The sequence below is a fragment of the Triturus cristatus genome, chromosome 8 (genome assembly GCF_964204655.1).
Source record: "Triturus cristatus chromosome 8, aTriCri1.1, whole genome shotgun sequence".
Lineage (NCBI taxonomy): Eukaryota > Metazoa > Chordata > Amphibia > Caudata > Salamandridae > Triturus > Triturus cristatus.
Window position 1 is genome coordinate 569,484,562 of NC_140591.1, and position 72,089 is coordinate 569,556,650.

Genomic DNA, 72,089 nt, shown 5'->3' on the forward strand with positions numbered 1-72,089 from the left:
CAGTGAAAACACCTACATACACTAGGGAACACTTTGCTTTGGGGTCCCCCTGTGATTAGCATGACCTCCTCTGTAAGCCCCTAGTATATAATAGGGCAGGGGATTAAAACTACCTCTTAAAACGCGCCACAGGGCGTGTTTGCAAACGTCACCTCAGGCCCCGTCCCCTCCCTTCCCCACTGTGTAAACACGCCCTGTGGCCGTTTAAATTTGGGAGATTAAGTCCCCTTGAATCCCGAGGGTCCCTAGGGTCCAACTAGCCCACTAGGTACCTCCAGTAAGCGCCACAGAGCTGCGTTGCAGAGAGGTGTAAAAAGTGGCACGGCCTGGACCACCTCTCTGCAAGGCAGCTCAGTGGCACTTACCGGAAGCACCTGGTGAGCTAGTTAGCCCCCAGGGGCCCACAGGATTGAAGGGGAATTATTTCCCCAACTTAAAACGCGCCATAGGGCGTGTTTGCACACGTTAACTCAGGCCCCGTCCCCTCCCTTCACCACTGTGTAAACACGCTCTGTGTCCATTTTTAGTTGGGAGATTAAGTTTATTTGAATCCTGAGGGTCCCTAGGGTCCAAATAGCCCACTTGGTATCTCCAGTAAGCGCCACAGAGCTGCATTGTAGAGAGGTGTAAAAAGTGGCACGGCCTGGACCACCTCTCTGCAACGCAGCTCAGTGGCTCTTACTGGAAGCACCTGGTAGGCTAGTTAGCCCCCAGGGGCCCTCAGGATTGAAGGGGAATTATTTCCCCAACTTAAAACGCGCCATACGGCGTGTTTGCACACTTCACCTCAGGCCCCGTCCCCACCCTTCCCCACTGTGTAAACACGCCCTGTGGCCGTTTTTTAAGTTGGGAGATTAAGTCCCCTTGAATCCTGCGGATCCCTAGGGGCAAAATAGCCCACTAGGTACGTCCAGTAAGCGCCATTGCAGAGAGATGTAAAAAGGGTCACGGCCTGCACCACTTCTCTGCAACGCAGAGCAGTGGCGCTTACTGGAACCACCTGGTGGGCTAATTGGCTCCCAGGGTACCTCAGGATTGAAAGGGAATTATTTCCCCAACTTAAAACGCGCCACAGGGCGTGTTTGCACACGTCACCTCAGGCCCCGTCCCCTCCCTTCACCACTATGTAAACGCACCCTGTGGCCGTTCTAAGTTGAGAGGTGTAAAAAGGGGCGTGGCCTCAGAACACCTGTCTTCAACGCAGCTCCCTGATGCATACTGGAGATACCTGTTGGGCTAGTTGGCCTTCAGGGATCCTCAGTATTGAAGGGGAATTAATTCCCCAACTTACAACTGGCCAGGGGGCGCGTTTGCAGAGTGCTGCAAGGAGGGGGCGTGGCCTCCGGCGCGATGTCGGTCTTTTATTTATTTAATTTTTTTAATAAGGTGGGCTGTGTGGCCCCCCTTCTTTTTCTAATTTACTGGCTCTGGTGACTCCATCCCCCAGGGCCTGTACCCTAATTGTTTTTTGTTGAAAAAAATAAATTTGGCCCTCCCAAGGCCTTAATCGGCCCCGGGGACCCCAACCCCCGGGTCATGGCCTTTTTTTAAAATTATTTAAAAAAAAAAAATATTTATAGAAACACCTAGGACATGCAAATCCGATAACGCCATCAATAACTTCTGCTGGCCATCATGCCTTGGCCCCATTCCTACTCCCAAGGATTCAATTAAGAGCTTAGGATTCTGGCTAGATAAGACCCTTACCTTCTCTCACCAGGCGGCCATGGTTTCAGCCACTTGTATCGGTATGCTCAGACTCATCAAAAAAATTCTCTCCAGACTCCCCTTCGAAGCCAGACAGATCATGACTCAAGGACTGATACTTTCTCGCCTGGATTATGGCAATGCCCTCTATCTAGGGGCACCCCAGTCCACTATCAATAAACTACAGGTCATTCAAAACGGTGCAGCACGAATGCTCCTGCAAGCCCCCCGTTTTGTCTCTATTAAACCTGGCCTAAGGAAATTGCACTGGCTCCCAATTAGGGACAGAATCGCTTTTAAAAGCCTATGTATCGCCCATCGCGCCTTCTGGAAGGTTGGTGCTACCATTAACCATTCTCTAATCTCCCCTTACCTTCCTAACAGACATCTTAGGTCGGCTTCCCTGTTTCTGACCTCAGTGCCAAAAATCAAGAGATCCAGAGCTGGCGGACGATCGTTTTCCTATAACTCCTCAAGACTCTGGAACTCCCTCCCTCTCCATCTGCGTTCAGAGCCTAACCATCTCTTATTCCGCAAGGGGTTAAAAACGCTACTGTTTACTACTGCTAACTAGGTCCCCCCTTTTACTTATGTATGCTTAAGTTCGCTAGCGCTGGGACGCCTCAGGGTAGCCATCGCGCTTTATAAAAACTCTATTCATTCATTCATTCATTCATGCTGGACAAACCATATGTACCTATCACCATGACGATTTGTGTGATATTCATTGAAAGGCGACTATGCATAGAATGAATCCACATGGAATGTATTTACACCGCTAGTGAAGCTCTGACGTGTCTGACGCCCTACCGTGCCTAATCCTGGCGCCCCCGCCGGTGGGTACTCTCCAAGTAGACACCCTTGTCGTTTATACAAACATGGGTAGCTATTGATGGGCACATTTAATATACACGCACACCAAGCCATTCAAAGGGGATTCGACAAAAATTCGACCAAACTATGCAAGAAACCCCCCTCACGGTTAATAAAACACTCATCCACCGCCGGATGTGTAATACTTTTTATTTTACTCTCTGGAAAGGAGACGAACCTCACTTGAGAGTCACAGCGTGCTCCTGGCTGAGCCCAATGCTGTGTTACACCCACTAGTGCCCGCCGAGTGCCTCACACCTCTGTGTTGTATTTCACCAGCTAGTGCATATGCTATGACACTCTCTAGCCCATGTGTACTGTAACACCACCCCGTGAATATGTCATGCCAAACTTGCCTTCGCACGGGTTATATTGCCCCATCTAACGTGCCTTCCTCGATGCCTATGTTATAACGCACAGAGCTATGCCATACATATTACAATCTGGGACCCATATCTTTGTCACAGTGCATATGCAACATTACACTCCCCAGCACATATTTTATGTTACAACTTTAGAGACTAGTTAGGTTACACAACACTGCCCTGTGCATATCACACTCCAAGGCACATATCGGATAGCACGCGCTAGTGCCTGTGCTATCTCGCACTCTCCGATGACTCTGTCATTGCGCACAATGTATTGCATATTATATTTCACGCCCCGGTTCATCTTATATCACACTTTTTGGTGCATAGTTTATACCATATACTATATCTAGTTTTCATTTTCAATCGTGCTCTCAGGACTATGTTCTATATAACACTGCGTCCACCTACCCTTTTCACGGGCATTACATTTTGCGATGGGGGTGGAGGGTCAGGGGGTGTTTCTAGAAAAAGCTTTGAAAGGTACAGTAGACAGGATAAGTTAGTATTTGCTGGACTCAATCACACCTGCTATTTGCATTTGTAAGCTAGTGTGCTGAATTTGAAAATATAGTGAACATTTAACCTGTCAGTACAGTTAAATGTTGCAGGAACTGTTACTATGGAAACTAGGATTAAGCAGAATGGGGAAAGGGTTGCAAGTTGACTGCGGTTTTGAAAGATAAAATGGTAAATTATATATAAATGATATGCTTTTAAAGTAAGTTTTCCCAAATCAGTACTATGTTCAGAAGTTGTATGTTTTTAAAAGTAATACAGGTATTGTTGGAAATAGGTTTTTTTCAACTCCGATCGGGATTCACAACTCCTATCTTAAGCTACACTACAGCACTGTGGTGGAGTTGCGACTCCTGTTATTTAGAGAAGCCGATTCAACACATTTATAAGGGAGTAATAAAGGATTGATATGTTTAAACAATAGAAGTGGGTTTTAGCATTTGAAGAAATGAAGGGAGTGTAGGAGAGTAGGATCTGCTTCACATGTTTACCCACACTTGTTGCTGGTGGTTCACTGTTTTTCGACTTTAGTCTGGCTGTCACCCTGCTATTCAGGGCCCCAGCCTAGCTGCTTCCTCTCTAAAAGGATTCCATGTACGTTAACTACAGTACAGATTGGATCTGAGGTGCCCTTATAAGTCCCTAGTAAATTGTATACTATGTACCCAGGGCATAGGTACCCCAGAGGCCTACCAGGGGCTGAAGCTTGTATTATGCCACCCCTGGAAAGCCACCCAAAATGACACCACAGGTCTGCTACTGCAGCCTGGGTAAGGTGGTGCATGCACCCCTTATTGAGAAATAGGTTCACTACATCTCACCATATACTGCACATACAAACCTATTAGTCACCCCTATGGCAGGCCTTATCAATCCTGGAGGCAGGGTGCTTGGTTATATGTGAGGGGGTACCCAGGCCTGATCTGAGCCCCTCTGCAGCCTTCAGAATCTCTCCTCCGGGGTTGTCAGTAGTGCAGCCTGACCACATACTCTTAAGTGCATTATAACCGAACGGTAAATGCTAACTTGGGACTGGCTGCACGGAAACATATTGTGTTTGGTGTCAAACACCTAGAATCATACCCCCACCCCAGTAACTGGTGTGGGAGTATGATTCTACCCTTCTAGAGGGAGAGACATGACAGCACTGGTATACCCAGTAGAAACTTAATAGAGCCCTGGCATCACAAATTGGATGCTGCAGCCACAGACACGGGTCTGGCCTCCTGCTGCTACCCGAAACTCTGGCAGGGGAGACCTGGACAATAGGTTTCCTGTCACAGGGAGGTGTAACCACCTCCCAGACAGGAATATGTGTATTGGGGCTGGGTTGGAGCACTCTCTGAGTGCTTTGAAGTCCTGCACTGGGGGCACATTTGGTGTCCCTGTGCATAGTCCAGCTCAGACCGGTCCAGGGGCTTCCTGCCCCTGCTCTGGTGCAAAACTGGACAAAGAAAATGGGTGTAGCCACCCCTCTTTCCAAACCCTCCCATAGGTGGGTCCCCAGAGTAAGTCCAAACCCCTACCTTAGTATAAGTATGGGACCCCAGTCCTTAGGACTTTAGATTACCCTGGACGAAACTCTGAAGCTGAATCCTGGAACTTCGATGCTCTGCTCAAGACCAGAGGACTGAAGAAATATCCCTTGGGGTCAAGGATTGACTCCCCTGCTTGGCAGGCACCAATGAAGCAATTTGCCGGTCTGCATTATCGAAGCTCCCGCCGGACTCTGAAGTATATGCAGCCCAGGAAGAGGATTTCCAGACATCCCAGAGGCCGTCCCGAGTCCCCAGCAAAGCTGAGACCCACAGCCCTTGTGAGTAGTGTGGAACCGGAACTCCTGGTCACCGTGCATTTCTGCAAGTGCATTGACTTCTCGACGTCTCTTGAAGTTGTGCTTGGGCTGACTTTTAGCCCCTATCTTGAGCACTGAATCCTCTGAAGATTGTTGGCCTGGTCATTCCGAGTGACCCGTTGGCCACCATTTTGTGTTTCATCTTGAGGTCCCTTTGCGGTCCCTGGTCCGATGACTGGTGGGTCCCTGAGGGGGTATCTTTGAATTTACTTGGGCTTCCCTCGTTGCTCTTGATGTGCCCCAACTCCTTACCAAGTGGTGAGTCCCACAGACCTTGCTGGTTTGCACTGAAGCAGCTTTCTCGTTTCTGCGTGGGTTGCTGTTGCCGTAGCTTGGTGTGTCCAATCCAGGCACCGACACTGCAGCACTCGACAACCTTTGTGGGACAGTTTGATTCCAACTCCTGGTTGTCCTCGACACCTCCTGGTCCTCGTGGCTGAAGAGTCAAGGTTCACCTCTTTCACCTGAAATCACCCAACATCGGTGGGCATCTGCTCATCGCCTTCCTGGTCACTGGCTAGTGACCCAGACTCTGTCCCCTCTGCTTTCAGGTTCTTCTCATCTTCGATCCAGGCTTGGATCTCTTCGGACACTTCGCATCTTCAAGGCAGCAGCACTTCTTCGCCAGCTCCCATTGAAATCGACGACGCGACCCGACACCAAAAGACACCTATGCACCCGGCTTCCCTGGGTGAGGTAACACAAGTACTCTGGTGCTCACATGGGTGCTAGCCCTCGAACTTTCTAAGTCCAAAAGGGTTTGGTCCTGACTCATTTGTAAGTGTCCCTAATCTTTAAAAATCTAACCGCGACTTTCCCCATAGAAGCTAACGGAAGCTCGCGGCTGTGTTCACACACTGCACACGGCCCCCGTGGGTCCCCTGAGTCACTACCTTGGGTGGTTCCTTGGGGTCCCAGCGATTCTACAGGCTCTAGGCCTTGTGTCTAGTTAAGTCTTGGTTCTTATACCACTATTTTAGTATATGGTTTGGCTCGCCCCTAGAGCCTGACATGTATTTGTGCTATTTTACTGTGATTATTGAAGTGTAACTTATGTGTCTTTGACCACTAGTCTCCTAAAGAGACTAGGAGGGTGTGCTTAGTAATTAATACATATATTTTATATATATACCTGGTGTGGATATCTTTCATTTAGTGACTCAAGAGATTATAGACTGGTAAAACAAGCTGCTTTACGTTCCTTCAAGACTTAGCCTGAAGGCTGCTCTCCATAGCAACCACTAGGATAGCTTTCAAAAGGTTGTCTTTAACCTATAACCAATAAGGGGTTGTTTGGACTGATATAACGTGCCCACTATAACTAGTGGACAGCATATATCAGGCCAACTTCTCACAGGGAGCATTTTGATATGTTACTTACATTCATTCCTGGGGAAAAAGATAGGCAAACTTTGTCATTACTGGTTTTACCTCCTTGAGAGTGGTGCACCACATTTATTGTGTTGGAAAGAAAACCTTTTTGGAATTTCTTCAATTATCATATTCTGAAATAGTATTTCAGAGGTGAGTTACAAATGTGTAAGGTGTGATACATATTGGGTAGGAGTGCTTAATTGTTTGTAATGATATTTTTAAGTTTGTAATGCACTATTTCTAAAGCTAGCAAAACATTAGAAAATGCGACCCTTTACCTTGTTAGGTAGGTCGTGCCCCCTCCGCACAGCACCGCCTGTGCGTCCTGTCCCTGCCCCAGCTGCCGCTGCTGAGGTGAGTTCTGTGCCCCCTGAGCTGTGCCCCATTTTTTCTGTGTGCCCCCTTGATCTTTGCCCCGCTCTCTCTATGTGCCCCCTCAAACTGTGCTCCGTTCTCTCTGTTTGCCCCCCGATCTGTGCCCCGTTTTCTCTCTGTGCCCCCTCGATCTGTGCCCCATTTTTTTTCTGTGTCCCCTCGATCTGTGCCCCATTTTTTTCTGTGCACCCTCGATCTGTGTCCCGTTTTTTTCTGTGCCCCCTCAATCTGGCCCCGTTTTGTTTCTGTGCCCCGTGATTGTGTGCCCTTACCCCCATGTCGTCCACCGCTCCCGTTCCTGCCGCTGCATCCCCTGCGGCCCCACCCCCCTGACTGCCCATTCGCTTCCCCTTCCTCCCGACTCCCGCCTCCCAGGTGCTCCTCCCTCCCTCCTCCCCATATATGGCGGCCGCTGTGTGGTGAGGTGAGCGACCTTTGACCTTGTTAGCTAGGTCGCTCTCCCTCCGCACAGCACCACCTGTGTGTCCTGTCCCTGTCCCGGTTGCCGCTGCTGAGGTAAGTTCTGTGCCCCCTGAGCTGTACCCTGTTTTTTCTGTGTGCCCCCTCGATCTGTGCCCTGTTCTCCCTGTGTGCCCCCTCGATCTGTGCCCCATTCTCTCTGTGCCCCCTTGATCTGTGCCCCGTTCTCTCTGTGTGCCCCCTGATCTGTGCCCCGTTTTCTCTCTGTGCCCCCTCGATCTGTGCCCCGTTTTTTTCTTTGCCCCCTCGATCTGTGCCCCCTCGATCTGTGCCCCGGTTTTTTCTGTGCCCCCATGATCTGTGCCCCGTTTTTTCTGTGCCCCCTCTATCTGTGCCCCGTTTTTTCTCTGTGCCCTCTCGATCTGTGCCCCGATTTTTTTCTGTGCCCCCTCGATCTGTGCCCCATTTTTTTCTGTGCCCCCTCGATCTGTGCCCTGTTTTTTTCTGTGCCCCCTCGATCTGTGTTCTGTTTTTTTCTGTGCCCCCTCGATCTGGCCCCGTTTTGTTTCTGTGCCCCGTGATTGTGTGCCCTTACCCCCATGCCGTCCACCGCTCCCCTTCCTGCCGCTGCATCCCCTGCGGCCCCACCCCCCTGACTGCCCATTCGCTTCCCCTTCCTCCCGCCTCCCGCCTCCCAGCTGCTCCTCCCCAAATATGGCGGCCGCTGTGTGGTGAGGTGAGCGACCTTTGACCTTGTTAGCTAGGTCGCTCTCCTTCCGCACAGCACCACCTGTGTGTCCTGTCCTTGCCCCAGCTGCCGCTGCTGAGGTAAGTTCTGTGCCCCCTGAGCTGTGCCCTGTTTTTTCTGTGTGCCCCCTCGATCTGTGCCCCATTCTCCCTGTGTGCCCCCTCGATCTGTGCCCCATTCTCTCTGTGCCCCCTTGATCTGTGCCCCGTTTTCTCAGTCTGCCCCCTGATCTGTGCCCCATATTCTCTCTGTGCCCCCTCGATCTGTGCCCCGTTTTTTTCTGTGCCCCCTCTATCTGTGCCCTGTTTTCTATCTGTGCCCCCTCGATCTGTGGCCCGTTTTTTTTCTGTGACCCCTCGATCTGTGCCCCATTGTTTTTTGTGCCCCCTCGATCTGTTCCCCGTTTTTTTCTGTGCCCCCTCGATCTGTGCCCTGTTTTTTTCTGTGCCCCCTCGATCTGTGTCCCATTTTTTTCTGTGCCCCCTCGATCTGGCCACGTTTTGTTTCTGTGCCCTTACCCCCATGCCATCCACCGCTCCCGTTCCTGCCGCTGCATCCCCTGCGGCCCCACCCCCCTGACTGCCCATTCGCTTCCCCTTCCTCCCTTCCTCCCGCCTCCCAGCTGCTCCTCCCTCCCTCCTCCCCATATATGGCGGCCGCTGTGTGGTGAGGTGAGTGACCTTTGACCTTGTTAGTTAGGTCGCTCTCCCTCTGCACAGCACCACCTGTGTGTCCTGTCCCTGCCCCGGCTGCCGCTGCTGAGGTAAGTTCTGTGCCCCCTGAGCTGTGCCCTGTTTTTTATGTGTGCCCCCTCGATCTGTGCCCCGATCTCCCTGTGTGCCCCCTCGATCTGTGCCCCGTTCTCTCTGTGCCCCCTTGATCTGTGCCCCGTTCTCTCTGTGTGCCCCCGATCTGTGCTCCGTTTTCTCTCTGTGGCCCCTCGATCTGTGCCCCGTTTTTTTCTGTGCCCCCTCGATCTGTGCCCCATTTTTTTCTGTGCCCCCTTGATCTGTGCCCCGTTTTTTCTGAGCCCCCTCTATCTGTGCCCCATTTTATTCTGTGCCCTCTCGATCTGTGCCCTGTTTTTTCTGTGCCCCCGCGATCTGGGCCCCGTTTTTTTCTGTGCCCCCTCAATCTGGGCCCCGTTTTTTTCTGTACCCCCTCGATCTGTGCCCGTTTTTTTTCTGTGCCCCGTGATTGTGTGCCCTTACCCCCGTGCCATCCACCGCTCCCGTTCCCGCCACTGCATCCCCTGCAGTCCCGCCCCCTGACTGCCCATTTGCTGCCCCTTCCTCCCGACTCCCACCTCCCAGCTGCTCCTCCCTCCCTCCTCCCCATATATGGCGGCCGCTACATGGCCGCACAGCAGCGGGCGCACCTAAGGCAACCCGTCTGCGCCTGTCCGCACCTGGACCGCACCCAGCGCCAGGACCCATGGCCCCCGCGAACGCCATGACGCCTGCCTCTGCTGCGACTCCAGCACCCTCCATGCACTCAACGCCGGCCGATCACGCACCTGCTGCCTGGCCACCCGAAGCGCACCCAAGGACCCTTCTCCTGGCGGAACTGCAGCTTCACCAGCATCTGGCCCGCCAACCCACTGTGAGACCAGCCTCACGGCGTATGCCCTCCCGATCATCCAGACCACCTGCAACCACCCTCAAGACACGACATCTCCGACTCCGGCCGCCCCAGCCACACAGACCCGAGGGCCGGCCAGAGCCCCCGACAGACTCGACACCCTACCACGCATGTCCGCCCGAGGGAGCGGGAACCCCCGAGCCAGACCAAGAGGCGCCAGCCCAGTCACACCTCGGATCGCCTTCCCCCGGGAGGACTCGATCGGCCACCAGGCCCCTGGGGAGCAGGCGCCTCGCCTGCCGAGCGTCTGGGGTCCCTCCCAGACCCACCTGAAAAGACCAAAGACACGAGCGGCAGGAAATCCCGCCGAACCCCCTCAGTCACCCAAGGCCCCCCTCTGCGAGGACTCCGGACTTTAAAGGGCAGGGGGAGTATAACAAGGGGTGCCGGAGGAACGAATGGCAGAGAAGACCTGGAACCATTGAAGCCTGCTGACGCTGTCGCGGCTCCTGAAATACCGAACCGCCTGGGCCTGCTGAGTGACTCGCGGCCCCCAGCCATTGAACCATCTGAGCCCTGCTGACGAGATCGCGGCTCCCGACCTCCGAACCACCTGGGCCTGCTGAGTGACTCGCGGCCCCCGACTCTCGAACCACCTGAGCCCTGCGGACAAGGTCGCGGCTCCCGAACTCCGACTACCTGTGCCTGCTGAGTGACTCGCGGCGCTCCCCTCGAGGACGAATTGGCAAGAGATCGCCCAGAGAAACGACACCCTCCAGCTCGAGGATTGTGAGCTATCCGCAGGGTACTTTGCAGAGACACTACCTTCAAAGACTGTCCCGCTACCCCCATTCCCCTACCACAGATTTGCAGTCTCTTGTACCGCTGATGTATTCCTTACGCTTTGGATCATAAAGATCCCTTGAAACCTTCGATAAAATAACCTATCGTCCTACAAAGAATACGTGTGGTGTACCTCTGTTCGTAGTGTAAGCTCAGGGTGTGCGCGCCTGGTTCGGCCTACTTGGGAGAGGTGGGTCAAAGGGGTGGGCAAGACGTGTATCAAACCCCCCTCCGGCGAACGCCTTTCCAACACCCACCTACCAAAGAACCCAACCACCTCAGATGCATCCTTCTCAACACCCGCTCTGCACGCAAACACACCGTGGAACTATGGGACCTACTGGACTCCAACACCCCAGACGTCGCCTTCCTGACGGAGACCTGGCTGAACCCCTCCTCGGCACCCCACATTGCCATAGCCATCCCGGAAGGCAATAAGATCACCCGCAGGGACTGCACCAATGGAGTAGGAGGAGGAATCACCATCGTTTACAGGAACAATCTCAAAGTCTCAACCAACACCGACGACACCCTCAGCACCGCCGAACACCTGCACTTCCAGATCCACACCGATCCCAACACCACCCTCAGAGGAACCCTCATCTACAGACCCCCCGGACCACGAGCACCGTTCAGCGACTTGTCACTACACACACCCACTCCGCCGACCATATGCTTAACCCCATCTTCTCCGCAAGCTCCCACGTCTCCTTCAACCACACCACCGAGCTGCACTGGACCGATCACCGCTGCATCCACTTCACCTTCCAGAAACCCACCACGCACCACCGCACCCAACAAATGCTGCACCACTGCTGGAGCAAAGTCACTGAAAACCAGTTTTCCACCTCCCTCGCTCAGAACACACCCGCAGATCCAACCGACCCCGACACCGCTGCCCGCAACCTCAAACAGTGGATCAACGACTGCGCCAACACCCTTGCCCCCCTCAAGAACCCCTCAAACACCGACACTAGCAAGAAAGCCAGCTGGTTCACCGAAGACCTCCAGGCTTCCAAGCGAACCTGCCGAAAACTCAAAAAAACCTGGATCCGTGAACGAACATCGGAAACCTACACCGCCCACAAGAATGCCACCCTCAGACACCACTACCCCATCAGATTCGCCAAAAGGACCTCCTTCAAAGACCACCTAGACAACAATGCACACAACAGCAAAGAGCTCTTCAACATCGTGAAGGAACTCTCCAACCCCAGCTCCAACACCAACGACATCCCACCTTCACAAGACCTGTGCGACTCGCTGGCCACCTTCTCTCATTGCAAGATCGCAGACATCCATGACAGCTTCAACACCGTGACCACCCCGGCAAGCACTGAGACCCCCGCTCCCTCAGCCACCACCCGCACCAACCGCCTGATCTCCTGGACCAACATCAATGACGACGACACCATCAAGATCATGAACACCGTCCACTCCGGATCCCTGGATGACCCCTACCCACACCACATCTTCAACAAAGCCAGCAGCACCATCGCACCCCATCTCCGGAAAACCGTCAACATCTCCTTCGAGACAACAACCTTCCCGGAGAGCTGGAAGCACACAAAGATCAACGCCTTACTCAAGAAACCCAAGGCGGACCCCAAGGACCCCAAGAACTTCCGACCCATCTCCCTGCTCCTGTCCCCGGCGAAGATGATCGAAAAGGCTGTCGACAAACAACTGACCAGCTTCCCCGAGGAGATCCGCATCCTGGACCCATCCCAGTCCAGGTTCCGAAGCAACCACAGCACCGAAATGGCCCTCATCGCCGCCACCGATGACATCAGGACCCTGCTAGACAACGGAGAAACCGTGGCCCTCATCCTCCTGGACCTGGCAGCCGTCTTCAACGTGGTCTGCCACCGCACACTACGAACACGCCTCTACGACGCTGGAATCCAAGAGAAAGCCCTGGACTGGATCTCCTCCTTCCTCTCTGGCAGAACACAGAGCGTCCGCCTACCCCCCTTCGCTCCGAAATCACCGAAATCATCTGCGGCATACCCCAAGACTCATCCCTCAGCCCAACGTTGTTCAACGTCTACATGGTACCACTCCCCACATCGCACGACAGCACGACCTCAACATCATCTCCTACGCCGACGACACCCAGCTGATCCTCTCCCTCACCAAGGACCCCCACACCGCCAAAACCAACCTCCACGAAGGAATGAAGGTCATCGCCGACTGGATGAGAATCAGCCGACTGAAGCTGAACTCGGACAAGACGGAGGACCTCATCCTCGGATCCACCCCCTCAGCCTGGGATGACTCCTGGTGGCCAACTGCACTAGGAACACCCCCAACTCCCACCGACCAAGCACGCAACCTAGGGGTCATCCTCGACTCTACCCTCTCCATGATGAAGCAGGTCAACGCCGTCTCCTCCTCCTTCTTCAACACCCTCCACATTCTTCGCAGGATCTTCATGTGGCTCCATACCGAAACAAGAAGAACGGTCTCCCAGGCCCTCGTCAGCAGTAGACTGGACTCTGGAAACGCACTCTACGCAGAAGCACCGGCCAAACTCCTGAAACGGCTTCTACGCATCCAGAATGTCTCCGCATGCCTGATCCTCGACATCCCTCGCCGCAGCCACATCACACCCCACCTGAGAGACCTACACTGGCTCCCTGTCAACAAGAGGATAACTTTCAAACTCCTCACCCACGCACACAAGGCACTCCAAAACACCGGACCAACGTACATAAACAGCCGACTCAGCCTCTACACCCCCACCTGCCAGCTTCGCTCCGCAGATCATTCTCTCACCTCGCCGCCAAGACATGGAACACCCTCCCCATCTGCCTACAGCAGACCGAAGACCTTCTGACCTTCAGAAAACTTCTCAAGACCTGGCTCTTCGAACAGTAGCAGCTTCCCCACCCTAGTGCCTTGAGACCTCGTGGGTATGTAGTGCACTTTACAAATGCCATGATTGATTGATTGATTGATTGATGTTTGAAATATGTTACCAAATGTAGAAAAGTGTATTGCAGTTTGCTTTATTGTACTGAAATGAAGATTGAAACAGGTTGTGCATACTAATAGATTTGCCTCCTAAGACTCTATTGAAGGTAGTAGAGAAAACTGAGGTTTAAAACATGTTGACGGATGTATTAAAGTGTATCACAGTCTATATACCTCTGTAGCCATGTGCCCTGTATTGTGAACAGAAAGAAATACATACGCTTTCTTGTACAAATCTTCTCAGTTTTGCTCTGTCATTTGGTTGCACAGGTAGTTATGTCTTGTATATGTCTTGTATATGTCTTGTATAGAGCCTCTGAAATAGACTGCTTAATACCCAGGTGCCCTGTTTTATGAGCAGAAAGAAATACATACATTTTTTCTACACAAATATAGAGAACATGCACTGTGAAACACAAGTATTCAACTATTTGTATGTTTCTTTTTATGTCTCATGCCACAAACAAAAGTCACAGACAGACACATGCATGCTGTCAGAAACATGGTGAGACTAACAACAGTGACTTGGGAAGGGTTTCTTGTTTAAATTTGGCTAGGTTCAACATTCTAAGTAGTTGGTGAAAACTGAAGCTGCAAGAGAAAAGTGAGCTTTACGACATGTTGATAGAGGTATTAGTGATTATGGTACTTTGTATGAGTCTCTGGAAGTGTACACTCAAAGTAGGCCATATAAATGTAGGTGTCTGCATGAAATGGGAGAGCATTTGTCAAGTTTAAAGGTCTGCGTACTCTTGTGACTGAGAATGTGCCTACTTGTACGTGTATTCTCACACATGTTATGCAAAAGAATATGGTAGCTTGAAAACCTAGCAGCTTTTTCTTCTCAGTTCTGCTCTATCATTTGGTCACACAGGAAGTAATGTTTTATGTGTGTAGGTGTTATAGAGCTCCTTTACAGAAGAAATTGCAATGTTTAACACCGTTTCATCTGAAACACCAAACTATGTTGGTATTTGTTGTCAACGTACTCACTATAGAAGTCAAACTAGAAATGTTGATTTATAATTAAAAAATGAAAAAGGAAATAATAAGTGGCAGCAGTTTAGTGTTTATTTGTTGGTAGAAGGTCAGTTTGCATTGGGCAGTGATCAAGGTATTTGTAAATACTGTTGCAACAAATTAGATGAAAACAAAATGCCAGCTAGAGCATTACAGAACAATTTAGAGTTGGTCCCTATTCCTCAGAAACTGGCAGATTTAAATACATATGAGTCTGTTCTTATTCAATCTGTACACCCATTTCAGGCCATAGTTTGTATAGAGCCTAAACAGGTAAGCTGCCACCAACAGATTTACCAAAAGGTCTCAGAGGAAGAGTTGTGTACTTAACTTTAGATTTTAAGAAACCTATTGAAGCTGTTGGTGTAGACAGAGAGGAACATGAGACAGTAGTTGTTCTAGTAAATGGTGTACCAACAAAGAGTCAAAAGATCAGGAAAGTGTGTGTAGATGTTAATAAACTTCGAAAGGCTACATTATACCTGGTACAGAATAATATTTACCATAAGAATGTAATTGTTGATGAAGAGGTAATATGCTTACAAGATGAAACAGTAATTTCAAGTAGCCAAATTGAAAAAGTGGACATATGCAGGACTGAAGAAATTTATGAACATTATACAATACAATAGAAATAATAGGAAACAGTATTGAATCAGTTCAAATGAAAGAAGCAAAGAGAACTCCTAAGAGCATATGGGGAAAAAGTTTAGAAGCTTGTTGTTTTCCACAGCTATTCCCCACTGGAGAAGGTGGATGGTTTGATGACTGAGCTGTAAGGATTCCAACTTTGGAATACTGATCAACAAGAATATATTGTGAAGATCCAAGATTTCGGCAGTGCGTTCCATATTTATTTCATCTTCTGTTTGAAAGGGATCTGTCTGCACTTTCATATGCAGTAAACCACATTTTAAAAACAGGAGTTAATCTTCAACATGTTTCTGCAAAAGAGTTCATGGACAAAGTTGAACAAAGAGATCAAAATTCAGAATCACAGTTAATTAATTTGATGGCGTGCCAACGTGGTACCATCATCTTCATCATGGTGAATTTAACTGAATGTTAAGGAACTTAGATACGCCTACATGGTTTGTAATACTTAGCAGTGCTGAATATGCATGTGAAGATTTACTTGAATTTCTTCGAGAAGCAAATTCAAATGTTAAAAACATTGAATTGAAGACAGCTTGAGAACTCTTTTCCTTGGATCCTGTAAATGTGTGCAGGTATTTTAACCATGGTTTCAAGCTATGATGCCTTTTATCTGCAATCAAAAAATTCCACCTCTTGTAGAGGTAAAAGATTTTTTGGGGTGAAATGAGTACCAGCCAGTGGTGCTCCTTATATACACATGCTAATATCGATAAAGAATGCACTGAAATTTGGAACAGATAGTGATTAAACTGTTTTGTCTTTCATTGAATAGTATGCTACATGTGCCATGCCATGAGATGGAGGAGAAAAGAGCCTGAGACAACAAGTGTTAAGCTTTCAAAGTCATCCATGTGGGAAATACTGCTGACGAAAATACAAATGTAAAGAGAAAATATATACAATATGTTGTTTTGGATTCCCATTCCATATCATTTCTAAAGGAAGTGTAAATAGTTTTTTAGTCAGCAGTAAGACATACATTAACTTGGAAATCTCCTAAAAATACATACAACTTAAAAAGAACAAAAGCTTCAAAGTACACTAATGACTACCATACAGTTATTTTGAAAATGTAGAAGGCAAACATGGATTTTCAGTATGTTGCGGATAATTCAATTGCTGTTCCTCGCTATGTTACGTCATATATTACCAAATCTGAAATGACAGAGATGAAAGAAATGTGGGAAGAAATTTCATCAGAGAAGTCTTGGCAAGAAATTGTTCAGCTAAAAAATGCTTTCCAACAGAGAGATTGGATCCTATGAATCTTCAGATGGTTTGAGCTCAGCCAGTTTATATTCAAAGTCAAGAGGAATCATTTTGGTAAGTCTGGGTTTTGCCTCCACAAGAAATAGAGTATTGAAATCTTTACAAGAAACCGAATACACAGAATGAACCAGAAAGTACTGATATTGTTAAAAGTAATGTGTTAGATGCATACTATCCCAAAAGGAGTCAATATTAGGGGTGGGCGGAATTTGCGAAATTAACTTTCGCAAATTATCGCGAAAATGCTGAAAATCTCCGCAAACACGCCGGAAATATCAAGAAGACGCGGAAGTTTTTTTCCCGCCTGTTCGCGGTATTTTTTGCGTGATCGCGGGTCGCCAACTTACCCATGCGGTTGCTCACAGGCGCGGCCATCTTGTTTTCACTTGTCCTGCCCTCTCGCGATGCTTACTTCCTGTTCCGGGTCGTGCAATGCATGTTCGTGCCCGTTCGCGGTCGATCTTTCCTGTTCGCGACCGCTTTTACTTGATCGCGTTGCTTTTTGCTTGCTCGGGGAGAAAATATCGCGCGAACTTGCGCACGTGGTCGCAATGGGCGCAGCCATCTTGTTTTTTACTCTATTGCATGGTTCTGGGGCCTGATTTTCAATCCTCTCAAAATCTTTTCAATCCTTTGTTTAAAGCCACTTTTTTTGGATCTTTATTACTTATTATTTCATTAACTATTTCCCTGCTTCTATATTTTTGGTTTTTGTCTACTTTTTTTTTGTTTTTTAGCTACTTTTTCTCTTTCTATTGCCTGCTATTTATTTCCTTTACTCCTTTATTTATTTTACCTTTTCTTTCCCGCCCCGTCCCCAGAACCATGTCCAAGCGTAGGGCTGTTCGCCGGCGCAGCCAGAGCCGCGACCGCCTTCCTTGCGGAAGGCGGCGCCCACAAGGGGTGCAGGCACGGGCCATATTTGGGGAGGTGGAGTTGGCTGCACTAATTTTCTTTGTGCAGCGCCACCTCCCCTCAACCCTGGCAGCAGGTGGTAGGCCTGGGTCCGGGTACGGCCTCCGGGAGCATTGGCAGCGGTGGGGGAAGGTGCGCCGGGCAGTGTCGCGCATCTCTGGGGTCCAGCGCACCCAGACACAGCTGACGCACCGGTGGTCCGACATCCTGGACCGTGAGCAGGACCTGCTGGACCTGCTAGGAGTGGAGGTCCCGGGGCTTGGTGAGTACATATTTAATTACTACAACTTTGTGTCTGTTCTTCTGCTCTGTGTTATATATTGCGAATATTTTTTTTCCTTCCAACCAGCTAGAATGTTGCTGCTTACAATACATTCCAGGTTAATAACGTTTAAAAGTCTTCTGTGATTATGGTGCTCTTCTGCGCTACTACTAATCTTACTTGTTTGCAGCTTTGCGTTTGCGCTTGCTTAGCGTGATTCTTTACGAGTTTATTTTAGAGAAATTAAGTTACGTAATGCTACAGTGACTCTAGTCCACTCCTTACTTTGTCCCATCATTAATAGATAGGGGCGGATTGATGTTTAGGTACACTACTTTGTATGAGCTTCTAATTTGTTAGTGGTATGCGTGATGCCCCCTCACTCAGTTACGTGACGTGCTGCTAGTACGGCAGTCTTTAGAACCTTTTCTAGTTTGTTCAATGAGTGGTGGTAGGTTTAGCAGTTACTTAGCAGTAGCAGATCAGCATCAATCAAACTAAAATTTGGTGTATACAAAAAATGTAGTCATGTTCATGTGTCCTCCATGATTTGACCATACGCATTGTTGAGGAATACAGTGGAAATGCATACTTAATGTACAATTGGCATGCCTGGAATAGGTGGGCTAGGTTGGGTGGTACGTTGTACTTAGGCTTAGTTGTAACTTAGTTTTCTGGAATCAGAATGGAAGACTGGATTACTGTTGATAAATAGTAACTTAACTAGTCGAACTGCGAATCCCCCGATATTACATGTTGACCAGATGAGATCTGTCAATGTACTTATTGCAATTGTTGTTTACATAAGTGTTTTTTGACCGTTATTGAAAAATATTGTATTTGTTTGACACCATCCATCAATGTTTGTCTCTTTCTTATATCTTTCCTGTTCATCAGCTCCCAGGGGCAGACCGACAGGGAGTGGGCAGTTGGCGGGACAGGAAGAACACCACCAGGAGGACACCGCAGAGGGCTCCTCTGCTGGCCCCAGTAAGTCTTCTTGTGTTTAATAATATTTCTTATTCCATAACTTTTACTGCCCCATATTTTTCCCGAACTATTGTTTGTTTCCAAATGCTATTTTTTTACCACCAATTATCCTTCGATCTGTACGGTTTCAAAAATCTTATCCCTGCCTCCACTATGATGACTCTGAGTACTACTACTACTACATACTATCAGTCTGTCTGTACTGTAGTAGCTAGTCTTGCCCAGTTGGCCAGTGCCACTCTTTGTGAAAGGTTGTAATATAAAACTCATGTTCACCAGTAGCTCGAGCCATTGAGTCCAATCCGTTGGGTCGTCGTCTTGTACTACTTTTACTCTTATTGATCTTGAGGCTTTGAAAATTCACAGCAACAACAGCCCTACCAGATTTATTACTATTTTGATATGATACCCTATAGGACATACTACTGTTGTAGGGATCTTGCACATACATTTGCACCAGAAAATAGGATGTTGGTGATGGTAGGTTGGACCTTCCTTGCACACCTCAATCAGAAATTCCGCACCCACCACAATTCCACTGCTTGACTATAGTACTGTCTTGTCATAACTATTAGGTCTCGGAACCCTCCCCCCAAGATACCCAACAAGTAGACAACCCAGAACATAACACACCCAACCTCTCAGTCGTGGAAGCAATTCACATGCACACCATTACTTTAATTTGCTCACTCGTGTAAGTTAGTCCACACCAAATACCACCAAGTCTATGTAAGTTCAAAATGTTTATTTCAATTTGAGAAGGTCTGTACACTGTTTTCTTAGCAGCACCAACCGGAAAATCAATAACATTAAAACAATATACATTGTTACACTTATACAGTTGGGAATTAAATCATGATAACTGAACAGTGGTGGAAGGCAGCACCACCATCCCATAACAATTTAGTTTATATAAATTTATAAAAGAAGATGTGAGTGAAGGGACCCCTCACCTTAGAAGAACCTAGTACTGGTAGTTGTTGCATCATTCAGAAGCTCTGGTTCGTAGAAGGGAATCTTGCGTCTGTAATGCGAAAAAAGAAATGGTGTGCGTTAGTATATTGCAACTTGCAAGCATTTCTCAGCCGTGCCAAAAAGTGTAGCATCTATAAATAAGCAATATGGACTAACAGTAACAGTAGTACACCAGTACTTCCTAAAAAAGTGGCTTGTTAATGTTTGTTGACCGCTTGTACGCAGCGCGTAGACTAGACAGTAGCAGTGTGAGGCAGGTCATGTGGGCTCAAAGGTGTCTTAAGAAGCTGTAAGGTAAAGGTAACGTCACATGTGCAAAAATAAAAGCCACAAAGCTAAAATTGTAGCATGGCTAGGGCTAATTAAGCAAAGGCTACAATGATCATATATAACTATTAGTGTCTACTCTACTACTACCTGATTTGTACTAGTGATGTATGTTAGTATTAACTCATTTTTCAACCTTGCAACTGATCAATAGGGGGGAGGTGTATATGACGCCTAATAAATGTGTAATGTTTTCTAGGCGCACTACCGACCACCAGTGCCGGGACCAGCGAACAAGGCGACGCGGAGAGCGAGGATGCGGCAGTTGCTGCCGATACCGACGATGGAGCGGTAGGGGGAGTGGCAGCACCAGTGGCAGGTGGTGGTAAGTTAGATTCATAATCCTTACCTATTGTTGAACTTGACAGCACACTCACTGCAAGGGTGTACTGTATGTATATGTATACTGTACAGTTGTGACTTAGGGCCCCATTGGGATGGTGGGCGTATTGCCCCCGCCGGGTCGGCTGGAATTCACTGCTGATACCGCAGGGGCAAACCTCCGCCATCCCTGTAGAAATTATTCAGACCCCCCAAATGTCGACCAGGCGGAAAAGGATTCAATATGCCGGTGGTGTCTCTCTGAACACACCGCCAGCCATATAATCTGCATTTTGGAATGCCTTTGCGTGGCGGCATTGCCGTCCGCCACGGAAAGGCATGCAGACATTGCAGAGCATGCTTCGGTGCCCCCATGGAGGGTACCTACCTATGCTGTGGTACCCCCCACCTTTCCAAGCAAAACGTGACAGGCTCCGTGCGGTGTCCGTCATGTTGTGCTTGGAAAAGCAGCACAACATGTATTTTTAGCATTGCTTTCGGCACCGCCAACCAGAATGTAAAAAAAACCAGGATGCGCCAGCCACTGTGCCGGGCGCATCATCCTAATTAATTGTTCCCACGGGACCCCCACCCTTTTTAGCGTGAGGATGGCGGGCGGACAAAGTCCGCCCGCCATACGATGTCGTAAGTAGTAAGTATGAGTTGTTGTGAACGTTTGAAGTGTGAACTATAAGACTAGAATCCCTTTAATTGGCATAGGAGCGGGAGTATTGAGTAACCAATGGCCTCATCTATCTAATTTCAACTCCGCTTTGAAAGTTTTATGGAGAAGAGCACCTGGTGCACTGTTCAACTAAAAAGTGAAAGACGGGTGGAAGGAAGAAGGACGGGCGCGATTTAAAATGTTATGTACTACTGTGCTTTATAGTGCTACTCTACCATGCTACTATGTGTATAAATAATTAACTTGTCTTACTGTTTTTCTAAGAGTATATTTTACAATTGTCTTGTTTTTTTCTTTTTGATACACAGCTACTCCTAAACTAAATCGAAGGGAGTTGGCCGCCAAGGCACGGCGCCGGAAGCTGGAGGCAATCCAGCGAGATTACCGGCGGCTGGTGGTCTTAGCCGAGGAGGAGGAGGAGACTGCGGCTGCAATTGTGGAAGCCTCCTCCCGTGGCCCGGGCCCCGGCCACCACCCTCCAGCGGTACGGCGCCACCGTCTGGCGGCTGCCCACCGCCACCGCGCCATCTCCGGTGCCCCCCCCACTGTGGCTGCAACTGCCGCACCCTTAGGCGCCGCGTCGCCCGTTTAGAGGGTGAGATGCGCCAGATGCGTGTCATCCTCGAGTCCCGCCCCACCAGTTAGTCCCTCTCATCCTGTTCTGCCCCTTTTTTCATTCTTGTTCTTAACTCGTTTGGGCGTTACAGACTTTTTTCTACTATGGACAGTGGTTGGGGTTAGGGAGGGGGGTGGGTCAGCTTTTGTGGGTTTAGTTTATTTTTGTTAGTATAAATTAAATATATTTTTCTATGTTACATGCAATGTTGTTAATGTTTTGTAGGTGGGGTAACTGTTTAACATCACACTGTTTCCTTGCTGGTGCATGGCCGCCCATAGCCTGTGTTTGATTTCAATAATTGGCTGACTGTATAAGACACAAACAGATAGATGAGAGACACACCTCACTCATTGACTGGTCCTTCTAGTACTTTCAGTCTGTCCTCTAGTCTATGCATTCTTTGTACTGGTGTGTGAAAACGAAATCATTGACATGTCCATTATTAATTCTGCCTCCCCCAAACTTGTCTCTTACCGGTGCTTGATGTTTATGTCCAACTGTGTCACAGCACTGGCTGCATGGTGAAGATGGTTTCCTTTTTCATACATGCCATGATTGGGGTGGTGGTGGTGGTGGTGGTAGTATAGTAGTAGTAGTAGACTCTGGCAGGGCGGCAGCATTTCCAAAAAAAGAAAAGGAGACAGTCAATCGCCTTTCAGAGACTGTTAGAGGAGTAGTTGATTGAAGTACAGTACAGAACTTACCGAGCAACAATAATATGCTCAAATTTTTGACAAAAAAATTGAATAGTGGTTAGGAGGATAGCCTACTAGACAGAGTTACAAACTATAGTTGTGTCGAGTCACTTGACTATGCCTACAGTCTAACAGTTAGTGCTGTATATGAGGAATGACAACAAACAAATCCAATCAATGCCGGCAATTCATGCTGAGGTATATGTTCCTTTGTTAAAAAAAATAACCTCTGAAATATCCTACTCATGGGTGGCCAAGCAGAAGAAGATCATCGCTCTGCCTTGAAATTGAAGTAGTGTTGCTTTCACCACATCCGCCCCAGCAAGTGTGTGATTAAGTATTGTTGTACATTTAATTTAGTTACACCTTGACAATAATTCACACAGCCCGGGGGAAGAGGGTTAGGGTTTGTTGAATCGATGGGAAGGGGGTTTTTGGGAAAGGTTTGACATAGAAAAACAGTATGCATACATAGACAAACAAACGACAACCATTGAAGACTACCATATCCATATGTTAAGGGAGAAAAAGGCAATGCATGCATGATGATGAGAGACCCGGGTTACATACACTTCTAGTTCTTGTTCTGTTGTTCCGGCCTTAATACTATAACACATAGCAAATAGAAATTTTAAATATTGGTAGGGAAGAAACGTAAACACAGAGCAAACCTAATGATGATAACAACTCCAAGAACACACTGTTGTAAAGATTGTATACAAGATATTAATCAAATTATTTAAAAGAAGATAAAAGTGGATACTGTTACTGTCCTATCCTGGTCAAAAATATGGACTGGATTTGCATCTCGGCATCCCTCTTGCTCCTCTCGTCCATCAATCTTGGGTGTGTCGCCTCGCCACTGCCAGGCTGGAAAAAAAAGGGGATGGATTGGTAAGGTAATTAATATGCATTGTAATGTTTTACAAAGTTTAGGGCAAGGCCCGGCCTGTAATTGTAGATGGAAAACCAAAGGGGATATTGGGAAAGAAAGTTGAAACAAATGCACAAGTGATGGTGGAGTGCAACAAGAACACTTTCCGAGGTGGCATGTATGCATCATCTCTACTCTAGTCTGTTTCCAGCATTGACCTTCAACAGTAACAGGAGAGATCAGGCCCACAGTGCTTAGCATTAGCACATCCTACGTTAACACTTTAGAGTCCTTTTTTTTTTCTCTCAAAGAGTTGGACAAACGCAAAGCACATTATCCATTCCAAACATAGCATTTTACAGTTTTAGTTAGTAAAATCAATGCACTGCAGTCATCCCACCGCTACACTCTATTCAACTTCTACACAGATATTTGGGTCTGCTGTGGTTGTTGTTGACGTGTTTACCTTTAGGCTTTTCCGTTGTATGCCACTCCTGAAACTTCCTCCTGACTTCATCATCATCTCTGATACTTTTACTGACTGACTGTGAAGATCGGCCTGAAGTATAAGTAACATTTTTATGACACAACAAGAGTAGAAATATAAATATTACTGACTTGAGTCATTCTTTATTGTGTACAGAAAGATAGATTACTACTAGTACACTTTGACATCACTTTGTGCACAACAAACAAACAACGCAAACACAAAGACCAATAGATCAGAGTCAGGTGTCCAATGCATGCCATTAATTGTCATCATTCATTACCTGTTCCTTCTCATCTTAAGTTAATGGGCCATCTCTTTCGCCATCATCATGATGGACGGTGCTGTTGTGTCACAGTCATTTGCATTGCGCAGATTGAGTGAGTCCCCTTCCTGTATTGAATTAAAAGCAATGTATCACCAAGATGCAGGAGAAGTACAAATTTCTTATTTGCAAGAAGGGGAAAATTAGTGTGTTCTGTAGAAAGTTGATTAGTGGCAGTGCACAATTACATAAATTCATGCGCAACAAACACAACAAAATCTACAACATTCATTCTGCGACTCTGCGGCCAATGCATGGCATCAATCATTCTGAAAGGAGGATAGTATAGTAGTCATCTGATTCATGGTCCACTTGTTTTGGAAGGACGAGGAAAGTTTGAATTTGTTGTTACCATCATCCAATCATCATTCATGAGGGAAATGGAATTGAGCAGGAGATTCAGTATGATGGAGAGGAGGAGCTGGATTCGGAGGACTGTACTGTCAAATAGCAGACACCTGAAACTTGTATATTAAATTAGAAGAGTAGAAGACGGTGGTAATGGATTGGTTGTGATTCACAAGTTTATAACCAGAACAACAGACACAAACAAAGGGTGAAAAAAGGGAGGAAGACAGTAAGTGCGAGCCTAATTGTCAGGGAAGTATAGCTCGTCCTCAAACTCTGGGGGTTCAGCCAGTAGTAGGTAATCATCTGACACAATACTTCCGTCACCTGAGCCGCTGTCCTCATCTTCCTCCGTTGATTCATGTATTGTGTAATTCGATGGTATGAAGTGCTGATTCATTTTGATCATTGTTAACCTCTCAACGTTTTTTGGAGATAGACTGGTCCTTCTCAATGTTACAATGGAACCAGCAGCACTGAAAACACGTTCGGAAGAGACACTTGCGACAGGGCAAGCCAGATAGCTTATCGCCAGCCTGCTGAGCTGTGGCCATTCAGACCTTTTCCTATACCAATACTGCAATGGGTTTTGATCAACGTACACCTCTGTTGGGTCGTCCAGATAGGCCTGGACCATCCGCTCAATGTTCAGGGTTGCTGCTGGTAAGCTTTTGTGCTGTTTTTTCTGTGCATCAGCACTGTGCTTACAATAGCCCATCTTTACATACCAATCCTGTAATGATAATGATTGTACTCGGTCTAATGATCCAGTTATTGTTTCTGTAGTCGATATTGATGGTGAGTGTTGTGATTGTGAGCCAACCGCACTGCCCTCAGCCGACGAAGTTGCACTTGATTCTGCATGGCCTGCTTCAGTATCAGTACTTCTTGTGAGTTGATCTTGCGGGCTTTTAATTAGCAGCCATTCGTTTTCCAACTTACTGGCTGCTTCAGCTATACATCTTTTGTAGCGGGCAACATCATTGTCGGAAAAAGCAAGGAATGTCTTCAGTAGTCCCAATTTTGCACGTGGATCCAGAATTGTGGCACAAATGTAATGTTCTTGTGACAAAATTTTATTTTGTAACCTTACATTTTCAGTTAAGTGCCGGGATAAGCTCTCCACCAAGTCATGGGCTTGCCATCTGTCCTCTACATCTTTGTATGATTCAGACACATTATTCAGCTCATACTCTAGCATTTGCAATAATGGGATAGCTTGGCCCATTTTACAGTCCTCCTTGCTGACTTCACGTGTGAAGACCTCAAAAGGAGAAAGCATCTCAGTCAGGCATTTAATTAGGCTCCATTGCTCCATGTCAAGGATCATGCCTTTAACAGTAGCACTAGCAGCATCCCCTCTTCTTTTCCAGACATATTCATGGAGTGACATGTGCTGTTCGGACAGATGATCAAGCATGTAATACGTTGAGTTCCAACGTGTTGCCACCTCCTGGATGAGTGCCTTGACTGGCATCCTAAGTTCACGTTGGATGATCCTCAGCTGCTTCCGAGCTTTAAAAGAATGGCTGAAATGAGTGCATATTCTTCGGCAGATGGCCAGTAAATTGCTGACTATGGGTTCTTTTTTCAGAAAGTCTTGAACTATAATGTTTATGCAGTGCGCCAAACACGGAACCCTGAAATAGGAACCAAGTTCCATGGCCTTAAGTACATTACTGCCATTGTCTGTGGCAACAAAACCAATACGAAGCCCTCTGGGCCACAGCCATTCCAAAACCTTGGTGCAAAACTCGTGTAAAATGTTTTGAGCCATATGAGATTTCTCCATGGCGAACATGGCTACAGCTGCATGTTTCCGAGTACCTTCAAAAATCGCAGCTGTGTCAACAACACCTCGTGCAGATAGTTTATCTTTAACCCCCACAAAAGAGATCCAGTGTGCAGTGATGCACATGTAATCTGTGGCTTGGCAACTGCTCCACATGTCTGTTGTCAGGTGGATATTGTGCACAGCACTCTTCTGTAAAGCGTGTCCAACCAATTCCAGCACATCATGATGTAGTGCCGGAACAGCAATTCTTGCGAAATAGGACCGGCTGGGAACTTTCCATTTTGGGCAGATGGCAGACACAAATTCAAGGAAACCCACCCCTTCCACAAATGAAAAAGGAAGAAGGTCCAGCGCTAACATTTTAGCCAGCTTCGCATTGTACAATCGTGCTGTTGGGTGGTTGCGTTGGAACTGCCCCTCCAACCTAAACATGCTCTCAATGGTAGGCTGGCTTACTTTCCTTAGTGGTGCTGTTTTCGTTAACCCACTAAGGCTCAACGACACAGATTGTCTCATTGAGGTACTCGCCGGTCGCCGTGGTGTCTCACACAGACTCTGAGTATGGCTCTTACTGCGGTGCCACTCTGATGTTACTGAGGAGGATGTGGGCGTTACCACCACTGCAGTACTGGGGACAGGGCTAGAAATGCCTCCCTCTTCACCTGCCACCGCAATAATATCGCTCTCTGATTCATCCTGACCAACTTCAATGGTTTGAGTTTTTCTACTTTCTTTTAACTTAAGTAGGTGATCCTCCCACACGATAGTGTGGTGCATTCTGAGATGACTTGCTAGTCCTCTGGTACCATAATTTGTACCAAGCTTACCACGCCAAACACCTTGCCGACAAATTGAGCATATAGCAATGTTCACCTCCTTGGCGCTAACAGAAAAGAAGTCCCAAACTGGGGAGGAGAACTTTCTGGCACTGCTGGATGTGCCACTTTCAACACCAGATGAACTAGAGGGGGCGTTTGAAAATGTGTGCCCCTGTGCACCTACACTGTGACTTTTACTACCACTACCTACTGAGATGGTTGAGCTGGATGTAGGTCCCTGCTGGGCCTTGGAAAATATGGCAGCTGGAGGTAGTGGTGGTGTAACCTGTGTTGGTGAGATCCGTGCTACATCCCGCTCAGTAGCAGCCTTTCTGGATAGGGTGAGAATGTTGGTCTCCAATCCCTTTGGGGTGGGAGTAATGTGCGTGATGACTGGCTCGTCTTCATCAACATCATCACCCCCCTCTTCTACATCTACATCCATAACTCCAAGTTTTTCTGGGACCTTCCTTTTCAGAAGCATTGTCTTGTGGTGTATATCACTCTCAGACCGTGCTGGTGGGACCCAAGTGTCATCATGATCATCAGAAGCGGGGCTTGAAGAAGAAGATGATGGACTAAGCCTCCTTTTCCTTGCTGGTGGTCTGGAAGACAATAGATCTTCTGCAACAGTGGTTTGACTTTGCTCCACTTTGTCTGCAGGAAGCTCGATTTCCTGAAATGCCCCTACGTCAGGAGCAACAACTACTATGGTGGGCTGTTGCGGCAGCTGCTGCTGTTCTTGTTGCGGCAGGTGCTGCTGTTCTTGTTGCGGCGGGTGCTGCTGTTCTTGTTGCGGTGGGTGCTGCTGTTCTTGTTGCGGCAGCTGCTGCTGTTCTTGTTGCGGCGGCTGCTGCTGTTCTTGTTGCGGCGGCTGCACAGTGATCTGCTGAGTTTGCGCCTGCGTTGAACTTGATTGTGTACTACTTTGCGGTAATGACATTTCTTCAACATCGCTGCTCGTTAGTAGACTGGCTACCTCTGCGACACTAAAGCCCTTGGGCCTAGGTTGGTGGGGTTGGACCGCTGTGCTGCTCCCACCTTGGTTCCCGGTCAACGCTTTGGTGCCAAAAAAAACATTGGCCGGCACACCACCAGTCGTGGTTAATGGCACTTCCTTTTTCTGTTCCTTCTTCTCACCGGCAACTTTCTTGGTACTGGACCTGGTACCTTTCTTTGGGGCCATCTTCTTCAGACGTCAGGCAGGATGCAGATGCACAACAAGATCTGGTCACACATGGACGTGATGGGCAGCAGGATTTCTGTCTGGCTGGCAGTACAAGGGGTAGCCGGGTGATGCTGATGACACCTCCTACTCTGTCTTTTGTGCACCTAAAAGCAAATAAGACAGGAGAAGAACATCAGTGAAATGTTGCATTTGTTGTTGTGGTTCAGTTACTTAGTACTGTACTAGTGCAAACAAAAGATAGTCTAGCCATTTATGACTTTTTTTTCTTCACTAGAGCTATGTTATACTACTGTGTAAAGCCACACACTACACTCTCAGGAAGGATAGGAAAGTTAATAATAACCACCAAAATAAAAATGTAATGAAAGTGGGGTGGACCATTAAATTATTTGAGCATCTCAGCATCCATGGAGCAGCTGCTGGCAAAGGGGATGGATAGATGCAGTAAGCCAAATAGCCAATAGGAAAACTATGCAGGCCTATGGCAAAAGCAGGACACTAATAACTCACAGTCAAAAAAACACCCAAAAAGGCCACCACCCACATGGACAATCACAAATCACAAACAAGCCGGGGGCCTGGGAAACACCAGGAGCTGACAAAAGGCCTATAAAAGCCAGGTAAAGGATGCATGCTAAAGCACACTGCTCTGCCTTTTTAATGCAACAAAATGGAAATACGAACATTCACAGGCCCCAAAAAGGTCTGCAGGGTGCATGCATTGCACACCAACACACCAGACACATACAACAAAAGCATGTCTTTAAGACAACCAACATCAGAAAGGCCACCCCAAAAAACACACTTCCCCCAACTCAATCCAATGCCATCCATGCCCTAAATGATGTCTAAAGTCAACAGACCACACAGAAAACAAAACACTTGATTAATAAAGCTGTGGCTACCTGCTCTGATCCTACTGGATGAAAGCAGGCCTGTTGGCTGACAAGGCCAGGCAAGCTTGCAGGCCTAGGCTTCAAAATGGCCACCAGCCACATGGCCAGGCCCAACAACATCAGAAAGCCCACCCCAAAAAAACACACTTCCCCAACTCAATCCAATGCCATCCATGCCCTAAATGATGTCTAAATTCAACAGACCACACAGAAAACACTTGATTAATAAAGCTGTGGCTACCTGCTCTGATCCTAGTGGATGAAAAAGCAGGCCTGTTGGCAGACAAGGCCAGGCAAGCTTGCAGGCCTAGGCTTCAAAATGGCCACCCGCCACATGGCCAGGCCCAACAACATCACAAAGGCCACCCCAAAAAACACACTTCCCCAACTCAATCCAATGCCATCCATGCCCTAAATGATGTCTAAATTCAACAGATCACACAGAAAACACTTGATTAATAAAGCTGTGGCTACCTGCTCTGATCCTAGTGGATGAAAAAGCAGGCCTGTTGGCAGACAAGGCCAGGCAAGCTTGCAGGCCTAGGCTTCAAAATTGCCACCAGCCACATGGCCAGGCCCAACAACATCACAAAGGCCACCCCAAAAAACACACTTCCCCAACTCATTCCAATGCCATCCATGCCCTAAATGATGTCTAAATTCAACAGATCACACAGAAAACACTTGATTAATAAAGCTGTGGCTACCTGCTCTGATCCTAGTGGATGAAAAAGCAGGCCTGTTGGCAGACAAGGCCAGGCAAGCTTGCAGGCCTAGGCTTCAAAATAGCCACCAGCCACATGGCCAGGCCCAACAACATCACAAAGGCCACCCCAAAAAACACACTTCCCCAACTCAATCCAATGCCATCCATGCCCTAAATGATGTCTAAATTCAACAGATCACACAGAAAACACTTGATTAATAAAGCTGTGGCTACCTGCTCTGATCCTAGTGGATGAAAAAGCAGGCCTGTTGGCAGACAAGGCCAGGCAAGCTTGCAGGTCTAGGCTTCAAAATGGCCACCAGCCACATGGCCAGGCCCAACAACATCACAAAGGCCACCCCAAAAAACACACTTCCCCAACTCAATCCAATGCCATCCATGCCCTAAATGATGTCTAAATTCAACAGATCACACAGAAAACACTTGATTAATAAAGCTGTGGCTACCTGCTCTGATCCTAGTGGACGAAAAAGCAGGCCTGTTGGCAGACAAGGCCAGGCAAGCTTGCAGGCCTAGGCTTCAAAATGGCCACCAGCCACATGGCCAGGCCCAACAACATCACAAAGGCCACCCCAAAAAACACACTTCCCCAACTCAATCCAATGCCATCCATGCCCTAAATGATGTCTAAATTCAACAGATCACACAGAAAACACTTGATTAATAAAGCTGTGGCTACCTGCTCTGATCCTAGTGGATGAAAAAGCAGGCCTGTTGGCAGACAAGGCCAGGCAAGCTTGCAGGCCTAGGCTTCAATATGGCCACCAGCCACATGGCCAGGCCCAACAACATCACAAAGGCCACCCCAAAAAACACACTTCCCCAACTCAATCCAATGCCATCCATGCCCTAAATGATGTCTAAATTCAACAGATCACACAGAAAACACTTGATTAATAAAGCTGTGGCTACCTGCTCTGATCCTAGTGGATGAAAAAGCAGGCCTGTTGGCAGACAAGGCCAGGCAAGCTTGCAGGCCTAGGCTTCAAAATGGCCACCAGCCACATGGCCAGGCCCAACAACATCACAAAGGCCACCCCAAAAAACACACTTCCCCAACTCAATCCAATGCCATCCATGCCCTAAATGATGTCTAAATTCAACAGATCACACAGAAAACACTTGATTAATAAAGCTGTGGCTACCTGCTCTGATCCTAGTGGATGAAAAAGCAGGCCTGTTGGCAGACAAGGCCAGGCAAGCTTGCAGGCCTAGGCTTCAAAATGGCCACCAGCCACATGGCCAGGCCCAACAACATCACAAAGGCCACCCCAAAAAACACACTTCCCCAACTCAATCCAATGCCATCCATGCCCTAAATGATGTCTAAATTTAACAGATCACACAGAAAACACTTGAATAATAAAGCTGTGGCTACCTGCTCTGTTCCTAGTGGATGAAAAAGCAGGCCTGTTGGCAGACAAGGCCAGGCAAGCTTGCAGGCCTAGGCTTCAAAATGGCCACCAGCCACATGGCCAGGCCCAACAACATCACAAAGGCCACCCCAAAAAACACACTTCCCCAACTCAATCCAATGCCATCCATGCCCTAAATGATGTCTAAATTCAACAGATCACACAGAAAACACTTGATTAATAAAGCTGTGGCTACCTGCTCTGATCCTAGTGGATGAAAAAGCAGGCCTGTTGGCAGACAAGGCCAGGCAGGCTTGCAGGCCTAGGCTTCAAAATGGCCACCAGCCACATGGCCAGGCCCAACAACATCACAAAGGCCACCCCAAAAAACACACTTCCCCAACTCAATCCAATGCCATCCATGCCCTAAATGATGTCTAAATTCAACAGACCAAACAGAAAACACTTGATTAATAAAGCTGTGGCTACCTGCTCTGATCCTAGTGGATGAAAAAGCAGGCCTGTTGGCAGACAAGGCCAGGCAAGCGTGCAGGCCTAGGGTTCAAAATGGCCACCAGCCACATGGCCAGGCCCAACAACATCACAAAGGCTACCCCAAAAAACACACTTCCCCAACTCAATCCAATGCCATCCATGCCCTAAATGATGTCTAAATTCAACAGATCACACAGAAATCACTTGATTAATAAAGCTGTGGCTACCTGCTCTGATCCTAGTGGATGAAAAAGCAGGCCTGTTGGCAGACAAGGCCAGGCAAGCTTGCAGGCCTAGGCTTCAAAATGGCCACCAGCCACATGGCCAGGCCCACCAACATCACAAAGGCCACCCCCAAAAAGCACACTTCCCCAACTCAATCCAATGCCATCCATGCCCTAAATGTGCTTGAAAATGAAATACATTCAAAAAACAACAAAAGGAACAGTTGCTTCTTCATGCACACACACACCCATGAGGCCATGCCCATGGCTAGCTCGGGCCTACTACTACTACTACCCACAAAATAAAAAAAAATAAAAAAGGAATGATGATAATTAATTATCAAAAATAAATTGTAGTTACAACAACTGCAATGCCCACAATCAAACAAACACAACAACCACTTACTTGTAAAATATCCTATTCCAAAAATCCTCAAATCCAATTGCAATGATGCAGCAGACAAAAAGAGTGATCTTTCCAGCTCCAAATCCAAAGGCAGAATGAGCAGGAGATGGACAAAGCACTGGGAGGAGCCTGCTGGACAGGAACAGGAAGTTGGAGATTCTGTGCCACTTCCTCCCTCTCTCCACCTTTTAAAAAAATGACTCCTTGCACAAAAAAGGAAAGCCAAATGTCAATGTAAGGAGTTGTTTTCATCCAAAATCAGCATTTGCAGAAGGTTTCATGCTGCTAGAGCTGATACTCCTCTCTAAATTGAAAATTTTACGTTGTTGAGTTCTCGAGCTTCACATTACTTCCGCCGGCGTGTCGAAAACGACATGATCGCGTTCTCTTCTTTGTCCCTGTCGCTTTGGATATGACATGTTTGGGGTCTCTTTCTCCTGTTCGCGTTCGATTAGACGTGCCCGCGTCCTCATCCTCTGGCTCGCGATGTAGAATGACGTGTTCGAGATCTCAATCTTCTCATACTCACGCGGTGCATGATCGCGAGAAGAAAAACGTGATCGCGCGACAAATGACATGATCGCGCGACAAATGACGTTAATGCGGCCGCGAACTGTCGCGAGACAGCGCAAAATGGCTGCCAACAATCCAACATCTCGTGGAGAACGCGACCGGGTCGGGAAAACTTGTCGGCGAACGCGGGGATTCAGGTAAGGCGATCGCGCGAACGCGAGAATGTATTTTTTTACAGCTCGAGCAAGAAACAAATTATCGCTAAGCTGCGGAATGCGGAAATTTTGACATTTTCGCGCTTTCCGCGGAACGCGAAAATGCCAAAATATCGCAATTTCCGCAAACGGAACGGAATTTTGGCCCAGGCCTAGTCAATATCTTGAAAACCTATGTCTGTATGAAATACTTCAACATTATAGGATTAAAAAGAATGTTAGAGAAAATATAAAATGTATTTATTTATTTATTTTGAAATTTATAGAGCGCACGGCTACCTCCCATGGAGGTGTCCAGGTGCTAAGGCAGCAGATTCACACAGAAACACAAACATGTACTAGGTACCGTTAAAAAGCCAGGTTTTTAGAGCTCTCCTGAAGGCTGATTCTGGTTACATCATTCGGAGAAGAAAAGGCATGGCATTCCAATGCTTTGCGGTTCTGACCGCAAATGCTCTGCCGCCAACACTGGCCTTATGAATGCGTGGAGTAGTAAGCAATTTCATATGATTTGATCTCAGGGCCCGGTCTTGTTAGTAACTTTGCGATCTAAGTCTCAGATATGCAGGGCCTGACCCCTAGTGACCCTCTAAGCCTGAGTAAGTGCCTTAAATTAAAATTTCCTGCTGACGGGCAGCCAATGAAGTCTCCTCTGATGGGGAGAGATGAAATGACAGAAAGGCACCTTACAGATCAATCTGTCCACAGTGTTTGAACCATTTGTAGTCTGCGGATCAGATATGCTGGAAGTCCTATGTGGAGACAGTTAGAAAATCCCAGGCAGGATGTTACCAGGGCATGGACTACTGTTCTTCTGTATTCCAGCATGGAGGAAGTTCCTCAAACCTCCCAACTACCAGAAGCAGGAAGAGGAGACTTGTTGGATCTGTGTCCTGCAAGAAAGAGCATTATCAAATTTGAACCCCAGCTTTCTCACCGAGTCCACAGGATCTGGTGGGGGATTCAGTTTGGGTGGCCACCAGAGATAAGAAAGTAGGGGGACCGGTTGATTTTCTCAACTGTAGGCAATTTTGGGTCATCCAAGCCAAGATGTTATACAGACACCATCTAAAGTTGGCAAAAGCAGCCTCTGATTGTTTTTTAAAAGAGAACATCAGCTGGGTGTCATCAGCATAGGAGGTCACTTTCAGCCAAGAGTCTCGACCAAGGCTGCAAGTGGGGAGAGGTAAACATTAAAGAGGAGAGGGCTCAGTGCTGATCCCTGGGAAACCCCACAAACATGGAGCGTCTGGGAAGAGACAAAGTGGCTCAGAAAAACTTGTTGTGAATGGTGCTCCAAGAAGGCTCAGAGCCAGGACAAAGTAGTGCCCGGAGCTCCCAGATGTTTAAGTCTTTCCAGTAAAACTGGATGGGCCACAGTATTGAAAGCGATACCAAAGGGGATGATGAATCCAGTGGCAAAGTGAGCAAGGGACCCACGTCTGGGCATCCCCTGCCAACTTATGGCGAACAAAGCGATACCAAAGGGGATGATGGGCAGAGCGTTTGAGCAAATCTAACACTCACCCCCAGTCAACTGATCTGGGTTTAATCCACCATCATTCTTTAGCTCACTCCACCACCCCAGTTCAGACATGACCATATGCAAATCTGTCTGACCCTGTGCCTCATGGGAACAGTCTAGCCCGAACTGCCAAGCCATGTCTTCCCTGGACCGGAAACAAGCATCCTGGGACCGGTTTCGGGTTCATAACCCTCATCAGCCAGAATATCTTGAATCCAGTGTCAAAGTGAGCAAGGGACCCATGTCAGGGCATCCCCTGCCAACTTAGGGCGAATAAAGCAATACCAAAGGGGATGATGGATGGAGCATTTGAGCAAATCAATCACTCACCCCCAATCAACTGATCTGGGTTTAATCCACCATCATTCTTTAGCTCACTCCACCACCCCAGTTCAGACATGGCCATATGCAAATCAGTCTGACCCTGTGCCTCATTGGAACAGTCCAGCCCTTACTGCCAAGCCATGTCTTCCCTGGACCAGAAACAAGCGTCCTGGGACTGGTTTCGGGTTCATAACCCTCATCAGCCAGGCTATCTTGAATCCAGTGGCAAAGTGAGCAAGGGACCCACGTCTGGGCATCCCCTGGCAACTTAAGGCGAACAAAGGGATACCAAAGGGGATGAGGATGGAGCATTTGAGCAAATCAATCACTCACCCCCAATCAACTGATCTGGGTTTAATCCACCATCATTCTTTAGCTCACTCCACCACCCCAGTTCAGCTCTCCATGCCACTGGAATCAAGCTATCCTGGCTGAAGAGGGGTGAAACCCCGAAACCGGTCCAAGGATGCTTGTTTCCAGTTCAGGGAGGACCTGGCCTGGCAGTTCGGGCTGGACTGTTCCCATGGGGCACAGGGTCAAGACTGATTTGCTTGTGGCTGGGTCCAAACTGGAATGGCACGGTGAGCAAAAAAACGATGGATTAAGGCCCAGATCTCTGTACTGGAGTGAATGTATGACATTATTCTGCATTCTGTCCATCAACCGTTCTTTTTACAGTATTGAAAGCAGTAGACAGGTCAAGTAGCACTAGCATTGCTACATTGCCCTGGTCTGAGGTCTCGCAAACACTTTCCACCACTTCCAAGAGTTCGGTCTCCGTGCTATATCCAGCTCTAAAGCCGGATTGGGAGTCATGGAATCGATTGTTTGATTCCAGGAATTCAGAGAGAGAACTACGTGCTCAAGGATTTTAGCCAGTGCTGGCAGAAGGGAGATGTGTCTAAAGTTTTTATGTTCTGCAGGGTCAGCATTCGGCTTCTTGATGATAGGCAGTAGGGATGCTTGTTTCCCTCCTGCTGGCTAGATGCCTGAACTCAGAGAAGATTTCCAAATCTGGTTCAATGGGGCATTGAGACAAGAGCCAGTAGTTTAAAAAACTGGGCCCGGCAGGGGTCACCCGGAGAACCAGATTTACATTCATACAGTTTCTTGAGGGCCTCATCCAGAGGCAGTGGACAGAATGTAGACCACGTCTCAAGACTGTCAGGGGTAGAATTTTGCTCTGACAGAGGCATGTTGGACAGGAAAGTGGAATAGATAGAGTGGATCTTATCCTGAAAAACGTTGGACAGGCCAGCACAGAGGGAAGGGGGGATCACTGTCAGGAGCCGCAGGTTTGGTGAAGCACTGAACAATTTTGCATAGTGCTTTAGCTCAATTGTCGGCCAGTTTAATTTGTGAGTGAAGTAGTCTCGCATAGAATTAGGTTTAAGTCTATGGAATGTATTTAGAGCTGTTCTGTAGGAGCACTTGGCCACAGGTTCATAAGAGTGTCTCAAGGCGCACTCCAGTTTTTTACATAAACTTTTCTCTGCGCGAAGTTCCGAAGTAAACTGATCCTGGAGGAGGTGACTGATCTCAGAGGAGCCACTTTGTCTAAAGCATTGACAATCCAGCTATTGAAGCTGGATATATGTTTGTGAGGTTTCCCTGACAACTTGAGGGGGACGTTTTAAAGCGTAGGCATCACAGAATCAATGGTAACCTTACTCCAATTTCTCCTTTTCTCAGGAAATAGCTTGCACCTGAAGCTGCGGTATGCAAGTTTTAAACTGAAAGGTATTAATAGATGGTTCGTCCAAGTCAGTGGTAGAGGGGCCTCTACCATAAAGTTGGGGTCATTGGAAAAGATGAGATCCAGCATATGGCCGGCCGCATGAGTGGGGGCAGTGACTCTTTGCGTCAAATTAAGACTTACAAGGTTTTAGCCAGCTGGATAGCTTTAGTACATTTTTCACTGTCCATATGTACGTTAAAGTCACTGAGGACAGTGAAACTTCCGTGTTTCAATGAGAGGTCAGCAGTTATGTAGCAAAATTCTGATAAATGACAGACTGGAGTGTTGGGAGGTCTGTATGCTAGAATCCCTGACACCGATAGGGAGGCTGAGGCCTTGACACAGAAAGACAAAGACTCCGTGGTTCCTATTTGTTCTATCTTTCTTCAGGAGATTTCCCAGCCCTCCCTCAGAATGGTAGCCACCCCACCTACAATCTTGTTTCCTCCCCTATTGGCACAAGTCATCCGGAAGCCTGCCTGTATAGCCAGCATCTGGTCTGGGTTCGAGCTCTCCTTGAGCCGTGTTTTGGTGAGAAGCATTAGGTCCCATGAGTTAGATTCTAGAGAGAGACAAATGTCCTCTGCATGTGTGGGAGGGATCTGCAGTTAATCAGGCATGCCCTGATGGAGGTGCCCACTCCCTGGACATGTATTGCGGGAGGTTTATTAGAAGATGTAAAATCCTTAGACTTCCCATCTCCTGCCAGTAGTTTAAAAGGGCAGGAGATGTAATCAGCCTGAAGGATGGCCCCTTTGGGGTCTAACTGAAATTTATATTCAGGTTACCAGAGGAAAAATGAAGAGCATGGCTGGTGCTGGCCGTGGTCCGGACGCCGACGGGTGCAGGCGCGCCAGCGGCACACCAGCTGCATGGCCGCGCCGCAGGCATGTTTTTATGGTCACCCATGAGCGAGAAGCTAGAGCGCTGCCCCACCTATTGCGCTGCTTCTGGCAACTCACAGTGCCTTCCTGTCATGTAAGAACCACCTCAAGTATGGCGACTATGGTGGCTAACCCCCTCCCGATGCCCCGCAAAGTGCAAGGTGAGTCTAGCAGCTATAGTTGCTGCAAAAACACACAAGGGAAAATTCTAATTAAATTTTCAGTAAAACGACAAGTTAAAATGCGATCGTGCTAATTGGCAGCCTGAAAGAAGAAAAATATGCAGTAATGGGATGTGATAGATGTTTAGTCAAATATGCCAAAGGAAATCTTATTAATCATTGAAAACTCAGTTGAGAAAGTTCCGATAAGAGAAACATTTTCCATTTGAACTTCTGCAGTTGTTCAAGCCTTGGCATTGTGAAACAGAATTATTTGGAGATTTTGACTGCTATGAAGATTCTTTAATGCAACTAAAGACAGCATGCAGTGCACAATTTTCCCAACTTCTCTACAAATGTTAAATGATGAGATTCAACAAGACATGACTATTGCAGTTGAAATAGCTAGATAAAGTTCACAAAGCAGTCAAAGTTCTGGTCCACTGAGTCAAGATCCACTAGGGCAACCAATTGTTGGAAATGAAGCAGCTATAGCCATGAATGAGATAGAAACTGCAATGCAACAAGCACTACCGGATATTATTTGGTTGGAAAAGTTAGACGAACAACTAAATATTGAACAGAAAGAAATATATCTACAAGTCAAAGAGCAGGTACAACATGGTTTGCTGCATGAAAAAAAGATTTCCAATGTTCATCATTTAATCCTATTCTATTGTACATCAGTGGTCAAGCTGGAACAGGAAAAACTTTCTTAATTAAAGTTTTGACCAGTTATCTACATAAAACTACAGAATCACATTTATCTTTTGTTGTAACAGCTCCAACTAGATTAGCAGCACACAACACTAAAGGTATTACTTTACATCGATCACTTATGCTACCTGTTGAAAATGATTATAAATTGGAATATCACAAGCTTTCTGGAGAAGCTTGTTATGAAGTCTCAAGAGTACCAAAGAAAATGAAACCATTAAACATTGATGAGGTGAGCATGAGCTCATACTTAATGCTTGCCTTTGTACACTTGAGAATGCAACAGATTTTAAAAATAGATTATGATATTCTGTTTGGAGGAAAACATTTAATTGTATTTGGAGACCTGCTATGACTTACCTCCGTTAAAGGACAACCTGTTTTTAAAACACTTCTGCATGATGACACAAGGAAATCCTTGGGAAGTACTGGAAATGTAAATATTTGGATAAACTTTGAATATAAAGAAGTTGTTAAAATATGCAACAAGTAAATGATGAAGATTATGGAAATATTCTTAAAAGCATAAGATTTGGTGTATTGACAAAACATGGTAAACAACTTTCAGAAAGTCGGCTATTAAGGAAATTGTTTACAACTGAAAAAACAGCAGCTGAAAGAATGTACAGTATGCTCGCAGAAAACAAGTCTATAATTTGTCTAATACCTTCACTGCAAGAGTGCCCTACATTTAATCAACAACTTCATAAACTGGAAAAACAACAAATTGTGGAAATTGAAGCTATTAACAAAATTGAACGCCAGGGAGTGACAATTCTTCTTACTGAGAAACTACAGGCTTAATTGCATTCTTTGGAAAAGTCTGTATCTAAAACTGCAGGATTATGTATAAATTGTCGAGTAATTTTCTGGTGTAATTTGAATATAGAAGAAGGATTAGTAAATGGAGCAATGGGAAAAGTTGTTGATTTTGTAAATGTCCAAAATCGAGATGGAATAGAATTTTTGCTTATAAAATGTGATCAGATTAATGAGGTAAGACAGATTGGGCAATGCGTTGTATATTTTTTGCTTGTAAAAGACTTGTATGTTCATAGACAACACTATACTCTTTCTCTAGAATACGCAGTAACTATTTATAAATCTCAAGGTTTAAGTATAGACAGAGCTTTTGTAAATATTGGAAGTACTGTGTTCAAAGAGGGAATGGCATACGTTGCATTGTCTTGAGTACTAACATTGTCTGGTTTGTATTTGATAGATTTTGATGAGAAAAAGGTTAGTGCTGCTAGGGAGTACAACAGTTTAAGAAGACTTTATGGTCCTGATTTAGGTGAATATCCCAAATATGAGAAACGTGTAGAGACAGTTGAAAGTGTAAAGAAAAAATAATGGAAGTGGAAAGAGTTGATGACATTGTAGGATACCAGTTGGAAAACAGTTCTGGTATCAACTGTTATATTAATGTGATTCTAAATGTCCTGTTTCACCTACCAGATCTTCATCATGAAATCATGGGAAACCGTGAAAAAAGATTCTGTTCTGCACTACATCATATATTTCAACAGTTGGTAAGTGCTAAAATAAAATGCCTACTGCTTCTGGCATTCAGCATCTTGTAGATCTATGTACTGGTTCATTGACATTTACTCTCAACATACAACAAGATGCACAAATTTGTAATGCTCATGCTTGGAGAACATGTTGAAAATATATTTGGACTAAGTTACAGATGTAGCATAGTGGTGAAGAGTGTTCATTTACTTCTACCACTCAAATACAAGCAGAACGATTCCTATACTTAATCGTACCAGACTGCAAATCAGTACCTTTTAATAAATTGATAAAAACAGCAAATCAGGATATGACTTGTTCACATTGTAGATCACAGATGCACAGAAAGGTTTGGACAATACCTCATGTATTGGTACAACGTTGTAGAGCAAATAGAACAAAATTGGATACAAAAAATACAGATGTTAAATGAATTCAAGTATCTATTTCAGGAAGAACTTTTAAAACAGTGACTATTATATTTCATGATGGACCCACTACAGCATTTGGACTATATACTGATTATTTAAAGTGTAAGAAGGGATGGACACTTTGCCATGATGCCCACCTCGAATTCAAATTTAGATTAACTTTTCAACTACCAAATTGTTATTTCTGCAGCCAACGTTTTGAGTACATCATTCGGCCTATTAGAGAAGATGTAAGCAGGAAGTAGAGAGCACTACAAAGTATTACTGTTTGTATTTAATAATTATTATTTGCCCAAATTATTATCACGTTTGGGAAATTGTGTTTAAAAGCTAATAGTATATATATTTGTTGTCTATATGTTACCAGATTTAAATAAGGATATACATTTTATGAAATATATTTCAGAAAAATATTACAGTTAATGTAGATGAAGGAACTGATTAACAAACTGTCGATAGGAAAACACATAGCTACAGATATTGATAATGATGCTCTATGCTGATTTGTTTTTTTTCTATAATCAATTTGATTGGTTTTTTTTCCCGCTGTTCAATGATGATGCTACATTGAAATTGCTCTGTATGGTGTACTTGAGTGGAATATGAGAACTTTATTATAATATATTATCATTAGATAACAGCTTTTCTTTTTGTTCTTTATAGTAGCTACTGTGGAAGTTTGTTGTAATGCTGTTTACGATAATACTAATCTAAAATACTTTTACTGAATGATGCATTTAAATTACTTGAAAGGTAAGAATACATAATATAATATCCATAATAACCTGGAAAAAAAATTCAAATGTAATTATATGTTATATGTTTCTAAGATAAATATTGTTCATCCTTTACACTATTTGAAAACTATCATCATGTTTCTGAGGAGCAGTATCACACTTACTTTTTACAAAAGTGTATAAACCAATAAAAGTGCTTTTATTGCAAGTTATTTACTCATCATTATACAGGGCAGGTGTGTATTGATATCTCTATCTGAGGACTTTTCAGACACATACTTTGATATCAGATGTCTGCTTTTGTGACTCCATACTCTAGTATAACTGATAAGATTTGTGCACCTGTATGATAAACTACATATTTTTGAAGTTAGAGTCAACAGATGTACAACACATGTCAGAATACATGTAGAAGCCCACACACACTGGAATACGTCTGTTTCAAACCCCATGTTTTCGAAATTTGTGTACAAGATGTATGTATTACTTTTACCTCTTAATAGGAAAGGTGGGTATTGAAAGTGTTTTCTATTATATTTGAAAATTTTGCACTTTTGAAGTATGATGTATCTATTTTAAGATATATTATAGATCTTATAGGACTACATTTTAATTGATAGAATCCATTGTATACGGTACAACCCATGCACTCATTCAATCATTCAAACACTATCCTTGCACTACATCACTCATTCAGGCACTATGCATACATCCATCCAATCATCCAGATACTACTAATACACTTATTCAATCACCCAGACACTACTCTTGCACTGTTCCAATCACCCAGGCACTGCTGTATTCACCCAAACACTATCTATGCACTCATGGAACTATCCAGGAACTATCCATGCACTCATGGAACCAAACAGACACTATGCATGCACTCATCCAATCACCCAATTGTGTGTTGTGTCTTACAAATTTGATGTATTGGTGTTTTTAAATGCTTTACACTCCTGTCTCCTTAGTTAGGAATGGCTGCTTGTTGTCTGCTCCAAAGGGCTGAGCAAGGGGATAACATACTGATCCATGTTGGAAGTGCAGTGCTTTGTGGAACAAGAAGATGCCACACTTTGGAAGAAGTTGTCATGCTTTAGAGTGGCACCCACCATCTCATTGGAAAGGGGTTTCCCCATACTTGTCACAACAGAACACTGAATAAATATGTGAGAACTGCATAGTCTCTCAGACCTGCTGCCTGAAACTACAGGGAAATGAAGGAGTGCCCTGCTGGAATCTGGATCTGCACCCAAAATCTTGCACTCTGAATGACTGCACCTGCTGCACAAAATGGTACTACAATCCTTGGGCTTGCACCATGCTTCAAGATGGATTAAGGAGTGGACTCTCTGCAAGCTACTGCACAGGATCCAAATTATCCAAAATCCACGGCAAGGCTAAGCAGGTGGGTACATTTTGCGCCAACATATCTTTCCACATTTAAGGAAACTTTATTGGCTTCCTATAACAAGGAGGATTGAATTTAAATCACTGACCCTGTATTTAGGGCCACCAGAAGCTTGGTACCTGGGTACCTCCAAAAAAGGCTGCAGCTGTACCAGCCATATCATGCTTTGAGATCCAGCAATCAACGGTTCTTGAAAATCCCACAATACCGCAAAGCATGAGAGGACGGCAGATCATTCGTGGTGCAGTCAACTAAACTTGCAAACTCCCTCCCACTCCCTCTGCCTTTACTAGGATCAGAAACACAATTCAGTAGAGCTTTATAGCTATAGCTCTTCAGGCAGTAGCTGCTGGTCCACTTGAACCACCAATGATCTTTCCGATAGTGCCAGGCCACCTCCTCCATGGTAGCTGCGTGCTCTAGAATCTCCTCATTCACTCATTCAAGCTACAGGTTAACAAAGCCCATCTGCATAATCTCCACCAAGAGTACCAATCATTGAGTGCATCCAGTGGCCATTTAATGATTTGGCCAAGTGCATTGTGGAAACTGTAGACCAAACATCGCAGAGACCATCTAGGAGATTCCAGACCTTTGAACTGGTAATTTGGACACTTTGAACCTACAAAGAGTCCTTCAGGAAGCACCTCCTGAAGTTTGGAGAAGTTTGGAGAACATTTGTGAAAAAGATCCATGAGTGACAGATCCGACTTCAAGAGTCAAGCAGACCACCTTCAACCGCGACCCAGCCACAATTTCGGTTTCATCTCGCTGAAAGTTCTAGAAATCCAGACTTCCAAAATTTGACTGGGGCCTTGCTGAAATTCAAGCCAGCGAACCCTCACCAAATCCAGCCTGCTGAGGAGGGTCGAGCGACGTCGGAAGAAAAAGCTCCAGAAAAGTTTCTATGTGTGAAGGTAACATTTTGACCGGGGCTCCCACTTAGTGTATCCGGCCAGGGCTCCTTTGTGGTCACCCTCAAACTTTGAGTTTGTCCCTGTCATGCATGACCAGATGTCCCAGAAGGGAGCTATATGTTTTAAAGCACTATGAAGTGATTAATCATTCCAGTTTTTATTCAGAATTTTGGCAATGTTGTTGGATTCTGCATTGAATGTGAGGATAACCCTGGTTTGGTTTGCCCCTTCTATCTCTTCCTCAGGTTTTTCTAGCAAGGTTGTTTCTCGTGGGATGTTCTTTACTTTTTCTACCGCTCTGTCTAGCACCCATTTGGGATATCCCCTCTCTCTAAATCTTTCCAACATAACGTTTTGTTCAATGCAAAAATCTTCCATGGTACTACAGTTTCTCCTTGCCCTGAGAAGTTCCCCAAATGGTATGCTCCATTTCAAGGTTTCAGGGTGGCTGCTCAGGGCATGGAGAAGACTATTCCCAGCTGTTTCTTTTCTATGCAGTTTAGTGCAGATTTTGTATTGACGGATCTCCACAGTTACGTCTAAAAATTCAATGGCTACCTTACTTATGTTATATGTCAGTCTCAAATTGTAATTATTCACATTCAAGTTGTTCATAAATGCAATAGCTGATTGTTCATCTCCTTTCCAGATAATAAAAAGGTCATCGATGTACCTAAGCCATTTAATTATCCTTTCTCCTGTCTCTGTTTGGGCAATGCTTTTCTGTACTTCCTCTTCCCATACCCCAAGGAAAAGATTTGCAAAACTTGGGGCAAAACAAGTCCCCATTGCAGTACCGAGGACCTGTTTAAACATTTGACCATCAAACATAAAAATATTATGTTTTAGACAGAATTTTATCATTTCTAGCAGTATCATAGTGTGGTCCAAAAAACAAACTTTTCTTTTTTTCAAGTAGTGGAGACAACATTGTAACCCCAATTCATGGTCAATTATTGAATATAGTGAATTCACATCCATAGTAGTCAGTTGGTAACCCTCTTCCCATACAATATCATCTATTTTCCCAAGAAAATCCTTGGTATCTTTGGTATATGAAGGAAGAGTTACAACATACTCTCGTAGAAAGTAATCTACATATTTAGATATGTGTTCTGAAACACACCCAATTGATGATACTATGGGTCTCCCTGGCAGTAAAGTGGCATTTTTATGGATTTTAGGCAATAGGTAAAAACTTGGTGACTTGGGGTAATCTTTTTTCAAGTAACAGAATTCTTCCCATTGTATGAGACCTTGGTCTTTCCATGTCGTTAGCATTGCCCAAATTTCTGTTATGCTGTCGTTATATTCTCCCATATTGCTTGTCACATAATAGTTAGTGTCGTTCAATTGTTTGAGTGCCTCATTAATGTACAGACTACGATCCCACAAGACGATATTTCCGCCCTTGTCTGCAGGACGAATTATTATATTATCGTCTTCTGCTAGTGATTTTACAAATTCCCATTGGTTTTTTGTAAACTTTTTTTGGGTTGTGTATAAGAGGGTTTCCTAGTTTTCATGCGGAAAGTAATTAGATCTTTCATTACCGTTTCGTGGAAAGCATCTATGTGTCATGGGGTGTCGTGGGGTAGAAAACAGATTTAGGTTTAAATCCTGTTCTTGCTGCACAATCGGTAACAATTTCTTCCTCTACGTTTACCATACACTCAGGGTCATCATACAGTTCCACTAACATTGTCAGAGTGTTAAGGTCTCCTATATTTGTGTAAGGTATGTCATCTATTCCCATAGTACTGCTATTATTTTCATTTGGTGGTCTTACCCATCTGTTGTTATGCCATTTTTTTAACTTCAGCTTGCGTATAAATTTAAAAATGTCAATTCTAGTTTCTGGGTAATTAAAGTTACCTGTGGGACAAAATGAGAGACCAAGGCGTAGTGTTCTTTTTTCTTCTATGCTGAGTGGTCTATATGATAAATTTACGATAGTTTTGTTTACCATTGTATCCTTCATTGTTTCTGTTGTGTTTGACCACTCTTCTTGTTTCCCATTGGTCTGTATCCACGTCCTCGCCCTCTTCTTGATCCTCTGTCGGATTCGCTGTCTTCTTCGCCAGTTTCTTCCTTGTTTCTTCCTCTTCCTCTGGTCTGAAGTCCTCGACCTCTCCCTCTCGATTTCGGTGGTTGTACTGTTCTCGGAATCTGCCTCCCTGTTCTCATGAGGCGATATTCTTCTAAAAAATTAGTCTGTTGCCTTATTACAGTTGTTGAATCATTGGTATTTCTTTCTTGTGCATCCCCTTCTGTATCACTGCTGGATATAGACTCAGCACTTGGGACTCCGGACACATCCTCAATTGTTGCCCCCTGTGCAAGTTTTTCATACATGTGATCGTATTTGTGACTGTACGTTAGGATCCTCCCACTTTCATAGTCACAACAATCTCGATGTAGCTTCCGTTGTTTTCTTGCCTTTATGTCTTCTTCATGCCGTTTTAATCTTCCTTTTAGATCCGTCATGAATTTATTCACGGCTTCCTGTTCTTTTTGTTTCATTATTTCTTCTTCCAAAGTTTTCAATTCCTTCATTATTGTCTCTCTATCTTCCCAGGCGTATTTGATCAAAATCATCAACATGCGATTAGAGCTTAGAGCTGAGTTCTCTGCCCATTCCTGGAGCATTAGAGGATTAGGGGATTCGTGGCTAGGTGTAATATATATTCGGAGACCCCTAGGTACCATCTCTTTTTCTACATAATCTTCCAATGATATGGCCTCCCACCATTTTGAAGTCTCAGACTTTTTTAGTTTCTCAAATCGTTTCAGTTTATCTTGCAGAGATCTGTCTTTGGTATTTATTTCTTTATTGATACTTTTATTCTTGTTTGGGGCTCTTGCAAATAGACTTTGCGCAGCACTCCTTCTTTCAGTTTCTTCATCCATCACTGATATCTTCCGTATAGCCCAATGATATGTTTGTGTAGAAAAGGTAGCAACTTGTGTTTAACCGAAATTCTTAGGGGCGAAAAGAAAAGCACAGGTCTTTCCCTAATACTGTAGGAAAAAATCCTGCTGCAGTTCAAGCTCTATGCGTGCCTACATACATATAATGGCACGATCTCTTCAACTTAATTGTGGAGCTCCACATGTGAAATTGGGAAGGGAAAGTACTTCTTTTGTATTTCTTTGCGCAGAGATCTTCAATAAGGTAATAGGATAGAATTGCGAAAAATTGTATCAGTATGACTATTATTGATATATAATAATAGTCATGTAGCTAGCAGGCAATGCGAGCAATATATCCTTAATAGATGGCACAATTGACAGTTTATATGGCATTAGTTGATGGCATAGTTATCGATTTAGTTCTTTTGTGGAATGACCTTTTTCTCTTTGGGACGTTTACACAGTCCGTTTCCCTTCGAGATAGATATGCTCAAGAGCCGCGGTAGCGTGTGCGGTAGGAAAGGAGACAGGCGCGTTTCCTCCGACCCGCTCCCCTCCCCTGACCCCCCCGCCCACACCACGCACCAGAGCACACACCTCTCGGGAGGAACGTCACTTGGTCAGTTCACAGCTTTCTCCGATATCCTCCGGTACTTCGTTTTTCAATGCTAACATCCAAAACCGGAAGCCAGTGCCAATATGTTGCCGCTGTTCGTTTGTGTGCCAAATTTGAATATCGTCGTCTTTTTTTCGCCGTGTACTCGCACCCAGCCACTATTAGCAACTCTCTATACCTCCGATCTCCTGAATAAAGTAGCAGATGTGCACTCCATCTTCCAAAATCGTAATGGTATTGAGCTTTTCACCGCCGGCCTCGGGAGACTCCATTATTCATTATTTACCAGATTGCTCCTTCTGTCTCCCCTCGCCCAAGGCAGGCAGGTCGTTCGGTGTCGGCGGAGCGCGCCGACATATAAATTCCCAAATCTGCAAGTATAACGACCACCACCGAGCTGTTCTTTCACCAGATCTTTTTATTTAGGTAACGCGTTTCGCCTGACACAGCAGGCTTGATCACACATAGAATGGTGGGATGTGTACACGTATATACCTTCAGGGAATTAAAACAGAAAACGGACTGTATTCCAACTGAAATAAGTTTCAACAGTGTATGTTACTGTGGCGTTACTGTTTATGACTAGCTTAAAATGGCAATGTGTGTGAGTAACTCTTTGGATGAGTGGCGTTGCGTAACAGGATGTATAGGAGTATGAGTACATATGATGAGTGAGTACATGTATGAGTGACTGTATAGAACTGTTGGTGAATGAGTGTATGTGTATGTGGATCTTAGAATTACTGAATAGGTTGTTGTAACTGGTATTGGTATGTCCATTGTTTGGAAAATTATAGTTTCTATTTTTGAATGTGTATATCAAAGGTTATATTAGGGGGAGAGGAGGTCTGCCACTCTATCACAAGGATGATGTCATCAGTGATGTCATCAGTGATGCCATTTGAGATGTCATCAGTGATGTCATGAGTGACTCACTAAGCCATGTATTCACTAAGATACACTTAATCAGTCAGTTATACAATCAATTTTCAAAAACAAATCATCCATTTAGACACTCATATACCCATTTATTCTTCCATCGACCTTGAGATATACATATATAAAACATATGTAATTTTCAGAAAAACACACATTCACTGGATGATGTCATCAGTGATATCATCAGTGATGTCATTTGAGATGTCATCAGTGATGTCATGAGTGATGTCACTGACCATGTCATGAGTGATGTAATATGTGACGTCATCAGCAGTGCATTGCAGGCGCGCGAATTATAGTTAGCTGAACTAACTATAATGGGGGAATTTCAATGGTTTTGTACGAGTGAAAAGTCCAGCTAACTATAACGCCCCTGAAACCTATGGTTTTTTCAGTGAATTTCAAAGGTTTTTTAAATGCTAATTTCTTACTATGCCTACAGAGATAGGACATGTGAAGAAAGAAGAATGAACGTACAGAAAAAAAAAAAGAAATGCAGAAAGAAGCAACAGAAGTCCTCAAAGACGAAGAAAAGTGCAGGAAGAAGGATAACGTGCAGAAAGAACAAACAGAAGAGCAGAAAGAAGCCTTGTTGCAAAATCATCCTGGACCCTCATCTTTTTCAGACGGATACTGGTGGTAACTGAGTCTGATTAACCAGTCCTAGAGCCAGTGCTATGTTAAAAGACATTCAGAATACAGTGAAAACACCTACATACACTAGGGAACACTATGCGTTGGGGTCCCCCTGTGATTAGCATGACCTCCTCTGTAAGCCCCTAGTATGTAATAGGGCAGAGGATTAAAACTACCTCTTAAAACGAGCCACAGGGCGTGTTTGCACGTCACCTCAGGCCCCGTCCCCTCCCTTCCCCACTGTGTAAACACGCCCTGTGGCCGTTTTAAGTTGGGAGATTAAGTCCCCTTGAATCCTGAGGGTCCCTAGGGTCCAACTAGACCACTAGATACATCCAGTAAGCACCACAGAGCTGCGTTGCAGAGAGATATAAAAAGGGGCACGGCCTAGACCACCTCTCTGCAAAGCAGCGCTGTGGCGCTTACTGGATGCACCTGGTGGGCTAGTTGGCCCCCAGGGTCCCTCATGATTGGAGGGGAATTATTTCCCCAACTTAAAACGCGCCACAGGGCGTGTTTGCACAGGTTAACTCAGGCCCCGTCCCCTCCCTTCCCCACTGTGTAAACACACCCTGTGGCCGTTTTAAGTTGGGAAATTAAGTCCCCTTGAATCCTGAGGGTCCCTAGGGGCAAAATAGCCCACTAGGTACGTCCAGTAAGCGCCATTGCAGAGAGGTGTAAAAAGGGGCACGGCCTGCACCACCTCTCTGCAACGCAGAGGACTGGCGCTTACTGGAAGCACCTGGTAGGCTAGTTGGCCCCCAGGGTCCCTCAGGATTGAAAGGGAATTATTTCCCCAACTTAAAACTTAAAACTTAAAACTTGGAAGGGGGCCGCGTCGCCCCCCTCCCAAGGCCTTAATCGGCCCGGGGACCCCAACCCCCGGGTCATGGCCTTTTTTTTTAACATTCTTTAGGAGGGGGGCTGTGTTGCCCCCCTCCTCAGGCCACTTATGGCCCCAGGGACCCCATTCCCCGGGGCCGGCCTTAGTTTTTTATTATTTTAAATAATATATATATTTATAGAAACACCTAGGACATACTGGACAAACCGTATGTACCTATCACCATGACGATTTGCCTGATATTCATTAAAAGGCGACTATGCATGCAATGAATCCATGTGGAATGTATTTACACCGCTAGTGAAGCCTTGACGTGTCTGACGCCCTACCGTGCCTAATCCCAGTGCCCCCGCCGGTGGGAACTATCCAAGTAGACACCCTTGTCGTTTATTTATACAAACATGGGTAGCTATTGACCGGCACATTTAATACACACGCACACCAAGCAATTCAAAGGAGATTCGACAAGAATTCGACCAAACTATGCAAGAAACCCCCTTCACAGTTAATAAAACAAACACCCACCGCCGGATGTGTAATACTTTTTATTTTACTCTCTGGAAAGGAGACAAACATCACTTGAGAGTCACAGTGTGCTCCTGGCTGAGCCCAATGCTGTGTTACACCCACCAGTGCCCGCCGAGTGCCACACACCTCTGTGTTGTATTCCACCAGCTAGTGCGTATGCTATGACACTCTCTAGCCCATGTGCACTGTAACACCACCTCGTGAATATGTCATGCCACACTTGCCTTCGCACAGTTTATATTGCCCCATCTAACGTGCCTTCCTCGATGCCTATGTTATAACGCACAGCGCTATGCCATACATATTACAATCTGTGATCCATATCTTTGTCACAGTGCTTATGCAACGTTACACTCCCCAGCACATATTTTATATTACAACTTTAGAGACTAGTTAGGTCACACAACACTGCCCTGTGCATATTACACTCCAGGGCGCATATCGCATAGCACGCGCTAGGGCCTGTGCTATCTTGCGCTCTCCAATGAATCTGTCATTGCGCACAATGTATTGCATATTATATTTCATGCCCCGGTTCATCTTATATCACACTTTTTGGTGCATAGTTTATACCATATACTATATCTAGTTTTCATTTTCAATCGTGCTCTCAAGACTATGTACTATATAACACTGCGTCCACCTACCCTTTTCACGGGCATTACATTTTGCGATGGGGATGGCGGGTCAGGGGGTGTTTCTGCCAAGTGAGCCCGGAGTCACAGTCACAAACGTCCTCTTCTTCCTGAATAAAAGTGAGATTATGCTGCATACTTGTTCATATTTTAAGTAGTTCGCACAGACACATTTTAAAAACAATAAAGTTCCTAATACCCACCTTCTCTGAACAGTTAGCTTGCTGCCCCATCCACCTCCTCCCTATCCTCTGTTGTCTGAATCCATGGACTAGCCTCCTCCCTCCTGCCATGCATGGTCTGATGTGCTGCCACTGCCCTCAATTTAGCATGATGTACCAGTCCACTCCTCCTGCCCTCCATTGCCCAATTCTATGGCAAATCATTGACCTCCTGCTTAGCCTCTGTGCTTAGCTTGCTGCCCCTATTCTCCTTCCCCCTGCCCTCTGATGTCTTTGTGCATGCCCCTGCTCCATCCTTTTTGCCCACCATGTTCCATGGACCTGCCACTCCCATCTACTCTGAGTGTTCTGTTGAGCTGCCACTCCCCTCCCACCTGCCTAGCATTGTCAGATGACTGTAACCTGTCCCTGCCTCCTCCACCCTGCCTGTCCACATGCCATGCCCGTATCCCCTTCCTCCTGTCCTCCATGGTCCATTTTACCACCACACCCTTCTGCCCTCTCTGTTCTGTTGTGCTGCAACTGCTCCTCCTGCCTGCCCCACGCGGTCTGTTGTGAGGCCCCTTCTCTGAACTCTCTTGTCTGTGCCCAGGTCCTGACCCTCCCTTCTATCCTCCATGGTCCTTTGTGCATGCCCCTGCACCTTCCTTCTTGCCCATCATAGCCATTGTGCTGCCACTAACCCTCCTGCTTGCCATGCATGGTCTTCTGCGCTGCCATGGCCCCTCCCACCTTCCCTGTGTGGTCAACTAGCTGCCCCTGACCTCCTCCCACCTTCCCTCCATGATCTGTGTGTTTGCCATCATAGTCTCACTGTTGCTCTCCATGGTGTGTCTTGTTTCTAGTGCCATCCTGCCTGACCTCCATGGTCATCTTGCTGCTCCTGCCCTACCCCCTTACCCCAGCCCTCTGTTTCCATGTGCAGACCACTATTCCCTCTCTCCTGGCTTGTCTGTTCCATTGTAATGCCCCTGATCCGTCCCTCCTGCCCTTTATGGTCTGTTATGCTGCAGCTTTCTCTCCTGTCTGTCCATTATGGTCAGCTAGCTACCATTGCCTCTTTCCCCTCTGTTCTCCGTTGTCCATGTGCATGGTCCTGTCCCCTATCTATTGCTTTCTATGGATTGTTGTGCTGCACTCCAGGCCCGCATGCCCTGTGTGGTGTATTGTGCTGCTGCAAACCCTGATGTCTGCCCTGTAGGGTCAGTTTGGTGCACCTCTCCATGTCCCTCCTGTCCTCTGTTATCCAAGTCCATGTCCCTACCCCAATTCCTACTGCCTACCATGATCCAATGTACCATACTTGCGAACATTTTGAACTTGGTAAGAGGGAGATTTAGAAAAAAAACTGGGGTATTGATTTTCCCCTTTGAGTTACATTGAACAAGAGGAGATTGTAGACAGGAGGCAGTTAAAAACATTGGACGTTTCCTGGCTGAAACAGGTCTTGTGGCATGTATGGTTGTTTTTCCACTGCCTCTTCTTTCTGCCCACAATGGTCTATTATATTGCCACAGCCTCTCTTGCCAGTCCTGTATTGTTGGTTTGTTGCCCCTGCCCCCCTTTCCACTGCCCTCCGTAGGCTGTTGTGCTGCCACTGCCCTTCCTGCCTGCCCAGTGTGGTCAAATTGTTGCCTCTGCACTCTCCTACCTGCCTTCAGTTTTCAGAGTCCGTGCCCCTGGCCTCTGCCTCTCAACAGTATCCCAATGAAAAACTAGATTGCTAACATTCTATATATATTACAAAAGTGTGGAACGCCTGATGTCATCTTGATGTAATCAAAACTGTAATACCTAGAGCATTTCCTTTATAAATTACATAGATGAGAGGGTCTTATTTGCATCAAAATTATGGTTAGTGTTCTAAAAAACTAAAATGAGGACATATTTTCTGAGTTTTCAAATAGCGACAAAGAACTTTTAAATTATTTGTAATCTTTATGTTTTTTTATCCAGTTGACCACTTGATTAAATGTTGCACTTAGGGGAGAGGATGTGGTGTTACTTCCAGAGCTGCAGACTTTGCAACTGGGGAACCAGGTTGGAGTTTCTGCTTCAGCTCAACATTCTGTGATTCTGGTCAAATCACTTAATCTCCCCATGTCTACAACGAAAATGAATTTGATCTTGTGTGATGTAACCAATGCTCATGTAAAGCACTCCAATACCTGACAAGTCTGCACTATATAAACTGCAAATACACAAAAAATAAGTGTGTTGCACACTTCTGTCATTGGGCTACATGTGGGCTACATCTTGGTGATATTTGTGCTGCATTTGGGCTCTTTTGTCTCTGGTGGCCATCTTGGGAGATTTATTTGTTATGAAGTTTCCTAATTTCCTCATTTACTGCAGTCTCCTCAGTAAAAATGCTTTCAGTTTGTTACTTTGATTCCATCAAGAAGGTATTCAGATATGTCACACATTTGCCATCAATTCTGAATGTTATCACTCTAGTTGCTCATTAGATCACTGTAGTAAAGCTACTGCTCACCACGGAAGTCTGCTGCTGGTATTAAAAGTGTATGTTTCAGTCTGCATATCAGAATTTTTTTCTTCAGCACTAATCATACTTTCTATGGCAAAATGAACCCCCTCATTGTGTTCCTTTTTAAATTAAATGTTTTAAGTGTTACCAGTTTATTCCAATCAAGATGGCTTCAGGTGTGCCATACTTTTGTCATAAGTAAGACAGTAAGCGCTCTAGTTGTTCTTAAAAAGACTCTGGGACATTCTGTCATTGAGCTATACTTGGGCTACATCTGGGTGATATTTGGGCTACATTTGGGCTCTTTTGTCTCTGGTGGCCATCTTGGGAGATGTATTTGTTATAAAGTTTCCTCATTTCCTCAATTACTGCAGTCTCCTCAGTAGGAAATACTTTCAGTTTTTTACTTTGGTTCCATCAAGAGGGCATTCAGATGTGTCACATATTTGCCATAATTTCTGAATGTTAGCACTCTAGTTGCTCATTAGATCACTGTAGTAAAGCTACTGCTCACCAGGGAAGTCTGCTGCTGGTATTCAAAGTGCATGTGTCAGTCTGCATGTCAGAATTTTTTTATGAAATAGAAGAGGATTTGAGAAGTCAAAATGTGCCCTAATTTTTCTTTCTGCAGCACTAATCATAATTTCTACAGTACAATGAACCCCCCCATTTTGTTCCTTTGTAAATTAAATGTTTTAAGTGTTACCACTTTATTCCAATCAAGATGGCTTCAGGTGTGCCATACTTTTGTCATAAGTAAGACTGTTAGCGCTCTAGTTGTTCGTTAGAACACTCTGGGACATTCTGTCATTGGGCTATACTTGGGCTACATCTGGGTGATGTTTGGGCTGCATTTGGGCTCTTTTGTCTCTGGTGGCCATCTTGGGAGATTTATTTGTTATGAAGTTTCCTAATTTCCTCATTTACTGCAGTCTCCTCAGTAGGAGATACTTTCAGTTTTTTACTTTGATTCCATCAAGAAGGCATTCAGATGTGTCACACATTTGCCATAAATTCTGAATGTTAGCACTCTAGTTCCTCATTAGATCACTGTAGTAAAGCTACTGCTCACCAAGGAAGTATGCTGCTGGTATTCAAAGTGCATGTTTCAGTCTGCATGTCAGAATTTTTTCATGAAATAGAAGAGGATTTAAGAAGTCAAAATGTGCACTAATTTTTCATTCTGCAGCACTAATCATAATTTCTATGGCAAAATGAACCCCCTCATTTTGTTCCTTTGTAAATTAAATGTTTTAAGTGTTACCACTTTATTCCAATCAAGATGGCTTCAGGTGTGCCATACTTTTGTCATAAGTAAGACTGTTAGCGCTCTAGTTGTTTGTTAGAACATTCTGGGACATTCTGTCATTGGGCTATACTTGGGCTACATCTGGGTGATATTTGGGCTACATTTGGGCTCTTTTGTCTCTGTTGGCCATTTTGGGAGACTTATTTGTAATGAAGTTTCCTAATTTCCTCATTTACTACAGTCTCCTCAGGAGGAAATACTTTCAGTTTTTTACTTTGGTTCCATCAAGAAGGCATTCAGATGTGTCACACATTTGCCATGAATTCAGAATGTTAGCACTCCAGTTGCCTATTAGATCACTGTAGTAAAGCTACTGCTCACCAGGGAAGTCTGCTGCTGGTATTGAAAGTGCATGTTTCAGTCTGCATGTCAGAATGTTTTAATGAAATAAAAGAGGATATGAGAAGTCACTCAAAATGTGCCCTAATTTTTCTTTCTGCAGCACTAATCATACTTTCTATGGCAAAATGAACCCCCTCATTGTGTTCCTTTTCAACTTAAATGTTTTAAGAGTTACCACTTTATTTCAATCAAGATGGCTTCAGGTGTGAAATACGTTTGTCATAAGTAGGACTGTTAGCGCTCTAGTTGTTCTTTGGAACACTCTGGGAAGCTGCAGTAGAACACAAAGAAATCAACTGACAGTCTCTTCCCTTGTTGGATGTACACGTTTTACTGAGAATGTCAGACTTCATTCTCACATTCTCACATGACTGAGAAAGATAATGTGAATTAACAGAAAATATGCTCTCAGTTTAGCTTTTAGATCACCTTCCAAACCTCTTTGGGAAAAGCATGAGAAAATAGTTTTCTCTCAAACATGATATCAAAGCAGAAGGCTTTTTCACATGGTCAAATCACCTTAGAACACACCACAATTCCTAAAATGAGTATGGTACCATCAACAAATGATTTATAATGTAACTAAAGTCTTAAAACCTTCTATTAACTGCAATGCTTTTTAATGAGGTGCTATCATGTATATTGGTCCCAAAATGGCTGCCAACACTTCTTGGATGAAGTACTGACAGCCAATCAGATCTCATGATGAGATGTGTGGTTAGGCTCCGCCCAGATTTATCTATCTTTTTAACTCTAATTTTCTCAGGAACTACTGAACGGATTTACACCATTTAAGCAAAAGGCACGAGTCTGAACTGAGGACTACCTATTTGCCAAATTTGGTGTATTTCCATTAAGCAGTTCGGGCTGTAGCTGCGTCAACAGGTCCTATGGGAAAATGCATTGGGAAAACACGTTTTGGGACCCCCCTTTTTTCTTGGCCCCCGCTTGACGAATCAGCGTGAAATTTTCAGGATAGGAGCGGACCGGAGCTGGCCAAAAGTTTGGAAAATTTCGCGTTGATTCGTCAATTGGCGCCAACGTTATTCCAAATAGAATGTTGCGGATTTCCTATGGAAAATAGGTCCTAATTATAACTACCTACTGGCAACTGCCAGTAGGTAATATATATATATATATGTGTGTGTGTGTGTGTATATATATATATATATATATATATACAAAGTTCAAAGATACGTGCGCTCTCAGGTCAGTAAACGACACATCCAGGTTGTGATAGTGACCAGGTTTATTCCATAACGCGTTTCGACTGCGTCCGCAGCCTTGCTCACATGGAACCGTGTAATAACAAACTTAATGCAACTATATACAGCGGACACAACTATGTTGAAACGAGAATTGACCTCTTCAAGTATGTCAGGAAACTTAAGCTAAAGAAGTGGCATATACTACGCCGCCAAAAGCCCAGAATAGTTACCGACACAGGGACACAGGAGGAACATAGAGCCAACTTAGCAATAGGGGATTTAAACACGCTAACTACCCTATTCGAACTCAACAATGATACAGACAGGGATAATCTGACCATGGAAGAAACAGATATCTTGGATGTAATGGATATCACCCATAACTCAGCCGCCACTACTGGTTTTAAACCCCCTTCGACATTTTTACCCACGTTACCACACGATGGCATAGACACATTCCATGACAATGTCACCAAGGCCCTCATTAGTCTGTGAAACAAATCACACTATAGTAACAAGTCTAACAACAATCTGTCCTTCAATCAGAGACAGATTCTGAAATCACTGGCCGATGACAAAGACATAATCATCCGACCTGCAGACAAAGGTGGGAATGTGGTGATTCTGGACAGAGAGCAATACATCGCTGAGGCCCTTAGACAACTAGGGGACACCAATTCCTATATGCAAATTACCAGAGAGGTCTATAATGAAAGTGTCATCATCATATGGGACAAACTCGTCACTTGGAGGGACAAAGGGATCCTTGAGTGGGAGGAGTACTGTTACCTTAAAAGGGATTTTCCAAAGATACCAGTGCTTTACCTTCTACCCAAGGTCCACAAAAATGCCACATCTCCACCAGGCCGCCCCATAGTGTCCTCCATAGGAAGTGTAGCAGAGCACATATCCAAATATGTGGACCATTTTCTCAGGGAATTTGTCACCAAGCTCCCTAGTTACGTTAGGGATACCAAAGATTTCCTTGGCAAACTAGAAAAGATCAAATGGGAGAATGGATTACTTCTTATCACCTTGGATGTACAATCATTGTACACCATAATCGACCATCAACAGGGATTAGATGCGTGCAGACACTTCCTTAACCAAAGACAGATAAAATATTTGGAACACAACGACATGATCATTAAAATGACAGAATTCTGCCTCACCAACAACATCTTTATCTTCAATGGTACCATCTACAAAAAGCTGATAGGTACCGCGATGGGTTCTTGTCTGGCCCCAAGTTTTGCCAATCTCTTCATGGGCCTCTGGGAGGAGGAGATATTTTCAGAAAAGATTGCCACCAAGAATTTGAGCAAAGTAGCACTTTGGCTCAGATACATTGACGACCTTTTCATTATATGGAAAGGTAGTCACACAGAGGCCCAGGAATTTATTGAAGAACTCAATAAAAATGACCGTAACATACACCTTTCAGGGAACATCAGCGACAACATGGTCGAATATTTAGATGTGAAGGTTGAGGTCAGATCTAACATGTTACATACCTCTTTATATCGCAAAAGCACAGCAGGCAACAGCATCCTACATGCCCTCAGCAGCCATCCTGATACCCTTAAATAGAGTATCCCTTATGGTGAACTGCTGAGGGCAAAAAGGAATTGTAGCAGTAGTGAAGCTTTCGAGAAAGAAAGTGCAGAGATGATTGAGAGATTCAAACTTCGAGGTTACCCTACCTGGGTCCTCAAGAAAGCGATCTGTAGAGTAGAGTCTGTGGATAGAAAAGACATACTCAGAGATGATACGACGGTGATGGAGGGAACTGGAGATGCAGAGACCAGGGTGATCATGACCTATAATACGGAATCTGATGGCATCAGACATATCCTTTCAAAAAATTGGAACACACTTAAAAATGATAACAGCATAGGCCACACTTTCAAGGACAGACCTAATATCACATACAGGCGAGGAAGAAATCTAAGGGACATACTAGTACACAGTGATATCACATTGACACAAGACAGAGGTATCCAGAACCTTAAAGGTTTCTTCCCATGCGGCCATTGTAGAGCTTGTTCGGCCAGTACCTCACGTAAAACATACGAACAAGGTCACAATCAGAGAGCAATAACCCAGTTCCTTACATGCAGCACCACATTTGCTATATATGTGATAGAATGCCCATGCGGCCTATACTATATAGGCAGTACCACCCTTATGGCCAAGAAAAGGATACTCGAACATAAGCGGGCCATTACCAACAGAGACCCCAAATACCCAGTGGCTAGACATTTCCAAGAACGACACTACTCTGACTCCTCTCTACTCAAATATTTTATTTTGGAACAAGTCCAGTTAGACCACAGAGGTGGCAACAGGACACTTAAACTTAGACAGAGAGAGTCAAAATACATTGTGGATCTCCAAACGAAGGCTCCTGGGGGTATGAACCAAGACGAGGAACTTTCAATACATTTGAAAAAAGAGTAATCCTATACACTTTGTTCTGACATGTTAACCCAGATTCATCCCTTATGATCAACGTCTGTTATTTGCAACCCTGGATGTACCATCTCTTGTTTTCAGATGTTTTTCTGACTTGTCAGCTAAGTGTTTATTTCATGTTTTTATTGCAGGAGAGAAGGAAGGTACCTACCCACTGCACAGGTCGCCTAACCTTTTCTTCGGAGTCACTTCTTCACTTTCATAAAGAGAAATGGGGCACTTCTAATACGATTGGACACCTCTAGAAGGGCACAGAGAGCAACAGGATAAGTGTATTTTGGTTATTGACTGACCCAGGGCATTTGCTTGTTTCTGTTTTACACTGCTTATTATCCTCCATAATCTGGTAGACAAGATGTCATGCACTTCACGAGCACTATGCCTGTACCTTTGTGTATGTATCTATCATTATCATGTGCATTGTTTAGGGTGATCTATGCATTCTTGTGTAGCGAGCACATGGAGAGACATCTAAATTATTATGTTGCTAGCACAATCACCCATTCTTACACAGTGGCTATAACACTTTCATGCGTTGTGTCCACTGCACGCCTAAGATTTGCCCTGATACTCATCGTTTTAACAAACCTTGACGTTAGATTTACTGGCTATTTCAGCCATGACCTTACAGCATCGCTGTTTATCATTACTTTGCAGGGCTCTTGCACTTGCCAGGCGTTCCTGATCTTTTAGGACACAGAATATCCACGCATGCAGTCTATTATGTATTTTACTTTACTTTAAGTTCACTTGTGAGATATTCCGGCACGTAACAGCCTATCGTGCCGAACATAAAATATGTCATTGTGATTCACATTATACACGCGAAATAGTAGAGGATGTATATCATTTCATTTGCACTGTTGGTCTTGTTTGCATTTCGGTATTTTAATCCAAACTGCATCTAAGTTATCGTCGATGTTTACAAATGCTGACCTTTCCAAGATGGCGGACGCTGTCTTTCACATAGTCCTATTTTGACTCCATTGTCCTCAAAAGTTGTGTCCGCTGTATATAGTTGCATTAAGTTTGTTATTACACGGTTCCATGTGAGCAAGGCTGCGGACGCAGTCGAAACGCGTTATGGAATAAACCTGGTCACTATCACAACCTGGATGTGTCGTTTACTGACCTGAGAGCGCACGTATCTTTGAACTTTGGATATATTATTTGCCGGTTGCTTCGCCGGCGTGTACGCCACTTTCCGAGGGGCCAGCTGTCCAGAAGAAGCGTTTGTGTTTGTGGATATATATATATATTTATATACATATATTATCTACTGGCGGTCGCCAGTAGATAGTTATAGTTAGGATAGTGTTTCCATAGGAAATCCACAACATTCTATTTGGAATAACTTTGGCGCCGATTGACGAATCCACGCGAAATTTTCAAAATAGGTGGGGCGCTCCGCTCCGCTCCTTCCCTGGAAGTCTCGGGGGGAATCGTCAAGCGGGGGCTGAGAAAAAGGGGGGGTCCCAAAACGTGTTTTCCCCATGCATTTTTCCATAGGACCTTTAGTCCAAGCTACAGCCCGAACGGCTGAACAGAATTACTTGAAATTTGGCAGAGAGGTAGTCCTCAGGTCAGGGATGTGCCTTTTGCAGGTCTGGTGTAAATCTGTTCAGTTTTTCCTGAGAAAATAGCATTTAAAAGCATATATATATCTATAAGCGCGCACCGTGCGCGTACGGTAAAACTTACCGTACGCGCACGCTGCCGTGCGCGAGCGCGATTCTGATTGGTTGTTAGATCTTAATAAACATTCGAATCGGTCGAAACCAGGAAGTGTCGGCCGCCATTTTGTCTCTCGCAGTCTGAGGGGGTGAAAAACAAAGGTGGAGAACGTGAAAAGGGGGCAGGGTGGACAGTTCCTGACCCCCTAGCCTTTGTCAGGGGGTCCCAGAAGGACCCCCAAGGGCCAAAATTTCCTTTATTTTTTTTGCGAAAAATCGCGGAGTACGCGTAGCGTGCGCGTACGGTAGAAACGGAAAAATTCCGCGAACTGCGTAACGTGGGCGCGCGGTGCGCGAAGCGCACCGTGCGCGTACGGTACACGCACGGTGAAAAACCTTAAAAAAAAAAATACATAGCTTAGCATTTAAAAAAACGTACAAATTCACTGAAAAAACCATAGGTTTCACACACGTTATAGTTAGGAATTAGCATTTAAAAAACCTTGCAAATTCACTTAAAAAACCATAGGTTTCACACATGTTATAGTTAGCTGGACATTTCACTTGTGAAAAACCATTGAAATTCCCCCGTTATAGTTAGTGCAGGCAACTATAACTCACGCGACCGCAATCCTCTGCTGATGACGTCAGATATTACATCACTGATGACATATGTGTCTTTTTAAAAAAAAAAATATTTGTAATATATGTATAGCTAAAAATTAATGGAAGAAGACATGGGTAAATAAGTGTCTAAATACAGTGATGTAATATCTGACGTCATCAGCAGAGGATTGCGGTCGCATGAGTTATAGTTGCCTGCACTAACTATAACGGGGAATTTCAATGGTTTTTCACGAGTGAAATGTCCAGCTAACTATAACATGTGTGAAACCTATGGTTTTTTAAGTGAATTTGCAAGGTTTTTTAAATGCTAATTCCTAACTATAACGTGTGTGAAACCTATGGTTTTTTTCAGTGAATATATATATATATATCACCTACTGGCCGTCGCGAGTAGGTAGTTAAAGTTGGAACCTAGTTTCCATAGGAAAAGCTTTTTTGATTTGCTAATAACTTTTGCGCCGTTTGATGAAGCACCACGAAATTTTCAAAACTAACTGTTCACTCAGGTCAGCTCCTGTCTTGAAAGTTTTGGGGTGATTCATTAAGGGGGGTTAAGAAAAAAGGGGGGGATCCCACAACAAATTTTTTCCATGTTAATTTCTATAGGAAACATTAGACCGGCTACAGCCTGAACTGCAGAACGGAATTACACCAAATTTGGCAGAGAGATAGCTCTTGGTCCAGAAAGCACACGTTTTTTTAATGGTGTAATTCCGTTCAGTAGTTTTTGAGATAATTAAAGATTTACAGATATCGATATTTGATATCTAATTGGCTGAGCGAACCCGGGCACGAGCTTGCCTCTGATTGGCTGCCAACACTTCAAACCAGGAAGTGTTGGCAGCCATCTTGTCCTTCAGACCGAGGGAGAAGGAAAAAGGTGAGAGATAGATTAAAAACAAGAAAAGGGGGCAGGGTAATAACACCATGACCCCCCAGGCCTGCTCAGGGGGTCCCACAGGGACCCCCAGGCCCCAAAAAAAATGATGATTATTTTTTACATTTTCAGCCAGGTTGCACTGCCTGCGCAAACCCCATGGAAAATGAAAAAAAAAACAAGTGCGTTCTCCCACGCTTCATTTTTTATAGCCCTCGTTGGGCCAGGTCCCAGGGGCAATCCTGTATTCTGTAGCGGGGGCCAGCGGGGCCCCACAGACCTGGAGCCAGCCACCTCCCGGGCCTTTATACTTTATACGTGGGGGCACGCGGCCCCCGCAGCCCCAGAGACCGCCACCTCCCCAGGGCTTCGTTTGAAAAGGGTGGGGGGGCATTGTGGGCCCCCGGGGACCACCACCTCCCCGGGGCTTCATTTGAATAGGGTGGGGCCTCACTTGCCCCCCAAGCCCCTGAGACTGCCACCACCCCGGGGCTAAAATAAATTATACATGAAGTGTGGGGTGGCTCCTGCTCCTGACTGTATTGATGAATGACTGCGCGTATGAGTTACTGTATGGGTTAGTGGGTGGATGTGTGTGTAGACGTATGAATCACTGAGTGGGTATGTACTAACTGCTATAGGTGTGTTTATGGTTTCGATATTGATAATCTGTATTTTAGATATTGGTGTATGAAAGGTTTTGTTAGGGTGTGAGAATGTGCATCAGATCATCATGTGGATGATGTCATCAGTGATGTCATCAGTGATGTCATTTGAGATGTCATGAGTGATGTCACTGAGCATGTCATGAGTGATATAATATGTGACGTCTTCAGCAGTGCATTTATAAGGTTTTTGAAAATGCTAATTCCTAACTATAATGTCCCTGTTCTTTTCAGTGAATAGAATATATATATATATATATATATAATATATATATATATATATATATATATATATATATATATATATATATATATATATATTCACTGAAAAAACCATAGGTTTCAGGGGTGTTATAGTTAGCTGGACTTTTCACTTGTAGAAAACCATTGAAATTCCCCCGTTATAGTTAGTTCAGCTAACTATAACTCGCGCGCCCGCAATGCACTGCTGATGACGTCACATATTACATCACTGATGACATGGTCAGTGACATCACTCATGACATCACTGATGACATCTCAAAAGACATCACTGATGACATCACTGATGACATCATCCAGTGAATGTGTGTTTTTCTGAAAATTAAATATGTTTTATATATGTATATCTCAAGGTCGATGGAAGAATAAATCGGTGTATAAGTGTCTAAATGGATGATTTGTTTTTGAAAAATTGATTGTGTAACTGACTGATTGAGTGTATCATAGTGAATACATGGCTTAGTGAGTAATGTTTAAATATGTAAATATCTGTATCAGTCTCTCACTTTGTGTATAAGTGGCTGCATGGGTTGGTGAGTAGCTACATGGGTGTCTATATAGGTTATTAGTTGGTTTTTTGAGTATCAGTCTGAGTGTCTGCATGGTTGGGTGGGGGGTATTACGTAGTGCATAGGTGCATGAATGAGTGACTCACTGTTTGTATGTGTTGAACACAGCATGTGTGCAGGACTGTATGGGTGGATGAGTGTGTGTATGGGTGTGTTAGTGAGTGAATGACTGTCTCAATAGTGTCTTTATGAGTAACTACATATGTTTTAAACTAGTATATGTGACTATTGGTGTATATATGTGAGTATATGTGAGAGTGAGAGATTGAAAGAGTTCCTGTATGAATAAGTATGTATTTCTATAAGTGATTGTTTAAAAGACTAAGTATGTGTAAGTTTCCGTAGAAGTAAGTGTGGTGGTGTGTGTATAACTGTATATGCAAGTAAATGTATGTTTGATTCTTTATTAGCATGAGTGACTATGTGTGTGAGTAACTCTATGGATGAGTGGCATTGTGTAACAGGATGTATAGGTGTATGATTACATATGATGAGTGAGTACATGTATGAGTGACTGTATAGGACTGTTGGTGAATGAGTGGATGTGTATGTGGATCTTAGAATTACTGAAAAGGTTGTTGTAACTGGTATTGGTATGTCCATTGTTTAAAAATTTTAGTCTCTATTTTTGAATGTGTGTATCAAAGGTTATATTAGGGTGAGAGGAGGTCTGCCACTCTATCACAAGGATGATGTCATCAGTGATGTCATTTGAGATGTCATCAGTGATGTCATGAGTGATGTCACTGACCATGTCATGAGTGATGTAATATGTGACGTCATCAGCAGTGCATTGAGGGCGCGCGAGTTATAGTTAGCTGAACTAACTATAACGGGGGAATTTCAATGGTTTTGTACAAGTGAAAAGTCCAGCTAACTATAACACCCCTGAAACCTATGGTTTTTTCAGTGAATTTCTGAGGTTTTTTAAATGCTAATTCCTAACTATAACGTGCCTGAAACCTATGGTTTTTTCTGTGAATTTCAAAGGTTTTTTAAATGCTAATTTCTATCTATGCCTACAGAGATAGGACATGTGAAGAAAGAAGAAAAAATGCACAGAAAGAAACAAAAGAAGTGCAGAAAGAAGCAACAGAAGTACTCAAATACGAAGATAAGTGCAGGAAGAAGGATAACGTGCAAAAAGAACAAAAAGAAGAGCAGAAAGAAGCCTTGTTGCAAAATCATCCTGTACCCTCAACTTTTTCAGACGGATACTGGTGGTAACTGAGTCTGACTAACCAGTCCTAGAGCCAGTGCTATGTTAAAAGACACTTAGAATACAGTGAAAACACCTACATACACTAGGGAACATTATGCGCTGGGGTCCCCCTGTGATTAGCATGACCTCTTCTGTAAGCCCCTAGTATATAATAGGGCAGGGGGATGATTAAAACTACCTCTTAAAACAGGCCACAGGGCGTTTTTGCACACGTTAACTCAGGCCCCGTCCCCTCCCTTCACCACTGTGTAAACACGCCCTGTGTCCGTTTTTATTTGGGAGATTAAGTTCATTTGAATCCTGAGGGTCCCTAGGGTCCAACTAGCCCACTAGGTACCTCCAGTAAGTGCCACAGAGCTGCGTTGCAGAGAGGTGTAAAAAGTGGCACTGCCTGGACCACCTCTCTGCAATGCAGCTCAGTGGCGCTTACTAGAAGCACTTGGTGGGCTAGTTAGCCCCCAGGGGCCCTCAGTATTGAAGGGAAATTATATCCCCAATTTAAAATGTGCCATAGTGCGTGTTTGCACACGTCACCTCAGGCCCCGTTCCCTCCCTTCACCACTTTGTAAACGCGCCCTGTGGCTGTTCTAAGTTGAGAGATTAAGTCCCCTTGAATCCTAAGGGTCCCTAGGGTCAAACTAGACCACTAGGTACCTCCTGTAAGCGCCACAGAGCTGCGTTGCAGAGATGTGTAAAAAGGGGCTTGGCCTCAGAACACCTGTCTGCAGCGCAGCTCCCTGGCGCATACTGGAGATGCCTGTTGGGGGCGCGTTTGCAGAGTGCTGCACGGAGGGGGCATGGCCTCCGGCACAATGCCAGTCTTTTATTTATTTTAATTTTTTAAGAAGGGGGGCTGTGTGGTTCCCCTTCTTATTCTAATTTATTGGCCCTGATGACCCCATCCCCCAGGGCCTGTCTCCTAATTATATTTTTTGGACCCCAATCCCCAGGGCCGGCCACTGTTTTTTATTATTTTTAAAAAATATATATTTATAGACACACCTAGGACATGCTGGACAAACCGTACGTACCTATCACCATGACGATTTGCGTGATATTCATTAAAAGGCGACTATGCATGCAATGAATCCACGTGGAATGTATTTACACCACTAGTGAAGCTCTGACATGTCTGATGCCCTACCGTGCCTAATCCCGGTAGACACCCTTGTCATTTATTTATACAAACATGGGTAGCTATTGACGGGCACATTTAATACACATGCACACCAAGCCATTCAAAGGGGATTCGACAAAAATTCGACCAAAACTATGCAAGAAACCCCCCTCACAGTTAATAAAACACACATCCACTGCCGGATGTGTAACACTTTTTATTTTACTCTCTGGAAAGGGGACGAACATCACTTGAGAGTCACAGCGCGCTCCTGACAGAGCCCAATGCTGTGTTACACCCACCATTGCCTGCCGAGTGCCACACACCTCTGTGTTGTATTCCACTAGCTAGTGCATATGCTATGACACTCTCTAGCCCATGTGCACTGTAACACCACCCCGTGAATATGTCATGCCACACTTTTCTTCGCACGGGTTATATTGCCCCATCTAACGTGCCTTCCTCGATGCCTATGTTATAACGCACAGTGCTATGCCATACATATTACAATCTGGGATCCATATCTTTGTCACAGTGCATATGCAACGTTACACTCCCCAGTACATTTTTTATATTACAACTTTAGAGACTAGTTAAGTTACACAACACTGCCCTGTGCACAGGACTGTATGGGTGGATGAGTGTGTGTAATGGTGTGTTAGTGAGTGAATGACTGTCTCAATAGTGTCTTTATGAGTAACTACAAATGTTTTAAACTAGTATATGTGACTATTGGTGCCCTCCCTGGTCTGTTGTGCTGCAACTGCTCCTCCTGCCTGCCCCCTGTGGTCTGTTGTGAGGCCCCTTCCCCTGAACTTTCTTGTCTGTGCACAGGTCCTGACCCTCCCTTCTATCCTCCATCGTCCTTTGTGCATGCCCCTGCACCCTCCTTCTTGCCCATCATAGCCATTGTGATGCCACTAACCCTCCCACTTGCCATGCATGGTCTTCTGTGCTGCCATGGCCCCTCCCACCTTCCCTGTGTGGTCAGTTAGCTGCCCCTGACCCCCTCCCACCTTCCCTCCATGGTCTGTGTGTATGCCATCACAGTCTCACTGTTGCTCTTCATGGTGTGTCTTGCTTCTAGTGCCCATCCTGTCTGACCTCCATGGCTATCTTGCTGCTCCTGCCCTGCCCCCTTGCCCCCAGCCCTCTGTTTACATGTGCAGACCCCTACTCCCTCCCTCCTGGCTTGTCTGTTCCATTTTAATGCTCCTGATCCGTCCCTCCTGCCCTTTATGGTCTGTTATGCTGCAGCTTTCTCTCCTGTCTGTCCATTATGGTCAGCTAGCTACCATTGCCTCTTGCCCCTCTGTTCTCTGTTGTCCATGTGCATGGTCCTGTCCCCTCCCTCTTGCTTTCTATGGATTGTTGTGCTGCACTCCCGTCCTGCATGCCCTGTGTGGTGTATTGTGCTGCTGCAAACCCTGATGCCTGCCCTGCAGGGTCAGTTTGGTGCGCCTCTCCATGTCCCTCCTGTCCTCTGTTATCCAAGTCCATGTCCCTATCCCATTTCCTTCCATGATCCAATGTACCATACTTGCGAACATTTTGAACTTGGTAAGAGGGAGATTTTGAAAAAAAACTGGGGTATTGATTTTCCCCTTTGAGTTACATTGAAAAAGAGGAGATTGTAGACAGGAGACAGATCAAATAAAGCCCATTTGAGCTTAAAAACATTGGACGTTTCCTGGCTTAATCGGGTCTGTTGGCATGTATGGTTGTACTACCATTGCCTCTTCCTTCTGCCCACAATGGTCTATTACATTGCCACAGCCTCTCTTGCAAGTCCTGTATTGTTGGTTTGTTGCCCCTGCCCCCCTTTCCACTGCCCTCCATAGTCTGTTGTGCTTCCACGGCCCTTCCTGCCTGCTCAGTGTGGTTAAATTGTTGCCTTTGCACCCTCCTACCTGCCTTCAATTTTCAGAGTCCATGCCCCTGGCCTCTGCCTCTCAACAGTATCCTAATGAACAACTAGATTGCTAACATTCTATATTTATTACAAAAGTGTGGATCGCCTGACATCATCTTGATGTAATGAAAACTGTAATACCTAGAGCATTTCCTTTAGAAATTACATATATGAGAGGGTCTTTTTGGCATCAAAATTATGGTTAGTGCTCTAAAAGACTAAAATAAGGACATATTTTCTGAGTTTTCAAATAGCGACAAAGCACTTTTAAATTATTTGTTATCTTTATGTTTTTTTATCCAGTTGACCATTTGATTAAATGTTGCACTTAGGGGAGAGGATGTGGTGTTACTTTCAGAACTGCAGACTTTGCAACTGGGGAACCAGGTTGAAGTTTCTGCTTCAGCTCGACATTCTGTGATTCTGGTCAAATCACTTAGTCTCCCCATGTCTACAACCAAAATGAATTTGTTCTTGTGTGATGTAACCAATGCTCATGTAAAGCACTTCAATACCTAGCAAGTCTGCACTATATAACACTTCAAAAACACAAAATAATAAGTGTTTTGCACACTTCTGTCATTGGGCTATATTTGGGCTACATCTGGGTGATTTTGGGCTACATTTGGGCTCTTTTGTCTCCGGTGGCCATCTTGGGAGATTTATTTGTTATGGAGTTTCCTAATTTCCTCATTTACTGCAGTCTCCTCAGTAGGAAATGCTTTCAGTTTTTTACTTTGATTCCATCATGAAGGTATTCAGATAGGTCACACATTTGCCATAAATTCTGAATGTTAGCACTCTAGTTGCTCATTAGATCACTGTAGTAAAACTACTGTTCACCATGGAAGTCTGCTCCTGGTATTAAAAGTGCATGTTTCAGTCTGCATGTCAGAATTTTTTAATGAAATAGAAGAGGATTTGAGAAGTCACTCCAAATGTGCCCTCATTTTCTTTCTTCAGCATTAATCATAATTTCTATGGCAAAATGAACCCCCTCATTGTGTTCCTTTTTAAATTAAATGTTTTAAGTGTTACCAGTTTATTCCAATCAAGATGGCTTCAGGTGTGCCATACTTTTGTCATAATGAAGACAGTAAGCGCTCTAATTGTTTTTAAGAACATTCTGGGACATTCTGACATTGGGCTATACTTGGGCTACATCTGGGTGATATTTGGGCTACATTTGGGCTCTTTTGTCTCTGGTGGCCATCTTGGGAGACTTATTTGTTATGAAGTTTCCTAATTTCCTCATTTACTGCAGTCTCCTCAGTAGGAAATACTTTCAGTTTTTTACTTTGATTCCATTAAGAAGGCATTCAGATGTGTCACACATTTGCCATAAATTCAGAATGTTAGCACTCTGCTTGCTCATTAGATCACTGTAGTAAAGCTACTGCTCACCAGGGAAAACTGCTGCTGGTATTGAAAGTGCATGTCAGAATTTTTTAATGAAATAGAAGAGGATTTGAGAAGTCACTTAAAATGTGCCCTAATTTTTCTTTCTGCAGCACTAATCATACTTTTTATGGGAAAATGAACCCCCTCATGTTGTTCCTTTTTAAATTAAATGTTTTAAGAGTTACCACTTTAATCCAAGCAAGATGGCTTCAGGTGTGCCATACGTTTATCATAAGTAGGACTGTTAGCGCTCTAGTAGTTCTTTGGAACACTCTGGGAAGCTGCAGTAGAACACAAAGGAATCAACTGACAGTCTCTGCCCTTGTTGTATGTACATGTTTTACTGAGAATGTCAGACTTCATTCTCACATGACTGAGAAAGATAATGTGAATTTACAGAAAATAAGCTCTCAGTTTAGCTTATAGATCACCTTCCAAACCTCTGTGGTAAAAGCATGAGAAAATATTTTTCTCTCAATCATGATATCCCAGCAGAAGGCTTTTTCACATGGTGAAATCACCTTAGAACATACCACAATTCCTAAAATGAGTATGGTACCATCAACAAATGATTTATAATGTAACTAAAGTCTTAAAACCTTCTATTAACTGCAATGCTTTTTAATGAGGTGCTATCATGTATATTGGTCCCAAGATGGCTGCCAACACTTCTTGGATGAAGTGCTGACAGCCAATCAGATCTCAGGATGAGTTGTGTGGTTAGGCTCCGCCCACATATATATATGCATTTAAATGCTATTATCTCAGGAAATACTGAACAGATTTACACCTGACCTGCAAAAGGCACTTCCTTGACCTTATGGCTACCTCTCTGCCAAATTTCAAGTAATTATGTTCAGCCGTTCGGGCTGTAGCTGTGTCTAAAGGTCCTATGGAAAAATGCATGGGGAAAACGCGTTTTGGGACCCCCCTTTTTTCTCGGCCCCTGCTTGACGAATCACCTCGAGACTTTCACGGTAGGAGCTGAACGGAGCGCCCCATTAGTTTTGAAAATTTCGCGAGGATTCGTCAACCGGCGCCAAAGTTATTCAAAATAGAATTTTGAGATTTCCTATGGAAACTAGGTTGTAACTATAACCATCTACTGGCGACCGCCAGTAGATAATATATATATAAATGTATATATATATAATAAATATTGTTAGTAGACTCCATTAAAGCGATCACTCAGGGGATTTGTAATACCACCAGTTGGTTTATTATTCAGTAACGCGTTCCGCCTGACCACACAGGCTTGCTCACACACTGAAATGTTTGGACTGACAGTCCTACATAGTTTTTAGAAAGCAAAAAGGGACTCTTCGTGATCTGAGTTCCATGGTATCCATATTGGAATGGTAAATTACATAGCAAAAGAATAACATTTTGTTCTAAAAGTTGGCATAAATCAGTTATATTCACCGATCACATCTTCATGTGTGAATAGCAAGTTTAGTACATTTTGTAAGCATTTGCCAACACTGTTAAGTAATTCCTATACTTTAGACAGTTGCTATCTAAATCCTAAAGACAATCTGTATCCACGTTGGAATGATCAAACTTAGTGTAAATACAATATGACAAAAATTCACAGACTTTGTACGTATATACTTTATCTGAAATCGCAAGCACGGACATAGTTGCACTTGTAGTGTCTGGTGCCTCTGACTGCAGTTTGCTTCTGGCTTCACACCCTTAGTGGGCTATATATCTTTCAGTTCTGTGTGCCTGATCCCATTCTACTTGGCACAGTGCCTTGAGAATTTTGTCTATATTTTTCTACATTCTATGTAAAATATATACTGTTGCTCACATGATTAGTCAACCCTTTCAATTACATCTGCTATTCCAATTTATATTCCGGTACTGTCCAGTCCTAAGCCATCAGCTTGGTATCATAATATCACACCTTTGTGTGTATATATAACACAGTGCTTTATACCCCCCGACCAATTGTAAACATAGTAGATATTTGCGAGAATCTATATGAAATAAAGAACATAAATTCTCTTATCTGTCATGTGCAGTCTCTTCTCACTCTTTATCATGATGCTCGAAGAAAAGGATAGGGGGAGCGTTCGACGTGTCCACTGCTGAAGTCGGCCCCTTCCTTTCCTCCTGTTTTATAAAAAAGAAAATCAAAAGTTATTTTCGTGATTGAGGTTAAAAACAAGTTCTAGATTTCAATGAAGCAAACAGACATTATACATACAGGCATTTCATGATGGGCTTTATTCATAGACTTTTTTACAAAAAACACCCAGGTGCATCTAAGAGTGCAGAAAAGGATTTGATGTGGCTAATGTTTGTTGTTTTTACAACTACAGATAAGGATATCTATTAATCACGTAGGTGGATGTTCAGTACCTCATCCTGGTTGTGCCCTCCCGGTGTTTTGGTCTGTAAGTTAATGATGTGCCATGACTCCCTCTGCCTGAGGTGGAGTGTCTTATTCACACCCCTTATGTTCTGTTCAATTGCAAAGTAAGTTAGCGACAAACTGTTGGACAAATGATACTCTGCAAAGTGCCTTGCCACTGGGTACTGAGGGTCCTTGTTGTTAATGGCCTTCATGTGTTCCAACACTCTCTTCTTAACTGCTAAAGTGGTACTGCCCACATACCGGGGGTTACAGGGACATTCCAAGATGTAAATGGCAAAGGTAGATCCACAGGTAAGAAATTGGTTAATTGTTTTTCCTCTTTTGAAGCATAGCACTGTTTATGCATGCAGCTGTTGCAGCATGCCTTGCAGTGTCCACAGGGAAAGAAGCCCTTCAAGTTTAAACTGGTATAATGTCACTTGTTTGTTATTTCACCTTTGATTAAGAGGTCTTTGAGATTTCTCCCTTTCCTATATGTGATGCGAGGGTGTGCAGGCAGAGTATCTGTGAGAGTAGGCTCGCTAGCTAGGATATTCCAGTTTTGATTGAGAATCCTAGAGACTCCCTTAGATTCTGAGTTGAAAGTGAAGATGACTCTTACATCATGCTCATCTGTTGTGTCAGGTTTGTCTTGTAGTGTTTGTTCCCTAGTGATCTTAGTTACTTTGTCTTTAGCTCTCGCTAACACCCACCTCGGATAACCTCTTTCCTTTAAATCTTTCCATCATGTTTTACTGTTTGCTGATGAACTCTTCCTTATTACTACAGTTCCTCCTTGCTCTCAGCAGTTCTCCAAAGGAAATGCTCCACTTCAGTGTCTCTGGGTAACTGCTGAGAGCATGCAGGAGACTGTTCCCTACAGTTAT